Below are 60,927 nucleotides of genomic sequence, written 5' to 3' on the forward strand. Positions count from 1 at the left end.
TGAAGAAAAAAACTCTATATTACTGCCTGCGAAGTGGACATATTGCCGAATCATGGAAATCCTTGTGCCTCTTGTCTCTTGTTTTGCTTTACTCCTTTTGGCTTTTGTTTGGCCATTTTCTTTCATTGTTTTTGGCCTCGCTTACATTGATCATGTGTGAGCATTTTTCCGCAACATACATTTGGCACGTGTTACATTTTTGGGTTCTTGAAGATTGACGGTGGTTTATGAGCACATGTGGAGTGCTTGAACTTTACCTATTATATACGTGACATAGTGGAACATGTTATGCCTGTGTATGGACAAGATTGTTCCTCATGTGCACCGAAATCATGAAGTGTTATTGACAAGGAGTTCCCCTTCTTAAGTAGAGACAAACCAATTCGTGCTTTAACGATCAAATATTTTGGACTACTCCAAAAGTGTCTAGGTTCCCGTGTACAAGGAGGTCGACAAACTATGGAAGAAAATAGTATGTAATGTAGCGTTCACCCCTTTGAAGCGTGAGGCATAAGCTAGATGTTTAATTAAGGTCGCACTTGTTTGCACCAAATATCATGAAATTTCATCAACCAAACACATCCTAAAATAATAATAAAATGTGGCAAATATGAAGTATGAAAATAAAGAAATAGCAACGGAACTAGTTCAACACTATTACTTCACTTGTGCTATTTTACTACAATCATGGAAGGCGCTAAATTTATTTTATTTTTTATTTTTTATTTTATTTTTGTTAATAGAAAAATGTAACAAATTATTGAAGATATAAATTAATTTTATTGTTTGATACATTTCCTATGGGGGTAGGCTGACTCTCATTAAAGATGCTTTCTCGAACATGCTGACATACTTCATGTCGCTTTTCAAATGCCCGGCTAAGGTGGTCAAAAGACTTGAAAAACTGAGATGAGACTTCTTTAGAAAGGGGCCAATGGGGGAAAGAAGTTCCATCTCCTCAATTGGGGAGAGGTTTGTAGACTGGTGAAGGAGGGAGGCGTGGGGATTAAAAGTTGCGTGGGGATTAAAAGTTTGAGCATAATGAATATAACTCTTCTAGCTAAATGGCATTGGAGATTCAGCACCAAGGCGGGAAGGATGTGGAGGGAGTTTGTAGCCGGAAGATATGGAATGTTCGACGGCGGATGGTTCGTCAAGCAGTCCTCACTTCATCTCGCTTCGGGCATATGGAAAGGGATTGCGATAATTGAGAATTTAGTTCAAAGCAGGGTTGTGTTTACTCTTGGGAGTGACTCTTGTATAAGATTCTGGATGGATATTTGGTGTGGCGAGGAGCCTCTCCAGGAGGTTTTTCCTAGATTGGCTCTTCTTGCCCTGGACCGTCATATTTCAGTACACAGATGTTTCTCCATCATGGGAAATGCGATTGTGTGGAGTCCCCCCTGCCGTAGGAACACGAATGAGGCCGGGGTTTATTTTATTGCTCTGATGGATTTGTTGAAGCTTTCGGCCCCTTCATCGGACGATGATCACTTGATTTGGAGGGCCCACCCTTCTGGGATACTCTCAGTCCACTCGATGTTTGATGTGATCCATTCTTCAAATCCTCTCACATGACCACCATTGGTTTTCTGGGGCTCCCCCTGGAGTAGCAGTTTTTGTGTGGCTAGTAGGGAGAACAAGGATATTGACAATAGGTAATTTGCAGCAAAGATTTCTAATCCTGCCCAATGTTTGCCTGAGGACGTGGAGTCAATTGATCACTCGATCATTCACTGTCCCGTTGTTTGGACAGTCCAGGAGTTCTTTTCTGTTATGCATGTGGCCTGAGTGTGATGCCGAAGTCGATGGATGTTCTGTTCTGGGCCTGGCAAGGCGTCGGAGGATTGAAAGGTGGGAAGAGAGCTTGGCGGATGTTCATAATGGTGGTATTTTGGATCACTTGGAAGGAGCGGAACAACCACTGTTTTCGGGATAAATGCTCTTCCATCAATGAGAAGATCATTAACCTATTGTTGGGTTGGGTTCCTCTTGTGTAGGCATCTTTCGCTGTTCTTTTCTTTCTTTCTTTTAGTTCCTGTGCTGTATTCTTTTCCGCTTTGCGGTCTTTTTGAATAAATTGTTGTTTCCTCTCAAAAAAAAAAAATATTGTTTGATGAAAAATAGCTTGTAGTGTCAGCTATATTGCCTGTAACATAAGTTATGTAGCATGTAGCATAGGCTACATGTGACTGTAAGTTATTTTCATGAGCTGAATAGCGTGAAGGCTAAGCTTGATATGTAACTTCAGCTATTTAAGACACTGCCATGGAGATGTATTTTAGTCTTGACTGCTTGTCAATGATACAACTTTGACTAAATCCAAACAAACCAGCAGTCATGGACAAAAGTACATCCATGACTTTTCAACCCCTGTGTGCACAGGAAGGAACTTTTGGACAATTGTTCATGGATATGTGATCGTTAAACCATGAATTAGCCTCTCTTTAGTAGAGAGATGGAACTACTTGTCAATGTCACTTTACAGTTTTGGTGCACATTATGATCACTCTCATATGTGCATATGCGTGACATGTTTCAATGTACAATTTGTATAATGGCCAAGTTCAGGCAGCCCACACGTGCATGTATGCCACCATCAATCTTCAAGCACTAAAAAATGTGGCACACATGTCAATGTGCATATGCGCAGGTCAATGTGCCACCAACCAATATTTTAAGTTCCTTAAATGTGTCACAATCTATCCTATTTCTGTTTCAGAGGTTTTGACCAACAAAGGATACAACAACTAATCAACAACAACATGTCCAAGACCAGCTTGTCCCAATGTCATTCCATGGATTGACCAAAAAATGTGGCACACGTGTCAATGGGCATATGCACATCTCAATGTGCCACAAACCAATATTTTAAGTTTCCTAATATCCTGTTTCTGTTCTAGAATGTTTGACCAACAAGGAACGGAACAACTAGCCAACAACAATGTGTCCAAGACCAGCTTGCCCCGATGTCATGCCATGTATTGCTAGTTGTGACACAACTTTGCCTGACTCAAAACAGGCCCATAGATTGAATTGTGTCCCAAACTTGGCTTGTAATCATCATCTCTAAAAGGGCAAGGGGAAGGCCCAAAAGGATGTGGGAAGAGGTAAGGAAACTTGATGAGCTACTAATGTTTAACTGGGGATATATGATCCATGATAGAATGGAATGGCAGAATACGATTCGATTCATGTAGCCGATCCCAATTAGTTGGGACAGGGCTTAGATGATGGTGATGATTCGTCAAAGTTGAAACCATTGGCCATCTGCAAGCAGGATTTCTGAGCTTGTATGTAACTGCAACTTTTTTGTTCTAGATCTTGAAAATCTCTATGACCACTGATGCTACTTTCATTGTGAGAAGTAAGATTTGCCATGCACTGCGATCAAGTAGTTCATATTCATTGATTCTTCCAGCTGCATGGTTGTGGTGATCAATGAGGTTGGTGTATGAGGTTAAGGTAGTATTAAGGCATGCTGCCAAATTGTAGCTGGTGAGGCCTGTTTGATTAGTGGAAAGAAAAGAAAATGTAATATAATTATCTGATGATGAATTCCACGAGTACTGTTGAAACATGGATTCCATTTTTAGGGGTTTTGTTTGAATAGGAAATCTCATATTCCTTTTGACAACGGTCACCTTGTATCTTGTGTATGAGAATTTGACTATGGAGAAAAGTAATGAATTGCTATGTGGATTCAATTATTTTATTTGCTAACCAAATGCAGTGAAATGTCCCATTATGGAAAAAGTGCTTCATTTTCCTTTCTTTTCAAACAGTCTTTTAATAGTTAATACACTCCTTGTTTGGGTTGGTGTTGATAGCGGAACCCATTGAGCATGCTAGTGTTAATACACTCCTTGTTTGGGTTGGTGTTGATAGCAGAACCCATTGAGCATGCTAGTGTTAATACACTCCTTGTTTGGGTTGGTGTTGATAGCAGAACCCATTGAGCATGCTAGTGTTGCTGCTTTTTCGATCCCAATTCACAAGCCAGATCAGAATGTGAGGGTCCCATTTTTACTTGGATACCATTTGACACCAACCCATTGAGCATGCTAGTGTTGCTGCTTTTTCGATCCCAATTCAGAAGCCAGATCAGAATGCGAGGGTCCCATTTTTACTTAGATACCATTTGACAGTGACACATCCTTTCAGCCTTGGGAACTCTGAATACCCACACATACCCTAACTTAAGACATGATTCCTAGTTCACTTGATGAATTTGCATATATTTTTTTTTTTGAACGACACTGAATTTATTGAAGCCACAGAAGCAATGAAAAGAAAACAGAAACAGAAAAGAACAAGAGAAAAATACAAATACAAATGCAAACAATCAGCCAAGGCGTCCACTCCCTAATACATTGATTAACCCTACTGATCACCCTAATATTACAAGAGCTCCTATTCCTGAAGTAGCAATCATTCCTCTTAAGCCAGAGAGTCCAGATGACCGCAAGGAGTGCAATCCTCCAACCATCTGATTTCTTTTTACCTGGCCAAAACAAATCAGCCATGGAATGAGGCATTACCCACGAAACACCAAACATAAGAAGGATACTACAAACCTCCACCGCAAGATGACAATGAATAAATAAGTGGTTCACAGATTCCACATCCTTGAAACAAAGAAGGCATATATTAGGGAGCACCATGCCTTTTTGTGAAGATTATCCACAGTAGAACAAATTGGATTGGATCTTGTTCATTCATTTTGTTCTCTTTTGATACTTACCACCATCTTGTCATGAATCATTTTCCGTTTTTATTGCTTTTACAATGAGACCTTGCAGAACATGGAAACATTTGGCAAATGTATGCATTGAGTAAATCTTTCCCTTCATTTTTAGATAAAACTTATTCCTGGGCTGATGATTTTCTGCATTTGTTTGTCCATTAGCCATTCGTTCGGATTCACCTGATGAGTGATTCTAGAGGGAGAGGGGCCCCTGTGGCTGAAGATGCCTGGTGGATTGTGTTCCTTGATACAGTTGGCTGGGTTATCAGGTTAGTTGTTTAATCTTTCGTGGGATGTAGTCTTGATGATGTTCTGAGATTGTTTCACAATCAAATCACATTTTGGGGTTGGTAATAAGACGAACTAATTCAGCTTCTTATTCCTTGCCAAGGAATTTGCCAATTTGGCTTGTGGTTGTGGATGATCTATGATTTTTCATGCATGACGTGATACATTCATACATGCAGACATGCACTCCTTGTTTCTTCTTCTTCTTCTTCTTTTTTTAAAAAATAATTTATTTAAATTATTATTATCTCTGTATGTGCGGGTACAAGATGCTTGCCTGTTCAATGAGATAGGACCTCAGGAAGCACATGAAAAGCATGGGTTGTGGAGGGGCATTGGTCATCAACTTCCCCATGATTTGCAATAAAGGATTTTTATTTTATTTTATTTATTATTATTATTTTTTGAACGGCAACTTTATATATATTAGAAAAGGAAAAAACAAACAGACACAAAACCGATAAGCAAGACTGCTGAGGTAGCGGAAAAGCTAGGATCCCAAAAATACAAGACTACAATTCCGGAATTTATCTACGATGGAAGACCATTCTGCTATTAGAAAGATTGCCTTTTGCACAATATGAGCAACCGAATTGGAGATACCATCGAAACATCTTCCATTCCTTTCTTCCCAAACAGCCCACCAAACTGTCAAAATAGTCATTTTCCAGATTCTCGATCTTTGCTTACCACACCTTACACCATTCCAAGCTTGAATAAGGCTGCGGACCGAATCTGGAAAATCCCAGGGAATGTGAAATCGACCAAGAAAATGAGACCAGATCTGATATACGAATGGGCAGGTGAATGAATAGATGATTTACCGATTTGGCGTCTGCCATGCAACACGAACAAATGTTTGTAATACACATTCCCCTTTTTCTCAAGTTGTCTGTGGTGAGCACCCTGTTTTTCCCTACCAACCAACCAAAAGCCGCTATCTTTGGAGGAGCTTGAGTTTTCCAGACGTGGGGGAAGACTTCTTCAATATGAGCATGAGTCTTCTTTGAGAGAATGCTGTAGAGAAATTTGACAGAAAACATACCAGATTTTTCTGCCTTCCAGGAAAGACTGTCAGCGCTGGAAGGGTCCAGATTGCTGTTTTGAATACAGTTGAGAATAGCCATGAATTCGTTAGTCTCCCAATCACGAAGGACCCACCTGCACTTCAGATTCCAGACCACTTCTCCCCCTATAACTGAGTAGCATTCCTCCACCGTGGAATCCTTCTTGAAGGTGATGTTGTAGATTTGCGGAAAAGCCTCTCTAAGGGTTACATCTCCCACCCAAATGTCTTCCCAGAACCGAGTTCGAGTACCATTGCCTGTCACAAAACGAATTTCTTTTAAAACTTCCTCTTTCATTGCTAGGATTCCTTTTCAAACGGCACTCGCTTTTTAGTTAGAAGAGGCCTTAGGCCACCATCCCCCTACCGAGAGGCCATACTTGCTTTTAACGATTTTGTTCCAAAGGGAATCACTTTAATTGCCGAGCCGGCACGTCCACTTGCCTAGAAGGGCCCTGTTCATGATTCTCAGATCTTTAATTCCTGTACCTCCCTGATCGATACGATTACAAACCTCTTTCCAGTTAACCAAATGAAACTTTTTCTTGTCTTCCTTGCACTGCCACAGAAAGTCCCTTTGCCTATCTAGAGTGTCCAATACTGACTTTGGGCATCTAAATAAGGACATGAAATAGAGGGGAAGGTTTGTCAATGCTACCTTAATGAGTGTCAAGCGGCCCCCCAGCGAAAGATATCTGCCTTTCCACCTGGAGAGATAAGTCCCAAATCTGTTAATAACCTTTTGCCATAGAGACTTTGGAGGAGAACCGATGCACAAGGGGAGCCCGATGAAGAGGGAAGGGAGCCGACCTGCCGCACATCGAAGGAAGTCCACGTAGAGGGTTATTTCTTCCTCTTTCAAGTTCACCCCGAATAACTTGGATTTGGCCATATTAATTTTTAAACCTGAAACTGCTTCAAAACACCTTATGATTGTCCTCAAATTGCTTACTTTGGTCTGCTCGGCTTCACAGGATAACAGGGTATCATCCGCGAACTGCACATGCGATATCTGGGTAGACATTCCTTCCACTCTCAACCCGCTGAAAATTCCTTCTAGCTGACCCTTCCTTAACATTCTGGATTTGCAATAAAGGATTTTGTGTGGCTCCATTGTTCGTCATGTGATTAAAATAGCCTGTGTCATGCCATAGGTGCATATAGTAATTCTGTTTCATTCTGTTACTCCAAAAAAATAGTAATGGGAAGTTATATGATACTCAGGTGGTGTATGAAGCTTGATACGCAGGCACTCAGAAATTGTACACAATGGCATGAATTAACTCACATAAAATCAACTAAATTTTGTAATCCACTTTTGTTAATTCACAGTCCAAAAAATTGGATTGTTTGAACCATTGATCTTGTCCTATGATTTGGGGACAGTTATTTACTGAAATAAAACCATTGGATTTTTATTTTTAATTTTCCATTTTTTAACCATCCTAGATGTCCATCAATCTGATGGCCAGATAATAATATAAGCTTAATTTTTGTTCATGGTACATGTAAACTGGGAACTATAACTTGAACAGGTTCATTTATTTCATTGCATGCCACGTATGCAATTTCTAAGTAATTTCTGAGCGCTCACATATCATTCTTCACAATCTGCCGGAGTATCAAAGTTTTTCTCAAGGATAATAATTAAATCTTATTGTGGATAAGTTACTTTCCACCCTTCATCATTCAAGTATGGTATCGATGAAAAATGTTTTATCCCATGCATTTGTATTCCATGCTTCCAAACAGGCCCTAATGTAATGAAGAGCTATGTTTCTTCGGAGGAGCCAGCGACCAAAGCCCCGGTGAATGGCGGCCGTAGCTATAACGGTCCTAAGGTAGGGAAATTCCTTGTCAGGTAACTTCCGACCTAAACGAAAGGCATAATGATCTGGGCACTGTCTCGGAGAGAGGCTCTGTGGAATGGACATGTCTGTAAAAGATTTGTGTAGAGTCCGCAGCCCCGTGATCCGTACATGGGATGATCATCTTTGGCTACCAGGACATTCACATTCGTTCATCAGTTGGGGCACACTGTGAACACATCTGACCCCCGCGCCCCCCACCCCCCCCCCCCAAAAAAAAAGCTCATGGGGGCCACACGTGATGAATGGTCTTGATCCCACATATGTGAGATGGTGGAAGGGATGTGGGCTTGAGAAGCTATTACACTTACCAACTTTTAGAGGTGGTCAAGATCCAACCTGCTGAACAGGAAACTATACAATCCAGATGCGTGCATCCAATGAGGCTGATGTTGCTCATTTATCAGGTCATAAATGTAAACTGAATATAGAAGGTCGATTTTAGAGCGTTTTATTTTTAGGGTGCTCCATCTGATCAGTGGACTGATTTTGATCATTGGGTTAGGGTACTCGCTGATGGGTGGCTTGAATCTCACATGCCTTCTGCTCGGTTGTGCGAGCTGGAAGAGAGGGGGCTGCTGTCAAACTTGTACATGTTCTGCCTAAAATAGGTGGGACTGTTGAGACGGACATGCTGCACGAACCCAGTTGCCAGGTAGTCTAGGGGTGTACATCGAGTCGAGTCAAGCTGGCCTTAGCTCGACTCGGCTCAGCCACTAGCTGACCCCAGCTTGAACTCGGCTCAGTCCTTGAGATTGACTGGCCAGCTCGGCTCAGTTCGGTCAGTAGCTTGGGCCAGTTCGAGTCGAAATTGAGCGTCTGAAGCATTTTCACAAACACATGCAGTGCACTTTCAATTCCTCACTGTATGTAAAACCGCAGCAGTTGTTTACAAGTATTTCATCAAACACTAGGCAACATCAAAATCAAGGAAAAATCGTATTTATTTCATATACATACCTTCCTTGCCACTAGCTGACACTTCATTGAGTCATTTCATAAAACACTTGGTGAGCAACATCAATATCAAAGTAACCAAGTCACCGAGTCGAGCTGGGGCAAGCTCGAACTTGGTTTAAAATTTTTTCAAGCTCAAAAAAATCAGCTCGTTTTGGCTCAAACTCAGCTTCAACCGAGCCTAATTGAGCAAGCTAACTGAGCTAACTCGGTTCATGTACACCCCTACTGGGTACCATCCTGCCATGATAATGCACCATTTCATTCGTCTTCAGACATAGTCGAGTAAGTACCTGACAACCTTTTGAAAGTCGGTAGGCCTGACGGGGAGCCAAAACTTGTGGTCCACTAATAGTCAGTGACGGCTTTTTTCCTATGGTATGGTTCACTTGAGAGTTGAAGCTGCCTCATTTTCTGGATTCACGCTCTAAAATGATTTAGCAAAACGTATAGACGGCGTGGATGCAGAATACACATGCATCGAGGTGGGCCGCACGGTCTTGGGTGAGGCTTGGGTGGCAATTGAAAAAACTACCAAGGCTCTGACATAATCCCATACATCATTTCAGAGCATTTATGGACGTCAACCGTTACCAACTTTTGCGTCGGTCTTGACTCTGATAATTCATCACCATCAAAGATGAAGGTGACTCAGTCCAAAGGAGCTCCCTCCAACGGGGAAAGTTAAAACCCCTCTTAAACACTCTCGTATCTAATATATATTTATAATAACTATTTAATTGATTTTTTTTTTTTTAAAGGCTAGATTTTTATGATAATATCTTAAGAAAAACCTCAAAATTTGAAATTCTGCCCCAAAATTTCCAGGCTGAGATATAGATCCGTCACTATGGCTGGCATCATCACTACTTTTCTTTGGATGTCACTTTCATAGGTTAATTTTCTAAGAAAAGATGACTAAATGATGGTGGAATATTTCCAGCAAACGTCTGTCATATATAGAATATCTTATCCATGCAGAAGGTGGGATGTAAGACTTAACTGTATGCGTGGGTGTAGTACTAAGACATCTATTTATAAAAGATAGCCGGGAGTAGCTCAATCCATCACTACCACCCAACTCAAGTAATATGAATATGTAACACAATACAAGTGCACCATCCCATTATATATTTGAATCGATCAGGACTATTGTAGGCCTGCCAATATGCTCAATCGAGACATCCAACGGTCAGATAATCCAAATCATTGATCACATGAGGGACACCTAATAGAAGTCTTACAAGAGCCACACCATGATAAGCACCTGATATTGAAATCAGGCCATTCCAACCATAATGTAACATATAACACCAATATTAACTTTGAGCTGATGTTATGACTTTGTATACTGTTGTGGCCCACCTAATGAGCGGACAGAAAAGTGTGTTGGCACTCCGTGCCATAACTTATGATAAAAGAAATGCATTTAATCATCCTCGATAGCTTGCATCAGCTGTGCTAATAGATTAGAGCCTTCCAATCAGCACCATGTGAGTTGAAAGCAGATGCCTGGAGATTGGCGATAGCGAGTGTGACGGGTTTTTATGGAAGGAATGGCTAGAGTTTTTCAGGACCATTTTTATGGCGTGGAGAAATTCACCAACCACAATGCCTGTGAGAAATCTACTCCTCATCCGTTTCTCAAACTCATAATAAGGAATTAAAGATGGTAGCTAAAAAATGAGGCAGATAAAAAGTGAGTGGACCACCTGAAATGAAGCAGTGAGAATGGAAAAGCCCTACCATTGAAACCTTTGTGGGCATCAAAAGTTTTGAATTAGGCTAATCTTTGTATTTTCAGTTCATTCAAGTGGGAACAACTTTATGAACAGTTTCGGAATGTGGTAAGATAAAGATAAGTAGGTATCTATAATTTACAAGTGACACTAAAATTTAAGGAGGCCATACAAGGGGAAAAATTGGGGAAAGAAATATCTATTGCTAAAACCTTCTTAGGTCCACCTTGATGTTTATATACTATCCAAATCGTTTATAAAGTCATTCTCATTGGGATGAACTGAAACTACAAAAAACTTAGTGGCCATATGAATGTTTCAACGTTGGTCATCAATCCCATTGTTTCCTCTAGTGTGGGTGTGGCTTAGTCTTGTATCTGACTAAAGTTTTGGTCAAATGTCTTAAAATGCGCTACTAAAATAGTTGTATAATATGGATTTCTCAAAAACGTTACAGTAGTGTGTTGATGTTACTAAGTTCTATGCGCCTCACCATGATATATGTATTATATCCACACTGTTCATCCATTTGGCTAGATCATTTTAGAGCATGAGTCCAAAAATTGAAGAAGATCCAAAGGTCAAGGGACTGCACCACAGAAAATAATAGAGACAATAATTCCCACCACTGAAAACTTCCTAGGGCCCACCATGATTTTTTTTTTTTTTTTTTGTTCCTTCCATCCAACCTGTTTATAAGGTTAAAAAAAATTAAATAAAAGGAAAAATAAATATTAGATTGATCCAAAACTTCTATGGCCCCAAGAAGTTTTCAATGGTGGATGTTCAATCCCCATTGCTTTATGTGATTTGGTCCACTTGAGCTTTGGATCTGTCTCATTTTTAGGCTCGGCCACGATTTGGATATAATACATGCATCAGGGTGGGGCCCACAGAACTTGGTGACATCAACACACCAAAGAGGTCGCGCAATCCCCTTTTGTACAATCACTCTTATTTTCCAATTCAGCATTTATTAATGCAGACAAGGACACATGAGAAATCACTTAAATTTAAATGTTATATATATATATATATATATATATATATATATATATATATATAGGGAAAAGGTACTATGCGCTGGACCTCACAAGACTGTCCCATGAGGTCGAGTTGTGTGGGCCCCACCGTGATGCGTTTTGAACATCTACCCCATCAGTCAAATGCACCATTCTATCGTGGGCCTAGGTCTCAAAAATCAAGTCAATCCGTGACTTGTGTGGGCCACACCACATACAGAAGTGGGGAGGGGCCGTGCACTATTAAAACATTCATAATCATTTTTTGGGCCCACCGAGATGTGGTTTGCAAATCCAGCCCATCCATTATGTGTGTCCCACTTGGATGAGGGTTCAGACCAAGTTTCAGCAGCATTCAAAACTTAGGTGAGCCCCACCAAGTGCTTATATATATATATAACAATTTCATTAAAAAAAATACTATTTTTTGAGTTAATAATGTAATAGAAATTCAATATTTTAAAATCTGCCACAAAAAATTAAAATCTGATGATATTCACTCACACTATAGTTGGATTCCACCTCTTGTAACTTTACGATTCGGGCATGACTAAAGACCAAGCTCAAGTAGACTACACCAAAGGAGACATTTTGAATTGAATACTCCCTGATGAACTTTTGAGGGTCACAGAAGTTTTGGGTCATGCTGATATTTGTGTTTTCCTTTCATCCATTTTTGTGTGACCTTATGAAGCAGTTGAATGACAAATAAACATCAATGCGGGCATTAAAAAGGTTTCATTGGAAGATGCATTATCCTTACTCTTTCTTATAATATGGTCCACTTGAGTTTGGATATGCTTCAATTTTGGGCTCATGCCCTAAAATGATATGAAAAAACGAATGGACAGCATGAATAATGCACTTACATTAACAGTGGGCCCCACAAAGTTTACTCAATATACTTATAAGTTACTCAGTGTACTCAGCTTTTAAGAGGGTAGAATTATTATTTTTACAACTTCAATATTTTTAAAGGTTATTAGGCAATCTAGTAGCGATGGCCCATTCGCATTCACTCAAAAATTGGACTCGTGGAACGTAAACATCAAATTAGACCATCCAATATATGGGACCTACCTTAGATTGGTCATGAAGGCAAAATAAGAAGAGAAAATTACCACTGTAGACCCCACCTTTTATCCAGCGTCTTTCATGCAGTATATAGAACTTACCTTCCCAACTTAGGCCTTGCATGTACGGACAGAGCATTTGAGGACGAAAATGCCCCTGCTTTTCGAAGTGATTTCTCGTTTCTGTAGACCTATAGCTCTATAGTTAGCGCTGGCAGGGTTATTTTCGTTCTCAAATGCTCTAGCCATATGTACAAGGTCTAAATTGGGAAGGAAATTTTTGGATTTTTCATAAAAGACGCTGGATAAAAGGTTGAGGTAACAGTGGTAATTTTCTCTAAGTAGAATAGCCGGGAACCACCTGTGAAAGTGCTAGATACTGCAGGCGTGTTTGCTCTTAGCGCATGATACTCTATGGAGCCGATTGCACGTGACACTGCTGTGTGGGGTCCACTGACATGTCTGTGACAAATCCACTCCTTCTATTTGTTTTGAGAGACCACAATAGGACATGATTCTAAAAATCAGCAAGATCCAAACTTAGATGGGCCACACCACCAAAACAGTGGGAACAACAACATCCACGGTTGAAAACTTCGTAGAGCTGACCTCGATTTTTATATGCCATCCATACGTTAGGAACAAATATCATTCAGATACAAAACTTCTGTCACCGCCAAACGTTCAATCCCACTGTTTCGTGTGGTTTTTTTATCCTAACTTATTATGATCTTTCAAAACATATGCACAGAGTGGATTTGTCACGGACATCTATATGGGCCCCACATAGTGGAGATTTCACTATACCCGGGTCACACGCAATCCGCGAGTGGATTCGATGAGGCCGGAAAAACACTAATTTCAGTGAGGCTGTGCCAGAGGGGCTACTTTTATGTATGTGTTAAATATCCATCCGATTGTCCACATCATTTTTAGGGCATGAGTCCAAAAATGAATAAGATTGAAATCTTAGGTGGACCACACCGCCTGAAACGGTGGTGATTGAACGCCCAACATTTAAAAACTTCCTAGGGCATTCTGTAAGGTTCATTTGTCATCCAACATTTGATAAGGTCACAAGGACTTCTAGAAAGGGAAAACACAGATATCAGATGGATCCAAAAGTTTTATGACCCCCCACAAGAAGTTTTAATGGTGAGCGTTCAATCACCACTATTTCCTGGGGTGTGGTCCATCTGAAGATTGTATCTGCTTCAATTTTGGGTTTATTTCCTAAAATGAGTTAGGAAAACGGATGGACGGTCTGGATATACAACTCATATATCAACGTAATCCCCACGGTCACGGTCACACCAAAGTCGGCGTTTCCCCGGAGTCACCGAAACCGCTCCCTGCCAAACCGCGCTTTTTTGGTGACATAACTGATGACCTCATCACAGATAAGGAGCACCACACGTTAAAACAACGGTTTGGTATGCCCTGGCACAAAATTTGAGTATGGTTTACTCCTAAGGTGGGCCAAACATGTACGTTGATTACTGACCGTTGGCCGTCTTTACCTTGTGGACCGCATGATCAGCTGGAGCTTTGGGCCTAGTCAGGCGTGTGAGTCGTCCTTGCACGTGTGGGCCAAAGAAATTTTCAATGGTGAGGTTCAATCGTCATTGGATCCTTACTCTAGCTCGGGTGGTAGACTTTCAGGAGTTTCAACACAGGGGTTCGAGTATCCATAAGTGTTGAAATTCCACCAGCGCGGGTGTGTATAAAAGAAAATAAAAAATAAAAAATCGTCATTATCTCCTGCGGTGTGGCCCACTTGCGTCTTGTATCTTAACCATTTGTCGGTGGCTTACAAATTGACGACTTAGAAACGGAGCATCTTAATCACGTCCACCGGCCATGATTTCACAACTACGAGAGCGATTGATAAGTTAATCAATGTGGGCCTGCCTAATGACGGTCTGGATTACGTAACTTTCGTTACTGACGCAAATGATCTAGAATCTTGTGAGTTTTCAAAGTAAACGACTAGGTTCCCCACAAGAAATATGGATTCAAGATTTATATGAATGGACTAAGTCTCTATAAACCCAAAGTCATTGAAATTTAGTGATGGATCCAGACCGTCCATTGAATAGACTGCTTCTTGGATGAGCCATGGTTCAAAAGTTGCACTGATTACAAGTTCACAACTATCTGATCAGTAACTCATTTTTTGGATGGTTAAGATAAATTCAGACCAATAAACTTTCTATGGATCTAAATAATCAGATGATGAGCTGCAATATTTTTTTAAATTGGCCCATCTATGAGGTACACCATTAGTTTATTTTTATTTTTTTGTCAATGGATAAATAAATAAATAAATACATTACATTTCGCAACCAGCTCAGGCAGTTACAGTTGATAGCTGGTAGCTTACTACCTATTATTGAAATACACTACTCATATTTATTTACACGAAGCGGATTGCGTGGTGCGCCACATACCACTCACCTGCCTGATGTGGTGACGACACTATGTTCTGCTGAGCCAACATGACGTATAATGATATATCCACACCGTTCAACCATTTTAAGAGATTATTTCAAGATATGGGCCAAAAAATGAGGCAGGTCTGAAGCTCAAGTGAACCACACCACAAAAAGTAGTGGGGATTGAATGTCTACCATTGAAAACTTCTTGGGGGCTAAAGAAGTTTGGATCAGTTTTATCTTTGTTTATTCCCTTCATCCAGATCTGTGCGATCATATTAACAGTTGAATGACAAATAAACATTATGGTGGCCCGTCGGAAGGTTTTAACGGTGGGAATCATTGTCCCCGCTACTTTCTATGATATGGTTCACTTGAAATTTGGATCGGTCTTGTGTTCAGATTCATGACCTAACATGTCAAGACAAATGGATGGACAGTGAAGATATAACACATAAATCACAATGGTGCTTATAGAACTTAGCCACATCAACACACCAGGCAATCTTCTTCCCTTTTACACTAGAGAAAGTCTGACCATCGATATGGACTGTTCATCTCGTGGGCCCACCTTTGATAGCCCATCACTCAAATCACTTTAATAGATGAGTCCAACCATCCAGCTATTGGTTTGGGAGATGAATGATACATATTGATTAAACTAGAAAGGTCTAAGAATTGAAGTGGTCTTGATATTGGTGAGCCTAATCACTTGATTAGTGATTTGGGAAATGAACGATTCACATTTGAGTATGCTAGTGTGGTCTAATCATTGATGCGGATCATCTGTCATGTGGGGCCCACCTTTTGATTTCCGAATACCTTTTATATCACTTTGATCGATGATACTAACAATCCAAATTAGTGGTTCGATCAAACAGACCGTCCATATCAAGTTACATTAGTGAGAATTAATTTAATTAAATGATTCTAACCATTCGATTAATCGTTTTGTGAAATGGACGATCGATGTTAGTTATACTGAAGAGACCTAATAAGTATTCTAAATATTAATATAGACTATTCATTATGTGGAGCCTACCATATGAATGCCATCCCTCTCAAAATAATCCTGTTAGTGGTTTTAATGAAATGGATGATTTATATTGGAGTAAGTAGAAAAGTCCAAGCATTATGCAGACTGTCCATTACATGGAGCCACCTTTGTTGGCCATCCTTCTTAAACCACTTTGATCCAATGATCCTAACCATTAGATTAATAGCTTGGGAAATGAATAATCTATATTGATAATGATGATGATGGTAAAAGAGCTGAATTATCTAAGGATTGATATAATCCCAGCCTGAGGTTTTAGTTTGTCTTTCCACCATAAGAGTCCAGCGAAAAACTCTCACTTACATGGGTTCTGCCCAAAAAGCTCCCAGATTGGATATTTTAATTCATTGATTAGGTAAAAGCTACGGCAATGATCATGTTTAAAGCAAAAGAGCCAAATTATCAGACGGTTGACATGATTTTACGCAAGAGTTTTAAATTGTCTTTCCCGCATACAAGGCGAGTAAGGCTCATCGCATATAACGGGATCGTTGGAAGACGAAATTAAATAAGAGGGATTAGGTGCCGCCCTGACCTCACCAAAAATGGTGTGGCTTTTAATGTGGGGTCCACCTTGATGCATATATTGTGTATCTATGCCGTTTATCTGTTTTGTGAGATCATTTTAGCACATGAGTCCAAAAATGAAGCAGATCCATACATACGTGGACTATACCATAAAAAAGGTTGGTGATTGATTATTAAAAACTTGTATGTGGGCTATAAAACTTTTGAATCAATCTTTTATTTGTTTTTTCTCACATCCCTTATCAATTGGTTGGATGGAAAATAAACATTATGGAGGCATGAAACTGGGCCTAGTTTTTAATGGTGTGGCGTTCAATCACCGATATTTCTTGGATTACACTCCACCTGAGATTAGTTATGTATGTGCTATGTGCCGCGCGCACACACCACACACTCATGCCATAGTGGAATTTCACCACCTATGGGTACTCAAACCACCGGGTGTTGAAACTCCTAAGAGTCTACCACCAGAGCAGGACCAAGGACCTTGTATGTGCCTTAAATCCACGCTATCCAACTGTTTTGAAAGCTCATTTTAAGAAATGATCCAAAAAATAAAGTATATCCAAATCTTATGTTACCCTTCACAAGAAACAATAATGATTGAATACAAACGATTAAAATCATCATAGAGTCCACCAGAATCTTGATTTGCCATCCAATCTGTTAATAAGGCTAAAAAGATATGTATGAAGATACCGAACAAATATAAGCTTAATCCAAAACTTTTGTCGCCCATGGGAAGTTTTTAACAGTCAATTACGACTGTATTTAGATCTGCTTCATTTTTTGGATCATGCCCAAAAATGAGCCTTCAATACAAATGGTCGATGTAGGCACATACATCGCAGTGGGCCCACAGTTAGGAATCCCATCCACGTCGATGGATCCGGGGTCTCACCTAATCCGCTCCCTCCAATTATGAAAGATGAACTCGAATCAAATTAAAGGTTCTAGAATGGGTTGATCCGTCTTCCAAGTCATTTGAAAATGACATTAATTTTCCACCCCAAAAAATGCTAGTTCAACCCATTAAAGACTACAAGGTGACGGCCAATATTCTCAAAAGTAATTATACAATAACACCAGACCATCAATAAAGGGGGAAATATCAAATTTAAGGTTGTACATATCAGCTAAAAAATTATATCTGTATGCAGATTCCCTTTCCAGCACCACGTCTTATAAAAGGGGAAGAGCTGATTAGGAGGTGTTTGTGAGTGTGCATTTGTAGCCACAGCAATGAGCGAAGTAAAGCTGTTGGGGGCATGGGCCAGTCCATTTGTGATGAGGCCCAGGATCGCCCTCAATCTAAAATCTATCTCATATGAATTCCTGGAAGAGACATTCGGATCCAAGAGCCAGCTCCTCCTGCAATCCAACCCTGTTTACAAAAAGATCCCAGTCCTCATCCACAAGGACAGGCCCATCTCCGAATCCATGATCATCGTCCAATACATCGACGAAGCCTGGACCACCGGACCGACAATCCTCCCTACCGATCCTTACGATCGGGCCATCGCCCGCTTTTGGGCAACCTACATAGACGACAAGGTATTTTCTTGTTCCCTTGCATTTAGTACGTGTGTGTGCGCGCGCGCGCATACATGTGGCCATATGGCCTCTCTTGGTGGGGTAGGCAAGACGTACAATGGCCACATGGTGGGGTCTACTGTGGGACCTGTGAGATGTGGGGTAGCCCACGGATAGATGTCCCGGGTGGTTTGTTTGGGAGGGCCTAGATAAAGAGATATTTCCATACTTCTTCAATAGGTCTAGAGCTTTTACCGCGTTGGCCGATGCTCCCAGCATAAAGTGGTATTAGAGTGGGAGACTGTTGTTTGAGTCTCCTTACCAATATGGCTGGATGATGCAGGTGCATCTCCACACTAGGGTGGGGTAGCCCATGTGGTAGGGTCTTTGAGTCCTCTGTAAGACCTGTAAGATGTGGGGTAGCCTATGAGGAGTTCTTGGTTGCATTTGCCTGGGAGAGAGTGAATACAAAGATATTAGCCCAATTCAAAACTTATGTGACCCTATGAATGTTTCAACGGTGGAAGTTCAATCCTCACTGTTTCCTATCGCGTGGCCCATTGGAGTTTTGGATCTGCCTCATTTTTGGGCGGCAGCTGTGCAGCACAATCTACTATGATATTCATATAACTCTCTCTCTCTCTTTCTCTCTCTCTCTCTCCCTTGTTGTGATGTTTTTTAATTTGTTTTTTGGTTCTGTTTTGTTTTAGTGTTTCCCTGGGTTGTTTGTGATCGTTCGAGCGCAGGGAGAGGAAGACAAGGCAGCAGCGATTGAGCAGGTAATTGATGGGCTGCAGTTGTTGGAAGAGGCTTTTGAGAAGTGCAGCAAGGGGAAGGAATTCTTCGGTGGGGAACACATCGGTTACCTAGACATTGCGTTGGGTTGCTACTTGGGGTGGCTAAAGGCGACAGAAAGTATGACGTGCACCAAGTTTCTTGACAGTGAGAAGCTTCCTCACTTGACGGGATGGGCCGCGCGCTTCTGCTCAGATAGTTCCGTAAAGGAGGTGATGCCGGAGACGGAGAAGCTGGTGGAGTTTGTCAAGGTGTTTCAGGCCAAGTTCAAGGCTCCTCCTCCTTCCACTTGAACTAGGATTACCTAGAGAGAAGAATGTAAAATGCGTTGCTTTTGCATGATAAAATGTCATTATGTATAATAATAGTGTTAAAAAAGATTAGTCAGTCCTTTTGGGCTGTTTGGTCATTTTCTTTTTAACCTTTTTTTATGTGCATGTCGAGATAATCCTTATGTTTATTTATACAAGGCACTCTCAAGTCCAACTGGTTGGAATATACCTCAGGTCATGGATTTTATCAACTTGAAAAAATGTTCATAAACACGAGGCTCTAAGGAATTATCCAAGATAACATCCAGCATCGATGCATTTATTCTAGTTTACCATTGTAATGGATCCTGGAGGCTGGAGAGAAGACTAATTACCAAATTTCTTCTTTTTTCTTTTTTACACATTGGGGTGTCGTTGAGGGAAGGTAACAGTGGGAGGGTCATTGCCGACGGTTTTTAGCCGTCGGCGTTTCCCCCTTTTTTCCAAAACAACTGGTAATAGGGCATGTCCAAAGATAAATGTAACACAATAGAGCTGTGGGGACAGTGATGCCCACTGTTGAAACTTTCTTAGTGCCCAACATGATGTTTACTGGTCATCCAACCTGTTTATAAGGTGACACAGGCTTGTATGAAGGAAAACACAAATATCAAATTTATCCGAAACTTCTGCAGCCCTAAATAAGTTTTCAATGGTAGGCGTTCAATCCCTACTATTTTCTGTGGTGTGGTCCACTAGAGAGTGCCTCTTTATTATTTACAATAACCGATCACCTACCATACGTGTGCATGGGTATTTGGACTTGGATTAGGTAATGACCCCTCAAGTACCGTCATTGTTGTGGGCCCCACACTGTTTTATCCATTCCATCCATCCATTTTATCCATTCCATCCATCCATTTTACCAACTTATTTTATGGCATTAGCCAAAAAATAGTCAGATTCAAGTCCTAGGGGAACCACACCAAAGGAAACAGTGTTGATTGAGTGAGAAAGCTTTTTTCTCCATCCATACATGGGGGGGGGGGGGGGAGGGTGAAACCACAATGATTAAAAAACCCACCATTAAAAATATTTTGGGACCACAAAAGCTTTGGATCAAGCTAATATTCATGTTCCTGTCACCCACCCGTCTATATGACATTATCAATAACTTGGATGGCAAACAAACATTACAATGGGCCCTTGAAAGGTTTCACATATGGGTGTCATTATCCTAACTATTTCTTGTGGTGAAGTTCACTTGAGCTTTGGATCAGGCATAAGCTAGCAAAATGGAGAATACAATGGGCCCATAGAGTAGGGTCACCAACCATTCGGCTTCCGTTAACCCATCTTATACCACACCCATTCGGCTTCCCTTATGCATATACAATGTATGTACAAATATACTCGTGCACGTATATAATTTCAGAAATTAGACACTGGGAAGCTATTTGATTACCCTATAGTGTGTGACGGTTCATGCCTCCATGTGCTCATAAATTGCACTTATGGAATCTAGTTGAGCAGTCTAAATCGCAGACCTAAGGTAGATAGGTTTCAACCACAAAAATCAGATGAATTAAATGAATGTAGCCTCCTCTAACATGTGTGAGAGATCTCAACAGAGGACCCACATGTCAAAAGATCTGTGAGATAATGTGAACATGCTAAGGACCAATGGTGGTCCACTGATTGTACAGATCAAACTACCATGAATCCTATTTTCTATTCAGGGCAGAATTTTATGCTTGTACCATGTATAACAGTTACACACACACACACACACACACACACACACACACACACACATAACAGTTACACACACACATATGGTACTATGAGATCGACCTCAGCTGTGTGGGCCCCGCTGTGATGTGGGTCGAGCATCTACCCCATCAGTTAGATGCATCATTTTATCATGGGCCACATGCTTAAAAATTCAAGTCAATCCATGACTTGGGTGGGCCACACCACATAGAACGGTTGACAGGGGTTATCCTCCCATTAAAACATTCTTAATCATTTATTGGGTCCATTGAGATGTGGTTCATAAATCCAGCCCATCCATTGTGTGTGTCCCACTTGGATGAGGGGTCAGACCAAGTTTCAGCAGCATCTAAAACTCAGGTGGCCTCACTAAGTGATTTTATATATTTTAGGCATGTCTTCACATGGTTTTAGAGGATATGAACCACCTGAGTTTTGTATAGGGCTAATTTTTGAGATATCCCATAACCTAAAGAGGACCCATCAAATGAACGGTGTTGGTGTTCATGTTCGACCTACATCACAGTGGGGCCACACACCTCGACCTCATGGGAGGGAAGTTCCCATGAGGTGACCTCGTAGTACCATTACATGGAAATGGTACTGTAGGGTTGATCTCATGAGAACTTCCCATGCGGTCAAGCTATGTCGGCCCACTATGATTTGTCAAAAATCAACATCATCCATTTGATGGGTCTCCTTTAGGTTATGGGATATCACAAAAATCAGCTATACACAGAATTCAAGTGGGCCATACCATCTTAAATCATGTGAAGACATGCCTAAAACATGTAAAAGTACTTGGTAGTGCCCACCTAAGTTTTAGATGCGACTGATACTTGGTCTGATCCCTCATCCAAGTGGGATACACATAATGGATGGGCTGGATTTGTGAACCACATCTTGGTGGGCCCGATAAATGATTATAACTGTTTTAATGGGAGAATAATCCCTATCAACTATTGTATTTGGTGTGGCCCATCCAAGTCATAGATTGATCTGATTTTTAAGCCCACGACCTACCATGGAGTGGTGCATCTGACTGATGGAATAGATTTTCAACACACATCATGGTGAGGCCCACACAACTCAACTTCACAGGAAGTTCCCATGAGGTCTACCTCATAGTACCATTTCCCTTGTGTGTGTATATACTTTGTATGGGTTTTGGTTCCCAAGGACCCAACCCAGGTTGAGTTTTCAAGGACTCAACTCAAGCCCAACCCAACTTCAGTCAGGTTGATGATTTTCAATCCAACATCAACCCGAAGTTCAGATTGGGCCAAACGTAAAGAAATTCTGTTACTTGTGCAGCACATTCCTGGTAAAGATAAGTGAATCACAAGTGTTAGTATGTGGAACTTTCATGTACCTATCACATGCACAAAAAATGAGGCAGATCCCAATTTCAAGTGGGCCACACTATAAGAAATAGTGGGAATTGAATGCCTACTGTTGGTTACTTTTTGGGGCCAAGGCTTGATATTTAGGTGGATGTAACACTTAAATTATGGTGGGGCTGAAGATGTTCCACATGTTTGGGAGAGAAAATCGATGCATTTTGAGAGCTCGTGTTAAAGTTGATGATGTTGACCGATGAAAACCAATGACATGCACTCTTAGCAAAGTAGCTTGTTAACTTTAATTAGAGGGCAATTTTATTATTTTAAAAATAGAGATTTTAAACCTTATAAAATACTAACGTCATTAGACCTCAAACCTTGGGATGACTAACCATGCAAAGCATAAGCTTATTAATTTAAATAGTTTAAAATTAAATAATTATAGGTCAATAGCCCTAAAGACAGGCTGTTATTATTATATAAAAAAACCTCTTTTTAATTCAACATTTCATCCTTGCAGTTTCTTGCCTTGAAAACTTTGCAGAAAATTTTCAAATTTTGATTATTTTTCACGAATAGAAAACCTGGCTAAAATGGAAATATTATTGTAAATTATTAGCTAAATTTAAATGTTAAATAATTAATCTTTTTATTATTTTTTTGAGTTAATAATGTGGTGTGGTCCACCTGATATTTGAATGAAACTAGCATTGATTGCAGAGTTGAAGTTGACGGTACAGAGAGCTGCCCTCAATTATCGAATGCTAGAAATTGAAATTTGTAGCTTTCTTGCGCTCCGGGGAAAGAGCAGCTTCCACCAGAATGGCCCACGTCAGCGTACTAAGTTTTTTGAAGGGTTGAATTACTTTTCATAAGTTCAATATTTTTGAATATTATTAGATAATCTAGTTATGATGGCTCATCTGCATTCACTCAAGCATTGCACTCCTAGCACATAAACATCAAATCAGGCCATCCCAATATATGGGACCCACCTTAGATTAGTCATAAACACAAAATAACATTATGTGCCGTGTGGCACGTGTGACACGCGTTTGCTCTTAGCACATGTTACTCGTCCGGCGAAGGTGATAATCTGCTGCGGTACCTGACCTAGAGCGGATTCGTGGATGCGGGGAAACACGAATCCAGTGAGGCCGTGACCATGGGCTCACCTTGATGTATGTGGTGCAAATCTTCACCGATCGATCCATTTTTAGGGCCCACTGTGATGTTTATTTGCCATCCAATTTATTCATAAAGTTACAAAAGTCTGGATGAAAAGAAAACATAAATATAGGCTCCATCCATGACTTCTGTGGCCACCAAGAAGTTTTTGACGGTTAAAGTCTAATCCTAATCATGTATTCCATATGTCTTAGATATACTTCAATTTAAGCTTCTATAGTAATATTATAAGAAACAATGGATGGACAGTGTGGATAAGACTAATACATCACGTTGGCCACTCAAAGCTCCTGCCCATTCCCAGCTGCTTACAGGCAGGGATATGAAGCAATCCGCGTCCTGCCAAGTCAATTTTCTGTAGAGCGGATTTCGAGCTAATAAAAAATTAAGTGTCTCCAATACTCAAGTAGGCCACACGAGAGGAAACAGAGGGAATTCAATGAGCGCGGTTAAAACTTTCTTATGGTAATAAAAGTTTTGTATTGGATTATGTTTGTAGTGTTTTAACTTCATCCCTAAGCAATGACCTTATAAACAGTTTAGTTAGCATATAAACTTCGAGTTGGAGTCCACAAAGATTTCAAGAGTAGAAATTTCTTTACACAATTTTACCTCTAGGGTGACCCACTTGGTTTTGTATGATGGACGGAATGAATTTCTCACGTACCACATCGTTGCGCGGGAACCTTATGCGAAGGGCTCCACCTAAGCACCGTTGCGTGGGAACTTTTTGCGAAGGCTTTGGCACGAAATCCGCGTCCGGTTTTTCTTCGGTCGCACGTAATCCGCTCTCCACCAAACCGGCGCTTTTCCATGACATAACTGATGACCTCATCACGAATAAGATATTCCATGAGTTTCACACCTGTCAATGTCATCGAAAAACAACTACGGTTGGTTGTAATGTGCCATCAACGTGGCACATGCAGGTAGGGCAAGCCAAAAGCCTTCCCAGTGAGAAACAGGATCAGGTTAGATGGATGCGGATTGCCCGGAGAAATTTACGACTGTAGACCCCACCTTTTATCCATTGCATATTCTTGGAGCGATACAAACTTAGCATCCGAACTTGGACCTCCTCGTACGGACACCGAATTCGGATGGGCTGGCGTGCAGAGACGAGCGCCGACGGACGTCCCTGCGCTGGGAACTCAAGTGGGGCCCACTGTGATGTTTGTGAGAAATCTTCTTCATCTAATTTCATGCATAGGGTCACACAAATACCGGGATGAAGAGGAAAAATAAATTTCATAATGATCCAAAACTTCTATAACCCCTAAAAGGGTTTCAATGGTAGATGTTCAATTCTCCACTGCCTTTTACAGTGTGGTCCACTTGATAGTTAGATCTGTCTTTTTTTCATCTTAAGCCTTAATATGAGCTCGCCAAATACATGAACGGTTTAGATATAACACAGACCTTATGATGGGACCCACAAAAGTAACACAGTAAAAAAAAAGAAAAAAAAATCACAGACTGCCATGGCACTACCATCGGAAAGAAAAAAAAAATATCACAGACTGCGCCGCCGGTATGGCGGCAATGCCGCGGCAGTCTGACAGATTTTTTTTTCAAGTGGAACTTTTTCCCTTTTACATTACATTATATATATATATATTTCTATCTTTTAATTCAATTCATCTGTACATTGATACAATGAGTCCTATACATTTGAAGGTCTGATGGCATTTGGGAAATCCATTACCGAAATATTGTTGAAATATTGTTTTCTAATGACACCTTGTGTATTCAGGAACTCTAGACTCTCTAATGGTGAGTATTGTGTATTTTAGATAGCTCCTCTCATTGAAGAACCAAATTACTTACAAAAATTATTGATGCTTAGTGTGGACACAATGCACAACAAAATGCTGTTAAGATACTTGAGGAGGTTGGGAGGTACGGATAAATATCAACCACATTTTGATACTTGTTTTTTTTTGATATATCATATATTGAGCCATTTCAATCAAAATGTCAAGATTCTCAAGGATAGAGGAATATATATTCTGGTATATGTCTTATTCTTTAATCGTTAGAGCTTAAGAATTGTTCTTCCTAGAAATAGTTCGAGTTAACACATGAGCTGTGTTTGGATGCAAAATGGAAATAGATTGAATTGCAAGCATTAGTTTAATTAAGAAGAAATGGTGAAACTAATAATATTTTCCTTATGTTCATAATAAAGTAGTCCTCCAATTTTCAGTCTGCCCCGCTCAATTTCTAGTTTGCCCCGCTCAATTTTCAGTTTGCCCCGCTCAATTTCTAGGTTGCCCCGCTCAATTTCCAGTTTGCCTTGCTCGATTTCTAGTTTGCCCTGCTTAATTTTTGGTTTGCCTCACTCATTTTTAGTTTGCACCGCAAAATTTTCAGTTTGCCCCGCTCAATTTTTAGTTTGCCCCGCTCAATTTCTGGTTTGCCCCGCTAAATTTTTGGTTTGTCCCGCTCAATTTCTAGTTTGTCCCGCTCAATTTCTAGTTTGCCCCGCTCAATTTTCAGTTTGCCCCGCTCAATTTCTAGTTTGCCCAGCTCAATTTTCAGTTTGCCCTGCTCAATTTCTAGTTTGCCCCGCTTATTTTTCGATTTGCCCCGCTCAATTTTTGATTTGCCTCGCTCAATTTTCGATTTGCCCCGCTCAATTTCTAATTTGCCCCGCTCAATTTTTAGTTTGACCCGCTCAATTTCTAGTTTGCCCCGCTCAATTTCCAGTTTGACCGCGAACTGATTGAAATTGACCGCGAAGAGAATGAAATGGATTTTCGACTATCGACCCGATGGAATCTTGGAAAATAATTACATTTGTTGGCTAAATTAACTTCTCCTACCCCAAAATCATATGTAGTACGTTAAGTAACTCATTTTAATTTAGGAGATATGCTTATTAAATAAATAGACAAATAAATGAATTAAAAGATAGAAAAATATTTTTATATACTTATATATACATATTTACATAATTATGTATTAGAGAAAAATGTAAGGAGGAAAAAGTCCTCCTTATATAAAAATAAAAAATCTGCTAGACTGCGGCAGTTTGTGTTTTTTTTTTTTGCTGTGTTGCTTTTGTGGGTCCCATCATGAGGTCTGTGTTATATCCAAACCGTCCATCTATTTGGCGAGCTCATATTAAGGCTTGAGATGAAAAATAAGACAGATCTAATTATCAAGTGGACCACACTGTAAAAGGCAGTGGGGGAATTGAACGTCTACCATTGAAACCCTTTTAGGGGTTACAGAAGTTTTGGATCATTATGAAATTTGTTTTTCCTCTTCATCCAGGTCTTTGTGACCCTATGAATGAACTTAGACGGGGAGGATTTCTCACAAACATCACAATGGGCCCTACCTGAGTTCCCATCGCAGGACTGTCCATCCGCGCTCAAAGGAAACAGATTGGCTACTCCCCCTGCCACCGGCCAATGGCTGGTGGTTGGTGGTCTGTGAGCCCCACCATGATGTATGTGTTTCATCCATTCCATTCATCCATTTTTACAGTTCATTTTAGGGCTTTTTCCAAAAAAATGAGAGGGATATAAATCTCAAGTGGACCACACCATAGGAAAATAATATTGATTGGATATTGACAATTAAAATTCTCCTAAGGCCCAATGAACTGTTTATTTGACATCTAATATGTTGATTAGGTCATACAGGCCCATATGAAGGGAAAAACCAAAAATAAGCTTCATCCAAAACTTTTATGGCCCCCTAAAGGTTTCTAATGGTTGACGCTCATTCAATACTGTTTCCTGTAATGTGGAACACTTGAGATTTGGATATACCTCATTTTTGGTCTCATACCATAAAATGATCTGGAAAAATATATGGACGGCATGGATGAAAAGCATACATCATGGTGGGGCCCACAGACCACCGACCATCCGCCATTGGCTGGTGGCAAGGGAGTAGCCAATCCGTTTCCGTGAAAAGGAGGGGTATTTTTGTCCTAGAATTCGGTGTCCATACGAGGAGGTCTAAGTTCGGATGTTAAGTTTGTATTGCTTCAAGAATATCCAATGGATAAAAGGTGGGGTCCACAATCATAAATTTATCATTGGCTGGTGTAGATCGCACTGGCTATATAGCTGATGTATTGACGTTGGAAAGTTCAATGGGTCTGATCATGAGGTATGTGTTATATTCAAACCGTTCATCCATTTGGCGAGCTCTTATTAAGGCTTGAGGAGAAACATAAGACAGATCTAACCATCAATTGGGCCACACTGCAAAAAGCAATGGGGGACAGAATGTCTACCATTGAAACCCTTTTTGGGGTCACAGAAGTTTTGAATCAATACGAAATTTGTTTTTTCTCTTCATTCATGTCTTCGTGACCTTATGAACAGATTGGATGGAAAATAGATGTTATGGTGAGCCTCGAATTGTTTAGTGGTGAAAATCATTATCTTCGCTACTATTATTGGCGTGGTCCAGATGATCTTTGGATATGATTCATTTTTTGAATAATGATCTAAAATGATCTCTAAAAATAGATGAACGGTGTAGATATAATAAATACATCACTGTGGGGCCCATGTAACTTTGATCTCCTTTGAACTGTTCATATAACTCGGAGCTCGAGGAGTGTCAGTGCTCGTCTTCCCACGACACGTACCTATAGCAGCTATATAACTGGTGTGTAGTACGCCAGCCAATACGCGATTAGATTTGTGCATCTTTCTTTCCTTTCTCCCATGCTTTCTGTTGGTCAACAACTAACCAACCAGCTAGTTCTTCACTACTCGTACAGGAAGGAGTCTCTTTCTGTCCGGAGGGATTCATTTTTTCTCAATCAATAATGCTTCCACTCTTTGATGAAAACAGTCTTAATCGTAATCCATCGTCCACGTTCGATGATCTAATCATCTCATGCTACTCGTACCCCACTTAGAATGGTTACTGGACAAGGGCGAGGTCAGTTACACCTCGCGTAGAACGGATCATGTCATAATCCGCCTTCAGATGTCGTTTCGATGCATTCTAAGTGCATGCTAGCCGTAGCTACGTTGAGTTCCAGGTTAGATGCGGCTTGGGCGGGGTCCTTATGGTGGGCCCACCTTGATGCATGTATTTTATATCAACACTGTCTGTCCATTTTGCGAGCATTTTAGAAAATCACATATCTAACTAGACTACTATACTATAGAAAGCCACGGTGATTGACCATTAATAACTTATAAAAAGCCTTAAAAGTTTTGGATCAAGCTTATATTTGTTTTTTTTCTTTCATGCATTCAAGTTTATGAAGTTTTTAACGGTGGGATGTTCAATCATTTCTGTTTTCTACGATATATATCTCTACCGAGTTGGATTAATTCATTATAGATATACAATATATACATCAAGGTGGGCCCCACAGTAAGGGCCACACCTAATCCACTACCATGAGAAACACCAACGCGAGTATCAAGTGGATAATGGGGCACAGGTACTGGGGATTTTGGGCCACTCATCTGGTAGTGCCACCGTTTACATGCCCTAGAACAAAATTTGAGTTGGGTTTCCTCCTGTTGTGGGTCAAACATGTATGTTGGGTACTGACCGTTGGCCGTCTGTATTGTATGGACCGCATGACCAGCCGCAGCTTTGGGCCATGTCTGCCCTGATGAATGAACGTCCCAGGTCATGTGGACGTGTGACACAATGGATAACCTCTTTAATCGCTTCCGTGAATTGCCCGAAAGTTTCAACGGTGACATTCAATTGTCATTATCTCCTACGGTGTGGCCCACTTGGGTCTTGGATCTTAACCATTTGTCGGTGGCTTACACATCGACAACTTAGAAACAGAGCAACTTGATCACGTGGTGCACAACGAGTTCACACTTTCACACTATGAAAGCGATTGATAAGCTTAATCAATGTGGGCCTGCCAAATGACGGTCTGGATTACGTCAATTTCGTCACTCACTCCAATGATGAGGCTCCCCACAAGAAATGAGACCTAAAATTTATATGAACCGAATAAGACTCTTTAAACCCAAAGTCACTGAAATTTAGTAATGGACGTGGCCCGTACAGTGAATAGACCACCTCTTGGATGAGCCATCGTCCAGAAGTTTCACTGATTACAAGTGCACAACTATCTGATCAATCATCCATTTTTGGACGGTTAAGACAAATTCAGAGCAGTAAATGATTTATGGATTTAAATAACTAGATGATGAGCTGCAAACTATTAGTATATTGTTATTTTTATTTCTATGGTCAATGTCAATGGATGCAAAAAAATACATTACATTTCGAAACCAGCTCAGGCAATAATAATTGGTAGTTGACAATGTAGTCCCTCTTATTGAAATGTACTATTCATATTTTTTTACACTAGAGAGAGTCTGACCATCAATATAGACCCGTCATCTTGTGGGCCCACCTTCGATGGCTCATCTCTCTCAAATCACTATGATTAGATGGGACAAACCATCCGGCTAGTAGTTTAAGAGATGAATGAAAACATTGATTACACTAAAAAGGCCTAGGAATTGAAGTGGTCGGTTCATCATGTAAGGCCTACTTTTGATTGATTATTCTTATCAAATCACCTGATACCGATGAAACTAACTACTTGATTACAAATTTGGGAAATGGACTATCCATATTTGAGTATGAAGTGCTCTAATTATTAATGAGGATCATATGTCATTATTTACACCTATTTATCCTAGTTTATTTCACTAGTTTATTTGAATACTTTATCAATTGTAATGTGCCACGTATTCAAATATTAATAAAAGAATAAGTATTTATTCATTACTTACTTATTTCTCTAGTTTATTTGGATATTTTATTGATTGTAATGGGTAACATATTCTAATATTAATAAAATCGGTATTATTAAGCCTTTTTATTTATTTACCTGTTCATATTTTTTCATTTGAGAAGTATAAGTTTCAATTACCAATGAAAAAAAAAGTCTTGAAGCAAGTAAGAGAAATAGAATCAGTCAAAAAGGGTTAACCTCTATCCATTAACAAATTGCCTGATTATTAATCACAATTGGCAGTTGAGAGAATAGTTGAATCTTGCATCTAGTTTTTAATTAGTCAACTCAACGCAGGGGCATAAGTGTTCAATCAAACATTGAGTCGAGCAAACCTCTGGCATATTGTACCTCATAACTGCACACAAAATCCATATACAGGCCCTTAATCACACTTGTGGTCTTATTTGATTGAAATGAGCCAACAATCACATGGAGCCCATCTTTTCATTTCCTCGTACCTTTTAAATCACTTTTGATGGGTTGATAGCAATTATCCGAATTTGTAGTTTGATTAAATGAACAATCCATATTAAGTTACACTACGGAGATCTACTTTAATTAGATATTTCTAGCAATCCATTTAGTGGTTTAATAAAATGGACTATCCATATTAAATACATTGGAGAGGTCTAAACATTGATATAGACTGCCCATCATGTGGAGCCCACATTATGAATGCCCATCCCTCTCAAATCACTTTCTTAAGATGATGTCAACCATCTTATTAGTGGTTTAATAAAACGGGTAATTCATATTGAATATAGTAAAGAAGTTTACACATTATATGGGTTATTCATTATGTGAGGTTACCTTTATTATCCATCCTTCTTATGCTAGTTTGATTGAATAATCTTAGCCATTGGATTAACTACTTGAGAAATGGACAATTTATATTAAGTATGCCAGAGAGGTATAAGTATGTTACATAATCATACCGGGAGTTTTAAGCTCGTCTTTCCACCACACAAGGCAACCGAAAAACTCTTCTTCCGAAGAATTTTGCTAATAAACTCTCTTATTAAGCTAAATAATCAAACAGTTGACATAATTTCCAGCGAGAGATTTTAATATGTATTTCGACGAATACAAGACAAGCAAGGCTCATTTCCACCGTACAAGGCAAGTGAGGCTCGTCGTATATACAGGAATCATTGGAAGACAAAATTCCACGAAAGGGATTAGGTGCAGCCCCGGCCTCACCCAAGACGGTGTGGCCCACCTTAGATGTATGTACGGTGTATCATGCCGTCCATCTATTATTTTAGGGCATGAGTTCAAAAATTAAGTAGATCTAAGGTGGACCATACCATAGAAAAGGTAGTAATTGACTACTAAAAGTTTTGTGTCAAGCTAATATTTAGATGCGCGGCCTTATCAACTGGTTGGATCGTAAATAAATATCACTGAAACGTTACAGTAGGCTTAGGAAGGTTCTAATGGTGGGGCATTGAATCATCATTGTTTCATCCACTAAAGCCTACGTAAGGATCTGGATCTTAAAGAATGAGCTCATGCCCTGTGGCAAAACGGATGAACGACATGGATGCTCAATACACACAATCCGCACTGTAGTAGTTGAGGCCGTGGCCGCATCTAATCCACTCCCAAATTTAATTGCCATTTGTCGAGGTGTATCGGAGCCAACCTCGTAATATAAAAATAAATAAATAATAATAATAAAAAAGCCTCCGAATATGAGCGGTAAACTCGAATCAGAAGGATCTAGAATGGGTTGACTCCGTCTTCCAAGTCATTTGAAAATGACATTTTCCACCCCCAAAAACTGCTAGTTCAACCCACTACAAACGTGACGGCCAATATTCACAAAAGCAATAATTATAAAATAGCACCAGACTCATATTAATATTATCAATCAAGGGCGGGAAACATCAAATTTAGGGGTGTACATATCACCTTAAAAAATATCTCTATACGCCGATCCCTCTTTCCTCCGCCACATCTTATAAAAGGGGAAGAGCCAATGAGGAGTCGTTTGTAAGTGTGCATTTGTAATTGTAGCCATAGCAATGAGCGAAGTAAAGCTGTTGGGAGCATGGCCCAGCCCATATGTAATGAGGCCCAGGATCGCCCTCAATCTCAAATCCATCTCATATGAATTCCTTGAAGAGACATTTGGATCCAAGAGCCAGCTCCTCCTCCAATCCAACCCTGTCTACAAAAAGATCCCAGTCCTCATCCACAATGATAAGCCCGTCTGTGAATCGTTGATCATCGTCCAATACATCGACGAAGCCTGGACCACCGGACCGACAATCCTCCCCGTCGATCCTTACGATCGGGCCATCGCCCGCTTTTGGGCAACCTACATCGACGACAAGGTATCTTCTTGTTCCATTGCATTATGATGTTAGTACGTGTGTATGCACACATGTGACCATATGCCCTTCTTGGGACGCGGATTTCCTTTGACGGAAAGCTATGTGGGGCCCACCGTTATGTCGGTGAGAAATCCACCCTGTCACGGATTGGCTACTCCCCCTGCCACCAGCCTGGTGGTCGGTGCTCTGTGGGCCCCACCATAATGTATATGTTTCATCCATCCCCTTCATCCAATTTTACAGATCATTTTAGGTCTTTATCCCAAAAATAATAGGGATATAAATCTAAGGTGGACCACACCACAGGAAAACAATAGTGATTGGATATTCACTATTAAAATCTTCCTAAGGTCCACTGTACAGTTTATTTGACATCCAATCTGTTGATTAGATCATAAAGTCCCAGATGAAGGGAAAAAAAAAAAGATCAGATTGATCCAAAACTTTTATGGCCCCCAAAAGGTTTTTAATGGTTGACGCTCATTCAACACTGTTTCCCGTAATGTGGTCCACTTGAGATTGGGATATATCTCATTTTTAGTCTCATACTATAAAGTGATCTGGAAAAATAGATGGACGGCATGGATGAAACACATAAATCATAGTGGGGCCCACACAGTGGCAGGGAGAGTAGCCAATCCGTTTCCCGGTCTGATAGGAAACAGTAGGAAGCAGTGGGTAGGGAAATGCCTACCTTTGAAACCTCTTTGGGTCGACCGTGATTTTTATATGACATCCATACCGTTCATAGGGTCATTCCTAGTGGGATGAACTGAAAACAGAAAAATATTAGCCTAATCCAAAACTACAGTGGCCCTATGAATATTTCAACGGTTGACGTTCAATCCTCACTGTTTAGTGTCGTACGGCCCACTTGAATTTTGGATCTGCCTCAATTTTGATCGGCGTCGCAGCATAATGTAATAGGATGTTTATATAACTCTCTTTCTCTTATTGTGATGTTTTTTTCATTTGTTTTTCGGTTTTCTATTTTTAGTGGTTCCCTTCTTTGTCTGGGATTGCTCGAGCGCAAGGAGAGGAAGCAAAAGTAGCAGCGATCGAGCAGGTAATTGATGGTCTGCAGCTGTTGGAGGAGGCTTTTGAGAAAAGCAGCAAGGGGAAGGGATTCTTCGGTGGGGAACACATCGGTTACCTAGACATTGCGTTGGGTTGCTACTTGGGGTGGCTCAAGGCGACCGAAATTATGACGGGCAAGAAATTTCTGGACAGCGAGAAGATCCCGCATTTGACGGGGTGGGCCGCGCGGTTCTGCTCGGACAGTTCCGTAAAGGAGGTGATGCCGGAGACGGAAAAGCTGGTGGAGTTTGCCAAAGTGCTTCAGGCCAAGTTCAAGGCTGCTCCTCCTTCCAAATGAAAGAAGAATGTAGAATGCGTTGCTTTCGCTTGATAGAATGCCATTATCTATAATAACAGTAGTGTTAAAAATGATTAGTCAGTCCTTTTGGGCTGTTTGGTCATTTTACTTTCACCTTTTCTCTTCTGCCATGTCTAGAGAATCCTTATGATTTTATTTTTTTTGGGGATTTTTCCATATGGCCGCTTGCCTTTTTGGCTATGGATCGAAAACATCCGCCCTTGAAAATATTTCTTAAAACCCGCCCAAAGTTTCAACGGTTATACACTACACTGCCTGCTGTTAGTTATATGTATGGATCAGCTTCTGGAGTTTTTGTATTGACAAAACTGCCGTCGATTTACCGCTGACCATACGTCGAGCGCACTTTCATGTTTGTGTGAAATCCACTCCGTTCATCTGTCTTTCCAGTTCATTTAAGATTACGATCCCAAAAATGAGTAGATTTATAACTCAAACTAGTTGCCACGATGGCCCATGATATTTCAACGGCAGGCATTCTTTCTCACTTTTTCCTGTCGTGTGGCCCGCTTAAGCTTCAAAACGGACTCATTTTTCGTCCAGACTCTAAAATGAGTTGTTTTAACAGGTGAACATAGTAGATTTGCCACAAACAATCTGTGGCACGAGTAATGGTTCAACGGTCAGTGTTCAATCTCCAGTCTTTCTTGTTCGTGTGGTCCACTTATGACTTGTATCTGCCGCATTTTTTGTGCCTATCTCCAGAATAAGATGACAAATCTGATGGACGGAATGGATTTATCACAAACATAATTCTGGCTCCACCTACGGTCCAACAACTCCGCCCGACATAAATGTCCAACAACCCTACTGATATCTTTTGAGTAATTGCCGACTGTAAGCCCTACCTTTTACCCACCGTCTTTTCCAAGCGCTCCTAAACTTTACTTTTCCAAACTAAACGATTCGGTACGGACACATTATTTTCAAACGAAAATAGCCTTGCATTCTGCATGGTTGCACCGTCCATGTTGTAGACCTATGGCTACGAATTATAACCATAGACATTGGTAGAGTAGGTGTACAGAGTATACTGCGTGCAGTAGGTATGGCTACGGATCCGTAGCCGTAGGTCTACAAAATGGACAGTGCAGCCGTGCTGAATGCGAGAGTATTTTCGTCTGAAAATAGTACGTCCGCATAGAATGATTTAGCTCGCCAAAGTAAAGTTTGGGAGCGTTTGCTAAAGACGGTGGGTAAAAGGTGGGGGTACAGTCGAAAATTTCTCGATATCTTTTAATTTAATTTCCGTACAACCCTCACTACAACGGTACGTTGGGCCCACTTTAGCCTTTATGAGAAATCCACTCTGTACATCTGTTTTTTCAGCTCATTTAATGGCATGGCACCTAAAAATGAGGCAGATCCAAAGGTCAGAATAGGCCCCACAATGAGCCCAATATATTTTAATTGTGGTTATTCATTCTCAGTTTTTACTGTCATGTGGTTCATTTGGGCTTCAAAATTTTGAGCTAAGAATTGACTCATTTTCTACCCAATGCCATAAATTGAGCTCGAAAAATAGATGGACCAGTGGATTTGTCAGAAATAATCTGTGGTCCTACCAACGTTTGAATTATGGGCGTTTAATCCTCAATCTTTCTTTGCCATGTGGCCCACTTGAGATTTGTATCTGCTTCAATTTTTGGGCTGTCCTAAAATGAGCGGGAAAATAGATGGACCTGTGGATTTGTCTCAAACATTACGGTGAGCTACACCTACTGTCAGGCAACCCTCTCCCCACACTTAAATGTCAAACATCTACTGTGAGCATTGTTTTCGTGCAACCCTCACCACTGCTTGTATCAGCCCACGTTGGTATTCATGAGAAATCTTTTCCGTTCATCTGTTTTGCCAGCTCATTTAAAAGCGTGGCTCCAAGAGTAAGGTATATTCCGATTTTAAAGTGGGCATATGATGGCCCAAGATATTTCAATAGTGAGCATATTTTCCCACTGGCTCCTGTTGCGTGGCTCACTTGAGCTTTAGATCTACCCAAAATTGAAGTAGAGAAATAGATGGCTGGGGTGGATTTTTCACAAACAAGCTGAGGCCTTACTAATATTTCAATGAATGGCATTTAATCTTCGATCTTTCTTGCTCATATTACCACTTAAGCATTGAAATATCTTAATTATTTTTGCCATGATGTAAAAATTAATTGATTTTCTTACAAAACCCTTGTCGCCCGGCCATCTTCTAAAATATGAAAAACCGATGCAGGGCATAGGGAGTTACATGATGCAGTGTGTAACCCTTGATAAGCAGGAAATGATATGCATGGCATACAATTCAAAATGTATGTCTTATCCGCACCATCCATCATTTTGGATCATTATTTTAGGACATGAGCCCAAAAATGAGACATATCCAAATCTCAAGTGAACCACACCACAAGAAGACAGTGGTGATTTAACACCCATCATTAAAAAAAAAAAACTTCCTACGGCTAACTATAATGTGTATTTGACATCTAACATATTCGTTAGCTGACTTGGATGAAGGAAAACACAAATATCAGCTTGATGCAAAACTTTTGGCTCCGATAAGTTTTTAACCATGGGCGTTCAATCACCACTGTTGCTTGTGGTGTGGTCCAAGAGAGATTTGGATCTGCCTCATTTTGGGATCACACAACTAGAAAAATGGATGGAGAGAGTCCATAAAATACATATATCATGATGGGCCCACAAATCATTGTTCAGACTTACAGTATCAATATGCAATCCAGTATGCAATCCGTGTCGACCCCTCACGCAATGAGGTTCATGGATTAACCACTGAAACTAGGACTGAAAGTCGGGCGGGTTCAACCTGACCGACCCGTTACTGATCCAACATTGGGTTGGGCTTGAGCAGGATGTATCGGGTCCAGTCTTAGGCCCTGGGCTATACAAACACCAACCCAATAAAACTTGAATCGGGCTCAGGTTTAGGTTACGTTGCCCGGCCCAACCTGAATCCGATTAATATATAAGTTACTTATAAATTATAATTGAGTGTAGATTGCCTGTGTTGAAGGCACGTGAAATTCCAATGCCATTGGATCTCATTGGTCCACATCATTTCCGATGACTCAAGCAAACAAGATATGCCGAATTTCTCTCACCCAAACAAATTACGTGCTACACAACACAACATGACTTACAAAGGAATAGTAGTCCCGAAAAAATATAGTAATATATGTAGTCAATCAAGGATAAAATTGTCTTTTCCATAATGGCTCTATCCAGTTGGTGCCTGCTGAACAGACAGGCTGCCATAGGAATATCGGTTGTTTTCATCAAACAAGAACTATGGTCCCTGTACGAGGTAACTGCGGGAGCTAGGCTTGCGTGGTGTGCCACACACCACCTACCTCCCCATGTTCTGTGGGCCCACCATAATGTGTTATATCCACACCGTTAATCCATTTTGTGAGATAATTTTAGGGAATGAATCAAAAATTAAAGCAGACCCAAAGCTCAAAAAATGAGACCTAGGTGGCAAATAAACATTGTGGTGGGCCATAGGAAGTTTTTAATGATGGGCGTTCAATCACCACTCATCATTTCATTACTGTAGACATAATGGTAAAATGACAAGTCTCTTCCTTGGCAGTTTCTTGGGCCAAGAAATTTCTAGAAATTTTAAAATTTTGAGTTTTTTCTAACAGATGGAAAAATATTGCTAAAAATAAAAATATTATTGTAAATTATTAACTAAATCTAAATGTTAAGTCATTAATATTTTTACTATTTTTTGAGTTAATAATGCGGTATGGTCCACCCGAGATTTGGATAAGCCGACATTGATTGCAAATGAGTTGAAATTGACCATACAGAGCGCTGCCCTCAACTATTAAATGCTGGAAATTGAAACTCGTTGCTGTCTTGAGCTCCATGGAAAGATCATGAGCTTCTGCTAGAATAGGCCCAGGTCAGTTTACTCGGTTTTTTAAAGGGTAGAAGTATTTTTGTAAGTTCAATGTTTTTGACGGTTATCACGTAATATAGTTGTGATGGCTAGTCTGTATTCACTCAAAAATTGCACTCGTAGCACATAAAAATCAAATCAGACCATCCAATATATGGGACCCAACTTAGATTTGTGGTAAACACGAGAGCAGATTAGGTGAGACCTGGGCCTCACCTAATACGTGTGGTCCTTAACATGGGGTTATGGGGCCCACCTTGATATATGTATTATATATCGTGGGCCCTTACAGTGTTGATTGACTATTAAGGGGCCACATAAGTTTTGAATAAGGCTGATATTTGCTTTCTTCCTTCATTCAGGCTTATTCGACATTATAAACAGATTGAATGGTGGGATGGCCAATAATCACTGTTTCTGATGGTATAGTCCACCTGTTAATTGGATCTACTTCATTGCTGGGATAATGACCTAAAATGAAATGATATTGAGAAACGGATAGACAACGTGGATGCATAATACATGCATTTAGGTGGCCCTATGGTAAACCCACGGAAAGGGCTGCATGGCTTTGGATGAGGCGGGGTCTCACCTAATCGGCTCTCCATGAACCCTGACACTGGCCAATTGCTTAGTGGTTAGTGCTTCTTGGCCATCATAATATGTGTTTCATTCATATTGTACAATTATTATTTTAGATTATTATATTGTGGGAGCTTAAAAATAAGATAGATCCAATTATCAAGCAGATCATACAAGGTTAATTAAATGACCAACATTAAAAGCTTCTTGGAGCTACAAAAGTTTTGGATCAAGTTGATATTTGTTTTTCTCTTTCATTGTATACTTAATCAATAGGTTGGATGTCAAATAAATATTATACAGGCCTTCGGGGGTTTTTAATGGTGAACATTCAATTATTACTGTTTTCCCATGGTGTGGTCCACCTGAGATTTAGATCTACCTCATTTTTTATATCAAGTCCTAAAATTATACGTAAAAATGAATGGACGGCATGGATAAAACACATACATTATGGTGGGGCCCACTGAGAACCGACCACTAGCCACCTGTTCAGTGGCAGCGTCACTGGCCAAACCGCGTCGCATAAACACAAAATAACATTAGTCAGAAACCTCCTGCAAACGTGTTGGATACTGCACGCTTGTGATATGTGACACGTGCGACGCGTTTGTTACGAGCACATGATACTCCTAGACGGTAATGCTCTGCTGCGGTACCCGACCGAGAGCGGAATCGGGATGACGGTGAACACCGACTTGGGCGAGGCAGTGACCGTGGGACCACCTCGATGCTTGTATTTCGTATCCATGCCGTCCATCCAGTCTGCACATTATTTTAGGTCATGAGTAAAAAAAAAAGAATAAAGCAGATCCAAATCTTAGGTGAACTACACGGCAGCAAATAGGGGTGATTTAACGTCCACATTAAAAACTTCCTAGGCTTACCGTAATATTTATTTGTCAATCAGCATAACATTTGATAACGTCACAAAAACTTAGGTGGAGGGAAAACAAATATCAGCGAGACCCAAAACTTTTGTGGCCCACAAAATTTTTCCTGTGGTGTGGTCCACCTAATATTTAGATCTGCTTTATTTTGGGCTCATAACCTAAAATAAGTTCGGAAATAAAGCGACCGCATGGATATAAAACACACACAATACCTTGGTCACTGAAATAAGCATTACATATAATGTGTTTGATTCTGGAGCCGAAGCAGTGATGATGCATCAACATCATGATCGGAGAATCTAAGTGAGCTTATCGAAGCATATGATAACATCGATCAAGCAATCTGAGAAGACATTACAAAAGGGGCTCAATCCGACAAGTAAGTTATCATTTGTAAGAGTCCATGTACACTCCTTCCTTATGAAGAGTTGAGTGTAGAGTTTGAATTGCCAAACTTGATTAAGTTCTTGTATAGGACATTGGTTCTTATGTAGGACTTAAATCAAAATCATTGTGTAGGCCATCGGACATGAGTGTATACATGTTATTTTTTAGGGAGTTTCTGGCGAGAGTAAACGTAGGTCATTGAACTATACAGAGGTTCGTGGCGAGCCAGTATAAAACCATGTAAGTCTTCAAGAAAATCAATCCTTGTGTATGATTATAAAAGCTAGATGAGAACTTGATTTAAAACTTTCAATAATGAAATCCAATACAATTATAGGTTAAGTGCGTCCGTCAGGAGTGTAGTAGGGAAACTGAAATACTACACATGCCTGCATGTAAGATTGTTATTTGAGCACTTGTTTAATTATGATTATATAATTGAATGTTTAATTATATATATATGTATGATTAGATGAATGCTAGCAATTGTTAGGTAGCACATCCCACACACAGATGTACACTATCATGTTTATAAATTAGTTGCTTAATTGCCACATTTTTTATAGTTTATATGACCGAACCTTCTAGTAGCTTGAAAGCCTTATGCTTAATTATTTTGTTTAGCTTTAATTGAAAATTAGTTAAATAAATAATTATGTTTAAAATAGTATAAATTTTATTTAGTTCCAATCCCCACATAGCCCATAGGCCTTTCATGTACAATTTCACACACACACACACAATAGATGGCCGTTTCCGTGAATACTCAACCTAAATCCAACCCAACCTGGTCCAGTTGAGGATTTTCAACTTACCCCTCAACCCAAGACAAGCCAAAGTTGAGGTTGGGCCAATTAGTTTCAGTTTGACCCAACCCAAATGGTACTCCTAGCAGCTACCTCTCATCCCTTACAGGTCCAATTCTTGCGATTACATACTGAACGGGTCTTATTTTCATGGTGTCCTATCTTCTTCTTGGAATGGCCATTCTGAACACGTTAGATGGCATGTTGATGTTTCCATGTTGGTAGGTCTGTTGCAACAATTCTTCTTTGAAATATAGGAGATGTCTTTGAAATGAAAACATTCACCTGTGAGACTTAATTGCAGAATTAAAGGACCGATCTTGGATATGCTTCTTTGTTGGGCTTCCGTAGGAGTGTCAATGGTCTGGGCTTAGGCGTCAAAATCTGAATTTTGAATAGGCCCAGTTCAACAGCCCGGTCCAAAGCAGTTCAAATCCAGGCCAAGACCTACACCATGCCTGGCCGATTGACAACCCTAGGCTTATGCCCTAAAATGATCTGACAAAATTAACAGATTGGCATGTATAAAACACTTACATCATGGTGGGGCTCACATAGTTTTGCCATATATACCCGATACTGATGTGGGGGCTATGTTCTGCAATACACAAGCAGAGACCTTGTCGGTCTGTCCGCACATGTGAGACATACCTACATGTGTTTCATCCCCACGTAGTCTTTGGATCTATATCATCAAAGGAGTGGATTTGGTACGGGCCTGGCCTCACCCAACATGGTGTGGCCTACCTTTACGTATGTGTAGTATATCCATGCCATCTATCCGTTTTTATAGATCACTTTAGGGCACAAGACAAAAAAATGAAGCAGATCCAAATCTCAGCTGGCCCACACTACAGGAAACAGTGGTTATTAACCATTAAAAATTGTGGGCCACAAAAGCTTTGAATCAAGTTGGCATTTGGTTTTTCCATTCATCCATGTCCGTGTGACTTTATCAACTGGTTCGGTGGCAAATAAACATTATGGTGGGCCGTAGGAAGTTTTTAATGATGGGCGTTCAATCACCACTCAGCATTTCATTATTGTAGACATAATGGTAAAATGAGAGATCTCTTCCTCGGCAGTTTCTTGGCCCCAGAAATTTCTCAGAAATTTTAAAATTTGGAGTTTTTTTTTTTCTTACGGATGGAAAATTGTTGCTAAAAATAAAAATATTATTGTAAATTATTAACTAAATCTAAATATTAAATCATTAATATTTTTACTATTTTTTAAGTTAATATTGTGGTGTGGTCCACCTGAGATTTGGATAAGCTGACATTGATTGCAAATGAGTTGAAATTGACCGTACAGAGAGCTGCCCTCAACTATTATATTCTGGAAATTGCGACTCGTTGTTTTCTTGATCTCTAGGGAAAGATAATGAGCTTCTGCCAGAACAGGCCTAAGTCAGTTTACTCGGGGTTTTAAAGGGTAAAAGTATAATTTCTAAGTCAATGTTTTCGAAGGTTATCAGATAATATAGTGGCCGGTGATGGCTCCTCTCCTCTGTATTCACTAAAAAATTGCTCTCCTGCACATAAATATCAAATTAGACCATCCAATATATCGGACCACCTTAGATTGGTCATAAACAGAAGAGCGGATTAGGTGAGAGACCCCGGCCTCACCTAATACATGTGGCCCTCACCGTGGAGTTATCGTGGGGCCCACCTTGATGTTTGTATTATATATCCATGTTGTTCATCCATTTTTTTTTTTTTCAGATTATTTTACAACATTATCTGAAAAAGGAAACAAATCCAATTATCAGGTGGTCCATTCCATAGGAAACAATGTTGATCGACCATTAATGGGCCATATGAGTTTTGGATGGGGCTAATATTTGTTTTCTTCCTCCATCCCGGCTTATTTGACCTTATCAACAGATTATATTGTAAATAAACACTACAGAAACATTAAGGTGCACCATGAGAAGTTTTTGATGGTAGGATGGCTAATAACCACTGTTTCTCATGGTTTGGTCCACATTGGATCTACTTCATTGTTAGGATAATGACCTAAAATGAAATGACATGGAGAAACCGATGGACAACGTGAATACATAATACATACATCAAGGTGGCATATGGTAAGCCCATGGAAAGGGCTGTAATGCCTTGGATGAGGCCGGGGTCTCACCTAATCCACCTTCCATAAACCCAAAAAATATTTGCCAGCCTGTCATGGTATAAGTGTTTCATTCATACTGTACATTCAATTTTTTAATTATTTTATTGTGCAGGCTGAAAAATGAGATAGATCCAAATCACAAGCAGATCACATGGTGTTAATTGAATGACTACCATTAAAAACTTAATGGGACTACAAAAGTTCTAGTCAAGCTGATATTTGTTTTTCCCTTCATCTTGGTTTTGTATACTTAATCAATAGGTTGGATGTCAAATAAATATTATAATGGGCCTTAGGAGGTTTTTAATGGTGGACATTCAATTATTACTGTTTTCTCATGGTGTGGGTACTAGTGGTGGGCATCAAGTTGAGTCGGACCAGATTGAGTCCAACTTTACTCGATCCAAATTTTCTAAAAACCTAACCCGAACTCAATCCGATCCGTAACCGAGTCCAGTAGGGCTGACTCAATTTGATCCGAATTCTTGTTGGCCTGACCCGAACCGAGTTGGATCGAGTTGAGTTTGTCCGATCTATTTGGACTGGGCTGAGTCAAGCCGAGTATGAAACTCTTGGTAGGAAAAAGAGGGGAGGGAAATCGGGAGAAAGAGGAAGAGAAAGGAGGAGAGAAAGAAGAAGACGAGGAAAATCAAGAAAGAAAGAAGGAGAGAAAAGAGGAGAGAAAGAAAGACCTTGTGCGGGGCGCCAGGATATCCCATCGTAAACTCGCGTGACGCATTTGCTAAGATCACATGATACTCTCGAAGCTAATACATTGCTGCGGTACCTGACCGAGAGCGGAATCGGGATGACAGTAAACACCAACTTGGGTGAGGCAGTGACCGTGGGACCACCTCCATGTTTGTGTTTCATATCCACGCCGTTCATCCATTTTCCACCATTTTTAAGGTTATAATTCAAAAATAAAGCAGATCCAAATCTTATGTGGACCACACCACAGGAAACAGTGGTGATTTAACGCCCACCATTAAAAATTTCCCAGGCTTATCGTAATGTTTATTTGTCATCCAGCATGACATTTGATAACGTCACAAAAACTTAGGTGGAGAGAAAAAAAATATCAGTTAGACTCAAAGCTTTTATGCCCACAAAAATATTTAAAGGCAGGCATTTGATCACCGATGTTTTCTGTGGTGTGGTCCACCTGATATTTGGATCTGCTTTATTTTGGGCTCATAACCTAAAATAAGTTCGGAAATAGAGCGACGGTGTGGATATAAAACAAATACATCAAGGTGGACCCCAGGTCACGGGCTCACTCAAGTACGTGATTCTCTGGCCTCAGTCCTCACTGAATCTGCTCTCTGCATTACCCATCTTTTTCGGTGACATAACTGGTGATATAATCACGGATCAGGACCACCACGTGATAAAACGAAGGTGGAACACTTGTCATCGGAATACATCTACGGTTGTGTCGTAACCATGCCATACACATGGCACAAGCTCGTGGGTCAAGCTAAAAGCCTTCCCAGTGAGAAATGGGAACCGATTAGATATGGTGCCGGCCTAATCCAAGACGTACGGTGACGTCCTTACTGTGGGGCCCACCTTGATGGATGTATTCCACTCAGCCCATCATTTCAAGGTACGAGTCAGGTGGATCACCATTAACAATGTTCAATGGACCGTAAGAGTTTTTCATCAAGCTGATATTTGTTTTTTTCCAAGGGTTTCCGTAACCTTATCAACTGATTGGGTCTGTACTCTTGCCCAGTTTTAACATTAGGTCAAGGGTTCAAACACTCATAGGAAATTCCTAGTGACGTGTGGAAGACTGTGTGTGCCAAAAAAAAGGAAAAGAAAAAAAAGTTGGATGACAAATAAATAGTAACAAAACATTTACAGTGGGATGTATGAAATTTTTAACAACAGGACATCCAATCACCACTATTCCCTCAAATAGTATGGTCCACTTAGCTTCATTTTTTGGCTCTTGCGTTAAAATGATTTAGCAAAATAGATAAATGACAGGATATAGATTACATACATCAGAGTGGGCCCATGGTAAGGGCCGCGTGGCCTTTGGTGAGGCTGGGGCTGCACCTAATCCATGCCAATGAGAAACACCATGTGAGTGACACGTAATGACATGGCACAGGTACTAGGTGTTTTGGTTCATTCGTCTGGCGGGACCAAAATTTACATGTCCTAGCATAAAATTTGAGTATGGTCTAGTATTGAGGTGGGCCAAACATGCATGTTGAGTAATGACCTTTGCCCGTCTTTACTGTGTGGACCGCATAACCAGTCGGAGCTTTGGGTCCATATGTTTGCCCTGATGAATGTCCCGGGTCATGCGCCTGAGTGACACAATGAATAACGTGACGAAGGTTTCAACGGTTAGGTTCAATCATCACAGCCTCCTATGTTGTGGCCCACTTGAGTCTTGGATCTTAACCATTAGTCAATGGCTTACCCATTAACAACTTAGAAACAAAGCAACTTAACCACGTCCCGGCAATGAGTTCAAACTGATAAGGTTAATCTATGCAGGCCTGCTAGATGATGGTCTGGATTACATCACTTTCCCCACTTAACCCCAATGATAGAGAATTTTGTGAGTGGTCAAAGTAATAGACTAAGCCTACTTTTGATATATATATATAACACCCCACACACTCAGGCCATAGTGGGCTTTCACCACCTACGGATACTCGAACCCTTTACCGGGTGTTGAAACTCCTAAGAGTCTACCACCCGTGCAAGAGCAAGGATCCGATTTGAGACTTATATGAATGGACTAAAATACTCTACAAACCCAAAGTCATTGAAGTTTAGTGATGGGTCTGGACTGTCCACTGAGCAGACCACTTCTTGGGTGAGCCATGGTCTAAAAGTTTCACTGATTATAAGTTCACAACTATCTAATCAGTCACCCATTTTTGGACGGTTAAGACAAATTCAGACCAAACAACTGTATGTGGATCTAAATAATTAGATGATGAGTTGCGATATTTTCTAGAATTGGCCAATTGGTCCAACTATGAGTTGAACTATCAGTTTTTTGCTTTAACCGGGCCATTCATTTATAGTTTTCATATGAGACGTGTATTCTATTATCCTCTCTTTCTTCTCTTGTGGAGCATCCATGTTGCATTTCTTTGAATGGGCAATGTGAATATATATATATATATATATATATATATATATTACATTTCGCAACCAGCTCAGGTAGTAAAAGCTGGTAGTCGGCAGCGTATCCCTCTTCTCAATCCGGACCAGCTGGGACCCAATTCTCTTCCGCTGTAATCGGATAATTCATATTTGTTACGGTAGAAAAAGTCTATGACCATCAATACAGACAGTCCATCTTGTGGGCCTGCTTTTGATAGCTCATCCCTTTTAAATCACTTTGATTAGATGAGCCCAACCATCCCATTAATGGTTTGGGAGATGAATGGTAGGTATTCAATAACTAGAAAGGTCTAGGAATTGAAGTGGTTTGTCAATCATGTAATGTCTACTTTTGGTTGTCTATGGCTCTCAAATCACTTGATATTGATAAGCCAATCATTTGATTAGTGATTTGGAAAATAAGGGATCCGCATTTAAATATATTAGAAGGTGTTTTGTTTTAAATTCACCAAGTACATACCAAAGTTGTACACGAGTCGAGCTAGCAAGGTTAGCTCGCTCGTCTGGCCTTGGCTCGAAATTGGATTTGGATTGAGTTGAGCTGAATTTTGGAGCTTGAAAAAATTTCAAGATGAGTTCGAGCTTGCCCGAGCCCAACTCAACTCAAATAAAACCTCAACTCGAATCGGCTCGAATCAAATTGGCTCAGTAACTCAGTTATTTTGTTATTGATGCTGCTAGTTGAGTGTTTGATAAAATGACTCAATGAAGTGTTGTTTCGGGCGCATACATTCTCCACAGGATCAACTGATAGCAAGGAAGGAATTGATACGAAATAAATCACTAGAAAAAAAAAAACTTTACCTCATAAAATTACCATCAAATTTTGATTTTGATGTAAATCACTAGGGGAAAAAAAAAAAAACTTTTATGTCATAAAACTACCATCAAATCTTGATTTTGATGCTGCCCATTGAGTGTTTGATGAGATACCTATAAATTATTGTTACTGTTTTGCATTATGTGAGAAATTGAAAATACACTTTACGTATTGGAGAAAATATCACACATGCTCAAACTTGTTAACTGAACTGAGCTGGGCTGGCCAGTCAAGCTCAAAGACTGAGTTGAGCGGAATTCAAGCTAGGGTTAGCTACTAGCTGAGCCAAGACGAGTTGTGCCAAGCTATACTTGTGTACAACTTTAATAAATACTCTTAAATATGTAATAATTATTTACGAATGTAATTCTAGCACTATTCTAAATGTTTTACTTTTTGAATATTAAAATCAAAGAGGATAGGAATTTCTTGTGGGGACTACTATGATGTGCATGGCTTATCCATGCTGTCCATCCATTATGCTAAATAATTTTAGGGCATTAACTCATTAAGTGAGGCAGATCTAAAGCTCAAATGAACCACACTGAGAAACAACGGAAATTAAACACCCACCATTAAAAACCTTTTAGAGCCCCAGAAGCTAATATTTGTGTTTTTCCTTGATTCCTGTTTGTGTGACCTTATAAATAGAGTTAGATGGCAAATAAACAATGTTACAGGTCTTAGCTAGGAAGAAAAAACCTTTTAATAGTAAAAGTTTTATCGCCACTTTTTTTTATAATGTGGGCGACTCACATTATAAAAAACAGCTTCAGTGAAAGAATATACTGTGGATATATATTTGATGCTTATGAAATTCAAACATGTGTATGATGATATAAGCCATGTGACCCGTGGTCGGTCCCACTGATTGGCCACTGACTGAAAGTTGTGCTGACAGAACTCATTCTCCTTAAGATATCTTCTTATAATCACTTATTAGTAGCCATAATCCCAATCTTTGATTTTTTAAGTTGAATGTGAGCCATTGAAAAATGTGTTTTCGTTGTTCTAACTATCATCCGTCCAACCTAAATTTCTTAGGCAGGCCTGAACAGTTTAAGGTCCACATCATGGGCAGCTCAGATCATCAGATCACTCATCATGTAGCCCAGTCGAAGATGACAAGCTGGTTTCGAAGTCTCCACAGAGGCAAAACGGACCCTTTATTACAAATAGCCTAACTACTCCACATGCGACGCGGCGCACATGCCGTGATGGCAGACGTTGCAACAACCATGTACGGTGACCAGATGGTGTCGGTGAAATTCATCAAGACTGGCCGTCCACTCATTTAAGTGGTCCAAACTGTACAAAATTAATGGGCGGCCTGCAAGCTCGTGGAATTAACAAACCGAAAGCGGATTGTCTGTTGCACGCGCAAAGGCTTTGTGGGGCCCACTGTGTTTTATCCACACCATTAATCCATTTTGCTAGCTCATTTTAAAGTATGATCCTAAAAATCATGCAGATTCAAAGCTCAAGTGGACCATACTACATAAAAAAGATGGGATGGAACACTCACCGTTGAAAACTCCCCGAGGCACACTGTTCTCTGTGGTACAGTGCACTTGGGCCCGGATCGTAGAAGTTTGTTCTCATTCTTCCCAACGAATTACGATAAGATATGGGCCGTTGTACCATACAAGGCAAGCGATGCTCATCGTATGCACCATGCATTGTTTGGATAAGGATAAGATTCAAATTCAATTGCTACACGTGGAGATTTGTTGGAGCGGAGGTTAAAAATTAAAAAATAAAAAGAAAACAACCAAAACATGAAAAGTGCCCTCCAAAGTAGAAGCTGGCTAAAATGGGTTGACTCAGGAACTTCATGAGAAGGAAAGATTAGTGGGCTGGGGTCTATTGTAATGTTCATGACATATGGGTAGGAAATGAAGTGGATCTATAACTCAAGCGTCATACGATAGAAAAAGTGGCCAAGAAAATTCCCATAGTTGAAAACACAAAAATATTATCCTGATCCAAAACGTGACCTATTTGATTTTTCTATCTACCATATTTTTTGGCCCATTCTTAACATGATTCGGAAAACGAATGAATGGGTTGGATTTCTCAAAATCATCACAGTGGCCCTAACTAATGTTGCAGGGAGTTAACTCCCAAAGGCGCTTTCGCAGGCAATCCTCGGACCAAGTCATTTGAAAATTACATTTCCACCTTAAAGATTGCTAGTTCAACCCCATTGAAGACTATTGTGTTTGTGTACATGTCACTGACATATAAAAACCACCCAATAGAGGGGGTAAATATCACCTGAAGTGTGTTTGGATTGCCCTCTACCAAGGTAAAATATGGTAAAGGTGCTATGTTCTGATATGAATCTGTTTGAGTAGAGCAGGACTATCTACTGTACAAAGATTACGAGGTTTTCCCCTAGTTGGATATTTCCAACATTGAACAGCATCGACGCATGTGACTCTTTTGGTGGGCCTACTTGATAGACGATCCACATCAAAGGTCGGGCCCACTTGATGCATGAGCCACGTGCAAAGTCCGGTACGATGGACCACTTACCGAGTTAGAACATATCCATGTGTGAATCGGTTGACAGTGACAACACACTTGGGGGGCCTGATTTCTGATTTTGCCTCACTATATTCAAACAGGTGATAATTACCATTATGCTTTTCTTTACTGTGCCGTAGAAAAAAAAAAAAAAAACTATATAATACATGGATCCCGTACACCAGTACCCCATTTTATAAAAAGGGGGAAGAGCTCACTGGGAAGCGTTTGTGAGTGTGAATTTGTAGCAAAACGAATGAGGGAAGTAAAGCTGTGGGGGGCGTGGCCCAGCCCATTTCTGATGAGGTGCAGGATCGCTCTCAATCTCAAATCCATCCCATATGAATTCCTCGATGACACATCCGGGTACAAGAGCCAGCTTCTCCTCCAATCCAACCCTTTCTACAAAAAGATCCCAGTTCTCATCCACAAGGATAAGCCCATCTGCGAATCCATGATCATGGTCCAATACATCGACGAAGTCTGGACCGCCGGACCCACAATCCTCCCCACTGATCCTTACGATCGGGCCATCGCCCGCTTTTGGGCAACCTACATCGATGACAAGGTACCTTGTTACCATGTATTATTATTATTGCACACTCACGGCTGCATGTTCTTTGGGCAATCGTTTAAAAATAGCTTGATCTTAAACTTTTTCAAAAAATCTACCTAACCTTTCAAAATACAGACGTAAAAGTGTCTTGTTTGAACTTAAATAATTTCAGCCTTGTCAAAAGGCATTTTTACCTCTCTTATCAACGTCATGGATGCGGATTCATACATATAATGAACAATGTTGCGGTCCTCACAATGATCTGTGTGTTTGATCCACATCATCCATCTATTAGAATCATTACCTTAAAATAATTCAAATCTTAGGTGGACCCCACAATAGAAAAACAGTGACAATTGAATGCCTACAGTTCAAAAAAAAAAAAAAAAAAAACTGACTAGGGCCCACTATAATGTTTATTTGCTATCCAATCTGTTGATTAGGTCATACATACCTTAATGAAAGGAAAACACAAATATCAGCTTGATTTAAAACATCCATGTGCCACCAAGAAGTTCTCAATATCCGGCGTTCGATCTCCACTATATTTTGTGCTATGGTCTACTTGAGCTTTGAATCCGCGTATTAGTTCGCCATGCACTAAAATGAAATGGCAAAGGAGATGAATAGGGTAGATTTCTCACTTGCATGAAGGTGTGCTCGAGCTCTTGAGTTATTACGTGTCGGTACAAGCTCGCAGCCCAAGACAATTGGGTCAATTTGCTGTGCCACCCTAACCCCGACCATTATGGGGCTCACCACGATGTTGGGGAGAAATGCACGGACGCGGATTTCCTGTCTTTCGCAGGAAGTTCTGTGCTGGAAACCTACGTGGGGCCCACTGTTATGTTTTTGATAAATCTACCTCGTCCATCCGTTTTTTGAGATCATTTTAGCACTTGATACCAAAATTGAGAAGAATCCAAGACTAAAGTGGGCCGCACTAATTGAAAAGGTGGGTAGGGAAATTCCTACCGTTGAAGCCTCCCTCGGGTAAACAGTGGTGTTTACATGTCATCCATACCGTTCATAATATCATTACTACTGAGATGAACTGAACACAAAAATATTATCCTGATTAAAAACTTCTGTAGCGCCGCAAATATTTCAACTGTGGACGTTCAATTCTCATGTTTTTGGCCCACTTGATTATTGGATCCGGATCGTTTTTGGCCCCAAATTCTAAAATGATCTCAAAAAACGTATGGACGGTGTGGATTTCTCACAAACATCACGGTGGCCCTTACCCATATTTCCAGCGCTGGAACTTCCAGCAAAAGGCTTTCGCAGGAAATCCGTGTCCGAAATCTACCTGGTCCATCCGTTTTGCCAGCTCATATTAGGACATGGCTCAAATTGAGGCAAATCGAAAGATCAACATAGACTCCACTGGCCCCAAGTGGTTTCAACTGTGAGGGTTCAATCCACGCTGTTTCAAGTTGTTTGGCCTACTGAATCTTTGGATTAGCCTCATTTCTCATGTCCTAAAATGAGATGGAAAAATAGATTGACGGAGTGGATTTGTCCGTGACAACCTCTAACCCAACTAATGTTTCAACTGTTTCATGTTAGCTGGGCCCACCTGCGCTAACCCAAAGGACAGGCAGCCCTACGTAAATTAATCTTTTAATTGTACTTTAATTCCGTTTTTTGCTTTTCTGTTTTGTTTCAGTGGTTCCCTTCATTATCTGGGATCGCTGGAGCGCAAGGAGAGGAAGAAAAGGCAGCGGCGATAGAGGAGGTAATGGTTGGATTGCAGTCGTTGGAAGAAGCTTTTGAGAAATGCAGCGAAGGGAAGGGATTCTTTGGTGGGGAACGCATTGGTTACCTAGACATTGCGCTGGGTTGCTACTTGGGGTGGCTAAAGGCGACCCAAAGTATGACAGGCACCAAGTTTCTCGACAGCGAGAAGCTCCCGCAGTTGACAGGGTGGGCCACGCGCTTCTGTTCAGACAGTTCCGTTAAGGATGTGATGCCACAGCCAGAGAAGCTGGTGGAGTTAACCAAGCTGCTTCAGGCCACTTTCAAGGCTCCTGCTCTTTCCAATTGAACTAGGATTAGTTTGAAGAATGTAGAAAGCGTTGCCTTTGCTTAATAAAATATCATTATCTATAATAATAATACTAGTGTTAAAAATGAGTAGTTAGTCCTTTTGAGCTGTTTGGTCGTTTTTCTTTTGTGCCATGTCTCCACAATCCTCCTGTTTATTATTTATTTATTTACAAGAACTGATTGCAGATATATATATGATTGAACTATTAAAGCTAACTGGACCCAACCTGAACCTGACTGGACCTGATTTTTAATGCGCCGAAAGGTGAGACCCGTTACCCAATTTCTTAACAGGCCCAAAAAAATGGAACCTGGACCCATTAAAATCAGGTCAGGTGTGCAATGGTTATGAACAGTGGCCTTGCTAACCCCTCAAGGGAACGAAAGTGGCCGAAATGGCCCAGAAAAACCCATATGCTCCAACAGCAGACTCTGTGCTGTAAATATGATGATACCAATGGTTGGACAGTCTCCCAACTGATAATGATCATGAGGTAAGAACCAAAAACCAGCCTAATGACTGAGAAACCATTCAGGTGTTGACTTGAACCCAAGCCCAGCCAAAAAAATTGAATTCACAAGCCTGATCCATGGCGAAGCTAAAAGCTCCAAGCCCAGTCCAAAGTTGGGCCAGGTGAGCCACCCGGCCATTGCAACCTACTCATCAATTAGACCATGGTGTGCAAAACTAACGGACAGGCAGCGAGCACGAGGAATTAACAAACTTGTACTAAAGATATCCATTGAATTGACTGTGAACATGGTACACCGGAGAGTTGAATCATACACTTCTTGCCTCAAGTCTATCATAAGAAAAAAAAAAAAACGAAAATGACATGTTCATCCCAAAAATTGATAATTCCGTCCTTTAAAGGACTGCTATTACCAAGATTGTAGAAAGCACTCATACAATGAGACCAAAGTCACCCAATTGAGGTGGTGAATATAAAATTTCACGTATAAATGTCATCTCCAAGGAGAAGAAGAAGAAGGGATCTCTATACATGGATCCTTTCCACTTCTACATCTTTATAGAAGAACGATCATAGTGAGAGGTGCCTGTGAGTGCATTTGCAGCAGTAGTGATGTTGGGGGGAATGGGAAAACCCATATGTGATAAGGCCCAGGATCGCCCTCAAACTCAAATCGATTCAGTATAAATTCCATGAAGAGACGTCTGAGTCCAAGGGCAGCTCCAATCCAACCCTGTGTCCAAGATCCCGGTCCTCATTCATAAGCACCAGTCCATCTGTGGGTCCATGATCATCGTCCAATACATTAACGATGCCTGGACTGCTTAACCGATGATCCACTCAGCTGTTCCCTATGATTGAGCCATCGCTCACTTCTGGGCTACATACATCAATGACAAGGTATTTGGTTCTTATGCATTATTACATGCTTTCCCTCCATTTCTTGAGGGACAATGATTTTTCTTTTGTTTTAGTGGTTCCCTTTGTCACCTAGGATTAAGCGAGCACAAGGAGGGGAAGTCAAGGCTGTCGGTGTGGGCTTGCAGCTGTTGGAAGAGGCCTTTGAGAAATGCAGCAAAGGGAAGGGATTCTTCAGCAGGGAGAGCAGTGTTTACCTAGGTATCACATTTGGGTGCTACTTGGGGTGGCTCAAGGCAACTGAATGTGTGACAAGCATGAAAGCTTTTCAACAGCGAGAGGTTCCCGCTTTTGATGGGCTGGGCTGAGCAGTTCTGCTCAGACAGTTTGGTCAAGGAGGTGATGACAGAGATGTAGAAGCTGGTGGAGTTTGTGAAGATCCTTCACGCCAAGTTCAAGGCTCCTCCCTCCAATTGAACTAGGATTAGCTAGAGAGAAGAATGTGTAACCCATTGTTTTTGCTTAATAAATGTCATTATCTATAATAATACTAGAATGCTAAGAATGATTAACCTAGTGGCTTTTTTGGTTACTTTCTTTTTGCTTTTGTCTTTTTGGGCCATGCTGGTGACTTCCACAATCCTTTGCTTTGTGTTTTAAACCTGTGGTTGTTCTGTCTTTCTTTACAACAATATTGCGAAGGTTAAAACAATATCGCCTCATATTGGTTACGTTTAAAGACAGGAATGTATCGGAAAGCATCTTTTGTGTCAATTTGTATCAGAAAGTGTCATTTCTATCAGTTTGTATAGTTGATGTGCTGCAATACAAATGCACAGTAGTCGAATGTATGGGCAAAAACACTCGTACCAATGCATAATTTTAGTCATTTGACATAGGGGAGTTGGATACTCCTGCAGTGTAATGGTTCATGCATGGATACATACTCATAAATTGTACACTTGGAATCTCGTCGAACGTTTTCAATTGTGGGACCCAACGTAAATAGGTGCTTACCACAAAATCATATTAAATAAATGACCATAGCCTCCCCCTGATTAAATTGACAGTTGTTCATTAGCTTAGGAGAAGAATATTTTTCGAATTAACTGTTCATTGGATGTCTACTAACCAGCAGGTAGGACATTGGCTCAGCCTAATCTTTATTCATGACCCATCTAAAGTGGATCCCATGATTTTGACAGTCTAGCTTAAGTTAAATATATATGTGTACAATTTCTGGCACAATAAATGAAGTATAACACTTGTGCCTGCAGGGTCATCCTTTTTTGTTTTTTAGTTTTTTAAAGATAACAGTTTCATTAAGCAGAAGAAAGAAACAAAGCGATCAAAGGCGTCAAGTGACCCCCTCATCGCTGATGCAGAGGCCAAGAGAAAAGGCACCAAGAAAAAAAAAGAAAAAAAAGAAGGAACAAAATCAAGAGAACAGGCACTACAAATGTCTATTTTGACATCACACCAAAGTGAACAACATTGCTTTTCTGCAGCATATACCAACAAAATTATACGTATGAAACATGCAGTTCCAAAAACAAAATCAGTGTCAATAGAACATGTTCTATCAGTTGTAGGGAAGGCGCTGAAGTGAATGTCATATACAACCAAAATAAATAAAGAATTCTACCCACAATATATAACAAAGAGAATGCATCCAACACTGACATCTAAATTAGTTATCAAGCACTCAATCTCAGCAAACATGGCACTTATGCATGTGATCCAGAACATTCATCTATGATGTGCTGCCGTGTATTGACCATATGCCAAAAATTCCACCAATCAGATCCCAGTGATTGATTAGAGCGCTTTTATCCATTTAATGCTAATGGGTCGGACATTTTCCTAACCACCTATTTGTAATCCTGAAGAGCCCTCCAATCAGTGGCTAAGATTGCGGCACATGGCCCAATATGGATCTCTGGCACATGTACTACATGTACAGATACTGAATGCTTCATAACTAAGATAATATTGATAACACTATATCCTCTCATGGATCAGAGATGGAAAAGGAACAACAGAGAAGTGCATTTCCAACTATATGCTACTTGTATCTTTGAGTGCAGCTACTTCCTTGTTACTGCGCTGCAGATTGTTGTAGTCTCTCAAAAATAACCTGCTTATAAAACCTTCTAGTCCGAAAGAACAAATATGAGGCAATGAGAAACCCACAAAGAGTAACACATGCCATTATCAGAAAAGATAACATGAAGCAGTGCATACCAGTGCACGTCTTCTCATCAGATGATGATGATGATGATGCTTCCATGTCGTATATACCCCCCACCAACTTCACAGAGAGGAGATAAGACCCAAACGGGCTCGCGATGGCAATTGTGTTGAATATCGTACCCATATGCATTACACCGAATATCTCTGAAGTGATGGTGGGCATTAATGACCATTGAGAGCCATAACATACACCCACTAAGATAGAACCTGCATATAGAGCACCCGGCAGGCCAGAAGCGATCACTGCATGGCCAACGCTCATGGTCGCCAGCGTAATGGCCATGAACAATGGCCTTGCATAGCCTCTCAGGTGGAGGAAGTAGTCAGACACGTAACCAGCACCGAAGCGGCCCAGAAAATTCCATATACTCCACAAAGAGACCAATGTACTGGTCTCAATGCTTGTGTAACCAAGAGATGTGCCAATCTGACTGATATTATTTACTGTGGCCAGCCCTGACCCCATACCACATGCCATGGCTAAAAACAGTAACCAGAAGTCAATGGTGCGCATGCTCTGCAAAAGATTGTAGTTTTCTCCCCTCGACATAATCCTCCTGTCATGCACGGATGGCTCTTGACCAGCATCGCTCGGTGTCTTGTGATACACAGCATGATCGTATCTTGTGTACGGCTTCTCAGCTTCTACTCTCCCATATGTTCTCTGCTCTGTGACATCCAGTGGGTCAGGATCATCCATCAAACGGTTTGCTTCGAGATTTGAAGCTTGTGGTAGCATCCGGGAGTTCCTCAATTGGGCTCTAATTGCAATGCTTAGAGGAAAGATGAGTGTAACGAGAAGTATTGTCAATATAAGGATATGCATTGATGATCCCAATGCTAGGACATTCTCCAAAATTATAATGATGGTGAGGTAAAAAGCAACAACCAGTGCAATGACTGAGAAACCATTCAGGTATTTCTTGTCATGCCTTTCATTTGTAGAGCGAACTTTTACAAAACACATTAGCAAGAGGGGGGTGAGAGTTGGCAGCAGCGCAAGCATCAGAAGAAACGAACTAGGGTTATCCTTGAATATCGTCTGATATACTTGAATTAGTATCGCTCCGCTTAGACCGAGAAAGCCCTAAACATAGACAAGTAAAGATAGCTGTTAAGACCAATCGAGGCCCAACAAAAATCAAGACACCACAAGAGAAGGTACTAGCAAGAGTTTGGGAAATTTGTGTTGCACTGTAAATGACAAGCAACGTATGCATTAGTTAAATATAATTCAACTAGCTTTTATTGGATGATGTTGTGCAAGTTGTATAGGTGTCCAACATGCTGATCGGAAATTTTGGCAGGTATAATGTCTATTTATGCATGGAATTTCAAGTAGTCCATTGGTATCTAGATGTGCAAGCAACAAATCTAAACAAATTATGCAAGGAAACAAAATACTGATACCAGGAAGAAATCGGAAAGGTAACTATTTATGAACAGAAAGACTAGGGAGTTGTTTGGATGTTCAACTGAAATGAATTGCATAATGAGGAAATGACTTGTTTGGGGCTAGCTCCACCCCGTTCATTGTGGGGGTTACCATTTTGATTGTTTCACATCAAACCTGAAATGCATGGAACTGCAGTTGGGGATTTTGATTTTCACTTTATTGTATTAATTTACTGAAATTCACTTTAAATGAACATCCAACGCATCCTATGTATGCTAACAAGTATTAGATTTGAAGTGTTGTTTTTCCTTTTTTTTCCTAGAGCAAGCAACAAAAACCATAGTAAATTAAGGGATAGAATTCCAGACATAAAGGGCCGAATGGCCTATTCCTTATTTTTTTTAATTTTAGCAAAAGGTTGGAACACATCACCTGAATTGATAGATGAAAAAGGATGATACAACTACCAGAGAGGCAAGTAACTATGCTATACAAGAATAGCCCCACAGCAACTTATATACGCAATCCAAAGCCACAAAGCACTGCTAAATACAAAATGCAGCCAACTAGAAACTCAAAACTCTGTACCAAATAGAGCTGAACCAAGGCTACCACACCTTGCTTTTTGCCAAAATAAAAACTACTAGCAAAACAGCCCAGGCCAAGTCTTAAGTTCACCAATCCAAGTTATCTATGCATGTTGGGACTCTAATCTCTGATGGAAATTTGGCCCAATTCCAAAACACCATGGAAGGATTTCCTTCCTTAGCAAGAACAACCACAATATCAGTTGAATATATCCTCACATGAGTAAACAAAAAATGAACTTTTGAGGATAGAGTCCTAATTTAATTAAAAACGAAGTGGAGCACCCACGGTTCAAATCCTGATTTCACCCACTTAGGGCTCGTTTGGTATCTCTACTCTAAACTAATAGAAGCTACTCTAATAAGCTCTTTTTGTTCTAGCTCGTCTTAAATAAGCTCGTTTGGTAAATCATGTTTTCAAAGCCATAAAAAGCTTTTATTTGAAATAAGCAGGTTTGGTAAAACGTTCAAATAAGAGTAGCTTATCATTCCAAAACACACAACATTTCAATGAAGTGGAGCACCCACAGTTTGCTTAGGATACAAAATAAGTAAATATCCTAATAAAAAGCCTTTACATATCCTACGATTTCAACGGCTAACAATCAACTAGAAATGTATTGAATTCGAGAAGCATTATCATTCCAAAACACACAACATTTGGCCAGTAGCAAATAAATTGAGAGATCCACTATTTACACCTGTTCTGACTGCTAAAACCGTCCTTTCCTCTTTCGATTACGGGATGCAACAAAGTTTTAATATAGTATACCAAATATCTTCCATCCCAGATAGAACCAACAGTAACTACTAATACATTTTCCTTTTCTGTTAGGTAAGCTGGCCTTGAATCTGAGACCATTTGAGCTATGAGCTCCAACCCCGGAAACCACTATGAAAAGGATGCTACAAGAAGTAAAAGGTTCCAGGGCTCAGCTGTTCAGCCAATCTGTACATCACCATAATTACTCACATAGCTACCAAATTCTACTAAATTTTTGCAAAATAAAATAGCAAGATGCTCATGAGATTTTTTATTTTTTATTTTAAAGAGTTTGTCCCACTAATAGAAAAATAATAATAATAATAATAATAAAAAAAATCATTGAAATTCATCAATTCAATATTCATATATAATGATCACATTATTCAGTAAACTAACCTCCAAAAAACAAAATCAATTTCTCCCTTTTTATAAAATTTCCCAACTCGTTTCTATAAGTTCTGAATTTTTCTGAGTCTTAACTAATCACCTTGCTGAATTTTTCACAAATGCAGACTTTGTGATGCAAGTCGAATCATTTTATGCCATCAGAAGATCACGAATATTCCATCGTTGATCGGATATTCCAATGCAGATCATACATGAATCCAAACATGCATCAGAGAAATGAATGGAAACAGGGACCAAATTCTTCAGATTGGAAGATCCTAGCCACCAAATCAGATGCATTAAGATCATCCGGTAGGGCATATCATTTTGGGAGCACGAGCCAACAGATTGACAATCCGGATCACGGAACCATGGGCCCACAACCGATCATACAATTCAAAGAAGGAAATGAAATGGGAATGAATTCACCTTCATGATCCCAACGGCGGTGCCCCTGTGGTCAGGGAAATTCTCAACGGCGGTGACGACATTGGCTGTGTTGAAAAAGGTCTGTGCTTGGGCTGCGAGGAGCATAAACACGCACATGGCGGGGACGGGCGGCCGGGGGATGGCGCCGGTGACGGAGAGCCACATGGGGAAGTAGCCAGAGAAGCATAGGATGGCCCCCGCCAGATGGACGACCCAGGGCCCGCCACGTGTCCAGGAGGAGGAGGAGGTAGCGGAGTAGAGGAGGCCGGAGATGAGGCCGACGTTGGCGCCGACGTCTTTGAAAAAGGCGACGGAGTCGAGGGTGGATTGGTCGTAGCCCTGGCTGGATTTGAGGAGGGAAGAGTAGATGCCAAAGCAGTACGATGACCCGCTAGTGCACTGAATCCAAATGCTCGCGACGGTGGCTAGCCATTTGCTGCTGATGATCCAGATGCCTCTCCTCCGCCACTGCGAGAGCACCGATTGCGGTGAGCTCCTCATTCCGTACTGCGCGGCTGCTGTTGCTGCTTCTTTCCCCTTTCTTCGTCTCCTTCGCTAGGTTTTGATTGAGAGAGAGGGGAGAGGACGCGTCTTGCGATTAACACGCGTCCTGTAATACAAAGCTCCTTGGGGCCCACCCACGATTTTTGTATCATATCCAGTCCGTCTATACGTCTCGTCAGCTCATTAGGGGACATGATCCATGAAACGAGGGACATCCAAAACTCAAGTGGGCCAGACCACGGGAAACAGTGGTGATGGAAATAACCCACCGTTGAAACCTTCCTAACGCTCACCATGATGTTAGATGTCATCCAACCCGTTCATAAGGTGATTCCCGCCTGGATAAAGGGCAAACACAACATTACCCTGACTCGAAACTTCTGTAACCCCACTAATTTTGAATCGGTGAAAGTTCAATCTTCACTCGTGTGGCCCCCCCTTGATTTTGGATTTATATGATGTTTGTGTCCAAAAATGAGCTGACGAAACGGATGGACGGAGTGGATATAACACAAACACGAGCTTTGGGTTACAGAGGAGCCGTGTAGCCCGGGGTTGCAGACAAGTCGCCTTCGTCCGACCGCATCCGCCAGTCCGCGTTCTCGGCTGACAGTGACGCCATGGAGGAAGAAGAGGAAGCGGATTGCGTACTGAGTAACTCAGTACGCTAAGCCTACTGATTAAACTCTGTAGGGTCCACCGTGATTTACATATTTCATCTACTCTGTCCAGCCATTTTAATAGATAATTGTATGGATGGAGCCGAAAAATGAAATATATCCAAATCTCAAGTGAACCTCACCACGGAAACAGTGTGAATTGAAATTCTACCGTTGAAAATTTATTGGGGCCCATAGAAGTTTTGGATCAAGCTGATATTTGTGTTTTCCCGTCATCCATGTCTTTGTGATCTTATAAACATGTTGGATGACAAATAAACATTACTTAGGGCCCTAGCAAGGTTTCAACGGTGGAATCATTATTCCCACTGTTTCCTTTGGTGCGATCCACTTGAGCTTTGGACATACTTATATTTTAAAATGATCGGTAATAACGGATGGAAACCGTGAATAACCCACATACATTCACACTAGGCCCAACGTAGTTTACTCAGTACGATAAAGGCGTACTGAGTAACTCAGTACGCAATCCCATTTCATCCGGCTGGGGCGTGGCTTGGGGAAACGGATTGGTTACTCCCCTGCCACCAGCCAATGGCTAGTGGTCGGTGCTATGTAGCCCCACTATGATGTATGTGTTTCATGCCTTAAATCGATTTTT

General features: G+C 40.5%; 4 protein-coding genes across 4 annotated transcripts; 3 read left to right on the forward strand and 1 right to left on the reverse strand.

Moving 5' to 3' along the window:
- Window positions 1-17,979: 17,979 nt before the first annotated feature.
- Window positions 17,980-19,606, forward strand: LOC131222706 (glutathione S-transferase U17-like). The gene is made up of 2 exons (XM_058217868.1): window positions 17,980-18,334; window positions 19,024-19,606. Exons 1-2 carry the CDS (start codon window positions 18,023-18,025, stop codon window positions 19,399-19,401), a joined length of 690 nt encoding a protein of 229 aa, XP_058073851.1. The 5' UTR covers window positions 17,980-18,022; the 3' UTR covers window positions 19,402-19,606.
- Window positions 19,607-32,406: 12,800 nt separating this feature from the next.
- LOC131222705 (glutathione S-transferase U17-like) lies at window positions 32,407-34,243 on the forward strand. The gene is made up of 2 exons (XM_058217867.1): window positions 32,407-32,765; window positions 33,763-34,243. Exons 1-2 carry the CDS (start codon window positions 32,454-32,456, stop codon window positions 34,138-34,140), a joined length of 690 nt encoding a protein of 229 aa, XP_058073850.1. The 5' UTR covers window positions 32,407-32,453; the 3' UTR covers window positions 34,141-34,243.
- Window positions 34,244-37,380: 3,137 nt separating this feature from the next.
- LOC131223991 (glutathione S-transferase U17-like) lies at window positions 37,381-52,064 on the forward strand. The gene is made up of 3 exons (XM_058219582.1): window positions 37,381-37,499; window positions 49,590-49,953; window positions 51,614-52,064. The coding sequence occupies exons 1-3, from the start codon at window positions 37,381-37,383 to the stop codon at window positions 51,989-51,991; spliced, it is 861 nt and encodes a 286-aa protein (XP_058075565.1). The 3' UTR covers window positions 51,992-52,064.
- Window positions 52,065-54,834: 2,770 nt separating this feature from the next.
- On the reverse strand, window positions 54,835-60,202 carry LOC131222707 (protein NUCLEAR FUSION DEFECTIVE 4-like). Its single transcript, XM_058217869.1, has 2 exons — window positions 59,143-60,202; window positions 54,835-56,664 (listed from the first exon to the last, which is right to left on the reverse strand). Exons 1-2 carry the CDS (start codon window positions 59,641-59,643, stop codon window positions 55,423-55,425), a joined length of 1,743 nt encoding a protein of 580 aa, XP_058073852.1. The 5' UTR covers window positions 59,644-60,202; the 3' UTR covers window positions 54,835-55,422.
- Window positions 60,203-60,927: the final 725 nt, after the last annotated feature.

The sequence above is a fragment of the Magnolia sinica genome, chromosome 13 (genome assembly GCF_029962835.1).
Source record: "Magnolia sinica isolate HGM2019 chromosome 13, MsV1, whole genome shotgun sequence".
Taxonomy (NCBI): Eukaryota; Viridiplantae; Streptophyta; class Magnoliopsida; order Magnoliales; family Magnoliaceae; genus Magnolia; species Magnolia sinica.

What these genes read in the sequence shown, in the direction of transcription:
- LOC131222706 (XM_058217868.1), top strand. Translation starts at nt 18,023, where the DNA reads ATGAGCGAAGTAAAGCTGTTGGGGGCATGGGCCAGTCCATTTGTGATG. An exon ending in CAACCTACATAGACGACAAG is followed by an intron (nt 18,335 to 19,023) that starts GTATTTTCTTGT and finishes GTTTTGTTTTAG; the next exon opens with TGTTTCCCTGGGTTGTTTGT.
- LOC131222705 (XM_058217867.1), top strand. Translation starts at nt 32,454, where the DNA reads ATGAGCGAAGTAAAGCTGTTGGGAGCATGGCCCAGCCCATATGTAATG. An exon ending in CAACCTACATCGACGACAAG is followed by an intron (nt 32,766 to 33,762) that starts GTATCTTCTTGT and finishes TTCTATTTTTAG; the next exon opens with TGGTTCCCTTCTTTGTCTGG.
- LOC131223991 (XM_058219582.1), top strand. Translation starts at nt 37,381, where the DNA reads ATGGCTCTATCCAGTTGGTGCCTGCTGAACAGACAGGCTGCCATAGGA. An exon ending in GCGGGAGCTAGGCTTGCGTG is followed by an intron (nt 37,500 to 49,589) that starts GTGTGCCACACA and finishes TTTTATAAAAAG; the next exon opens with GGGGAAGAGCTCACTGGGAA. An exon ending in CAACCTACATCGATGACAAG is followed by an intron (nt 49,954 to 51,613) that starts GTACCTTGTTAC and finishes GTTTTGTTTCAG; the next exon opens with TGGTTCCCTTCATTATCTGG.
- LOC131222707 (XM_058217869.1), bottom strand. Translation starts at nt 59,643, where the DNA reads ATGAGGAGCTCACCGCAATCGGTGCTCTCGCAGTGGCGGAGGAGAGGC. An exon ending in CCGCCGTTGGGATCATGAAG is followed by an intron (nt 56,665 to 59,142) that starts GTGAATTCATTC and finishes GTCTATGTTTAG; the next exon opens with GGCTTTCTCGGTCTAAGCGG.